We start from the raw sequence: 59989 nt of genomic DNA on the forward strand, positions 1-59989 counted from the left end.
CAACCATCCAATGTACCAAAAGAGGTAGCATTCATGTATCCATCCATACCATAAAACCAAAAAGAAGACATTCTAGCTAGCTTGATGGCTGCTGCATCCTAGCTAATTACAATGAAAGATAGCAAAAGCTGATACAATATCATTATTCCAACAAATACACATGCTGACACTATTGCATTCAAGTGCCTTCTTCCCACTCGCTAGCACTAATGCAGCTGCACCATCACTGTCTCTCCCTGCAACCCATAGCTGCTACCGCTGTCTCTCCCTGCAACCTCCCTGCAGGCAACTAAAACATTTAGAAATCATAAACTTATATCAAACTAAATATCAGAATACTTATATCTAATACTCAAGGTAATTGTTAAGACTCTAAAAGTAATTAAAAATGAACAAAGATAATCTACAATCCCAGCCTGATGCTAAATTGATGCTTATAGAAAAAGAATGTCTAAAAATACTTACAAGCATCCTATTCTTCCAAATATATCATACTTCGACAGGCAAGAAATAAAGAGAGAGCACTGACAACAAACAAAGAATCATTCCACTTAACCCCTCTACACTCTTGCAACTTGGCATCGTATTTAACAAAATTGAAAATAAAAACACTCAATTCAGATCTAGTTTAATTAGTAAAACCCAACGAATGCATCTACTGATTGTCATCTCAAGAAAGAATAGTTTCATAGCCTGAAGTATACATAGAGAAGTTACCTCAACAGCAACTGGAACAAGCTCAGCTCGTTCTACCAGTAGCTTAAGCCAAATTCCCTTCTTTCCCTGCAATCAAATGGAATTGTTAAGTACTTGTTTACGGTTCAGGCTAAGATATAATCATCACTAAGGTATAAAGCGAAATGCCTTGCATATCAAGATAATAATATGTAGACATGGATGACTAAGACTACAGTAAGTCAGAATAGTAACACCATGACATACAGTAAGTTGCACATTCTGATATACATATCATCGATATTAATATCTGAACAAGGAATGTTCTGAAGAAACCTAGATATACCTTATCCAGTGCAAGAAGTTTTGTCCAAATGAATACAAGAATCTGTCATAGTTCAGGTGTCATCGTTTGCAACAGCTTCAGTACATATGGAAATATTCCAACAGACATTGCCTATAAAACACAAACGTGATTCCAAATAAAAATCTCTTATTAGTTATTACTCAAAAACATCGGATAGAATACAGGATGGAAATGCAAACAAAATTTTAAAAAAATACTAGATCTACAGCCCAGGGTCCAATATCAAGGAATCTTCCGAGGAGAACCAGAGCTCGAAACCGATAACATTGACTAAGATCTAAAACATAGATGATACATGAGAATTAACATACATCTCAACCAATACTTCCTATGACTACCGTGTCATTCTGCCCACTTAAATTTACGGCTGGCTATAATGAATGTGTTATGCATACATATAATATACACTATTGCCAACTACACAATTATTACACCAAATTTCTATCAAATGCCTCACATAGGATACTAGCTTGATAATACCAACTAGGCTGTAGGCATAGTAACATTTTATGACTCTAATCAACCCACTATAACAATTGAACCTCAAAACTAATAACATGACTAATTACAGTGTTTTTAAATGTTAATCCCACAAGCTTTTAGTCAACCCAAACTAGTTTGAATGAAAAAGTAGAGCATCGGACCTGAAGAACAATAGGCAACTGCTCTGGTGGTTTCTTGTTTTCAGACCCGTGGTCAGGCCATACCTCAAAAGCAGTCAACTGCTCAGTGAAAAATGGACTTGGCTGGCATAGAGCGAAAAATAATAATAGAAGTCAAGTCAATAGGATAAACACCACTGATCAAGAAATCCACAGGCAAATTGATAGGCATATCATGCAAATACAAATTATGGCACTATTGAAATGGATCAGTCTGCATATAGCCATTCTCATACATGATCAAAGAATATGAAACTTGCACATGACATGAAGCACACCTGAAAGTCAACATTAGCATCCTCAACCAACAATGGAAGCTAAGAAAGGCATATCTCAGCAGCCATGTCCCATGCATCCCTGCAGAGTGCATAAGCAAAAGTGACTATTGATTCAATAATACAAAGCGTAAACTTGAGAATTATATCCTTTAGTACCAGGAAAGTTTTTGGCCCAGACACTCTTCAAAGTTCAAACTATATGACAAATTAAAACTTTCAATACTACATTAGGCAACAACTCTTTCATAACTGATTTTTGTTGCTAGACTAGATCTATATAAGTGACTAGCACTCTCAGAATCCAACTATAATTTTCTTCTTTCTAAGACATTTCCACTCTAAAAGTGCAATTTTGTATATTTAGATAGCTTATGATGGACCAAAACTGAATATCTAACTTCTATTTTGAAACCATCCTGTAAGCAAACCAAATAGATTAGATAGGACAAGAACAATAAACAATTAGAACAGAGTTTGACACTCACAGCGCCATTGCGGAATTCTGCCAAGATGTCTAGCTGCACCCATAGTGCTTTAAAGGGTAAAAAGCCAACAAAGATGACCAGCAGATACAAAGGATTTTTGCCATTAAAGTACAAAAATAGATAAGTATAGATAAACACCAACAACTTCATGAAAGTATTGGCTTGAAACTGTACCTAAGCGTTGTTCCTCAATATCAATATCCAGGTATACTCTATGGGTTATTTCAGGTACTTCTTCTACTTTCTCTTCCTCCTACATAATGAAATGATTTATATTAGAGACTGCAAACTTATCTCTTCATAAATACTAATATTAAAGCAAAAACACAGGAAACTAAACCAATATATTCAATAAGATGAGGAATGTATGCTGCATCCCACTGAACCAAAAAGGATTAGTTACCAAATAAAATTATCCGGCCATGTATGAAAGCAAAAGTGTTCAGTACCCAGCTAAAAAAATGTCTTGTGCAGAAATCCAATGATCCCAATCATACCAACCACTATAAAACTTAATAAGGCTTGCAAGACCTTTTGTCTCAAGTGTATCTTGCCTGTTATCATCCTTGTATTACAGAGGCTAATTAATAAATCAAAGTATATCAATTATAATGATAACTAACAACATTATCATCAAACTGAAGAGTACACAAATGATTGAGGACAAAGCACTGAAAGCAGCTTCAAGACTGAAGTATAAACAAATAACTTGAATGATAAATATAATCTCAACAGGATGACAAGGTAACCCACATAAACCTAGTTAATACCTGAAATGTACTCTCCAAGTCATAAAGCTCCCAAAAAAGTTCCTATATATCTTTGGCCCTTTGCTGTCAACTCAAAATTTAGAAACCACAAAATTATTATCAAAATATCAGAATAAATGGCAATTGTGCTGTCACCAATATTTGAAGTTGAACATACTTATACTTAATATTTAGTCAGTAAACCTAGACACTGTAAATATCAGAGAAAAGAAAATATAGATCATCACTAAAGAATCATCTGTATGAGGTAGTTGCTAAACTCTAAATGCTATTTGCTTGCTAAAAGAGAACAAGGAAGTTAACCTGAAATCCTATAAATATTCATTGGAGTCACAAGACCAGTAGCATACATTCTTCATGATTAAACAATCAAGGGACTGATTGTTTGCAGTATATATATAATACATGTGATGAAACTCTAAAACCAAACAACTCTTTACCTTGGAATGCCAGTCCACGTATAATTAAATCAAGAAAATTAAAATTACAGCCAAAATAAAAGACTGATTAAGAGAACCAATGGTACAGCAAATTCCCTACCCAGAAACTGATTAGATATTTTCATCAGTAAATTCAAGGAGCTAGGTAGAACTCACTTAAGGAACTATACAACTAAAGAAGAACTCTATTGTATTATGGAGACAATAATGAACTAAAAATAAAACTGAATTCATAATCAACAAGAGTTTCTATCATGTCAAACTGAGCTTATTCAATTATGTCGACATTTATAATAATCATGCAACTCAAATCCCTCGTGCAGATTACGAATTTAAATAGACAACATGTTTATCAATCCATACAAACAATCATACCATTGACAAATGCCAAATATGAACTTAAGAAACATCACAGGTTCATCAAATTCAATAACAACTATTACTATGAATCTGAGATCATGAAATTCAACATACTCTAACCACCGCTTTGATACCATTTGTAATATTTATTTATTTATTTAAATACCTTGGGTAGGCATCCTGCGCAAAAGCCCTAGTGGAGGACAAAACGGCAACGTCCTCAGGTGAGGAGTCGCCCCGGTTCGAAGCGGATGATGAGGGAGATAAAGGAGGCCATTTGGGCGAATCAATCTAGAATTTGAATCGCCGGAACCCTAACGGTGACGGAAGGGATGGGCATTGGATTTGGGAGTTTTGAAACCCTAAATCTTGAAGAGAAGGACACTTGTTTGAGTTTGCTTTGCTGAAAATGTTTATGCTTTGCAGAGAGAGAAGAGAGAGAGCTTGTCAGTGAAGGCGATGGCGATGCAGCCCAGCACAGCGCCGCCTCTTCGACGCAGCACAATACGTTCACCTTCACTGTCTCGCGCACCTTCGTCTTCTGCATCTCTTCAATTAACTCTAGTTTGAAGACGAGAAGGAGAGAGAAAGTAGATCTGGGGCACTTTATCTCCTCCGTCGCCGAAGTGGATTTGGATTTCAGGGGAGAAAGAACAGAAGCAACAAAGGACAGTGATGAAGACAACTTGGATTTCGGGGGAGAAACAAAGGAGTTGGGAGTCTGGGACTGAGAATAGCTTTTGTCGAGGGAGGCTTGGGCTTAGAGTTTTTACCGAGAGAGAGAGGGGAAAGAATAGGTTTATGTCTCTCTTCTTTTTTTTTCTCTCGGATGTATGGTTTGGTCACTTAGTGGCATGTCTCCCACAACAGATAATTAAAAAACTGTTGTAGGAGAGTATATATCAAAAGATATGTGCCAGAGGAGGGAGGGAAGTTTACCGCCTGCTTAGGTTTGATGGGAGGAATTCAAATCGATTTGAGCCAAAATGAAAACATTGTTGCCGCCTATGTTCCTCATTCAGACAACAGAATGATAATACCTGTTGTACAAGATTTTGCATCTTGCACTAGGTACACCTAATAGAAATTGTCAAATTGTCATACAATGGAAGTAACTAGACTGTTGTAGCTTGCAACATTCTCACAACAGAACATACATAATTCTGTTGTGTGATAAAATTGGTGAACTTGCCTTCGGAGGGAATTTTGAGTTCAATGATGGCGGGATATCTGCCACAAAGTTTTGTGTCATTTATACAACAAAACTATCTTAATTGTGTTGTGTGATAGAACTCTGAAGAAAAAGTTCTAAATTTCGTAGCATTCCCACAACAGAACTTAATTAATAGCGTTGTACAATGAAGTTCACGTTATCAGACGACGGTAAACTTTTATTCTCTTATCTGATGGGTGTTGTGTGATGCACTTTTTGTAGTAGTGATACTTGGTTGACAACGTGGGATATGTCTGGGTGAGTCCATGTTAAGTATTGTAGTGCCCCAACCTTAGATTTGTAAGTGGATGGATCAGTGAGGGGAACACCACTGCTATGATCAAGTTTTAGTACTGTTCTCAGGTGTGGGAGTGGGCTTGGCATCCAACATGTGATGTTTATTGAGAAGGTCATGTATGTACTTGGCTTGGGAAAGATGAAGGGAGTCAGAGGTATGTGTCACTTCAAGACCAAGGAAGAAATGAAGAGGACCCAAGTCTTTCATTGAAAATTTATGGCCAAGTTGTGTGATGAGATACTTACAATATATAGGAGAGTTTCCCGTCAAGATAATATCATCAACATAAACTAGAAGGTAGGTGAGGCATCCATCAAATTTGACAAAGAGTGATGGGTCAGCAGAAGAAGTGGTGAAGCCAAGAGATAGCCAGCAGTGATGCAATTCTTCATACCATGCCTGCGGGGCTTGTTTAAGCCCATAGAGTGACTTGTTTAGTTTACACACATAGTGAGGGCGATCTTTGTCTTGAAATTCTTGGGGTTGTGTCATCAACACATCTTCTTGAAGGTGACCATCAAGGAATGCGTTGGAGACATCCAATTAAGAGATTGGCCTGTCATGTTGCACGACAAGGAAGAGGACAACTCTAATGGTGGTGGAGGTTGCAACAGGGATGAAGGTTTCCTGACAATCAATACCGGCCTGTTGGTGAAAGCCTTTGGCTACCAAGCGAGCCTTATGGCGTTCTATTGTACCATCTGCTCGTTGCTTAATTCTGAAAATCCATTTACAACCCACCAAATTTTGAGATGGGTGTGGAGGGACAAGCTGCCAAGTGCCGGTTCGATATAAGGCATCAATTTCTTCCTTCATAGAGGTGACCCATTTGGGGTCCTTGGCAGCTTGGTGATAGGTTTGAGGTGTAGGTAAGTGAGTGGTGGAAGTAAGGAAGGCACTGGTGAATGGGTACTTGGTGGTGAGGACTTTAGGCTTGAATATGTTGTTTTTAGAGCAAGTTTGCATAGGATGAAATGGTGGACCAGGTGGTTGTCTTATCCTTTGGCGTGGTGGTGGGGGAGGGGGAGGTGGTGTTGGGGAAGGTGGTGGAGGAGTTGATAGAGAAAAGTAGTTGTGTATTATATTGAATTGCCTCAATTTACATTGAACAGTGATACATATATTTATACAAGCCTATAGAGGATTCTAGACTAGTGTAGACCCTATGAGACATTTTGAATTATTGTACTAACATGTACAGGGTTGGTAGTTGTCTTTGTATGTGAAGGATCTGCAGACTGTGCAGTACATGACTTATCTTTGTTGCATGCCATTCTTGGCTGTAAGCTTGGGATTGCTTTCCCTATGTGCATCTTCATCACTAGTCATGTGGTCTTGCTGATGTGGCTTGATCATCGTTTCATTAGTTCTTTCTAGATTGACAGGTGCCTAGAGGGGATGAAACAAGGTAAGACATTGAATTTTCATTATTCTTCACTCTGGTTTCTAAAGTCTGGGTGATGGAGGTGTGGTGGATTGTCAACGTAGGTGGCTGCTCACATAGATCAGGTGAAGAAGGATGTTGTGGGGGCGCATGGGACAGTGGTGGTGTTTTGGCTGTTGGCGTCGACGGTTGGGTCTGCTTTCCGTTGTTCAATGTTGCTGGCTGACAGGTACGAAGGTGGCAGTGGTAGTGACAAGACTATGAGCCGGTGGTGGAACTGGCGGTGGGGCTGGGCTTGGAGCCAGATGCGTCGAATTCAATACTACTGGTGCAGAAGGATCCGGATACGGGTTCCGGGTGGGTTTTGCAAAATGGACTGAATCTGGGATCTAGGTGATGGTTGGGCTTGGACTGTGGCCCACTATCTTTGTTGGGCTGTTTGTCATATGCTTCATTGGATTAGGGCCTCTGCTGTGCGCTACTAGTATTGGATTCGGGACCCAAGTTTATGGTATTTGTTTGTGAAAGATCGTCTGCCAACACGGCCATGTTCTGACAACCTTGGCCGGCTTCGATATTTCGATGGGAGAGTATCCTCATTTCAGCGCGAATTGATTTTTGTCAATTTGTGCATTGGATTTGCACAAACCACTGACTACTCAATTCACTACATGCTATAATTTGTAGTGTAAAATCAGCTGCTCATTTCGGCGTTACTGCTCTTACTTTATTAATTCCTTGTATTTCATATGTAACTTTTGCATCTTTTTTTTTTGGTATTGTTTATTTTCTTTGTTTATGTATTTTTGCATCATATCGTTGTAATATTTCAATTTTAATAAAAGACTCATTTTACTCAAAAAAAAAAAAAATTTCAAAATTGTGCCGCACATAAAAAAAAGAAGAAGAAACAATGCACTAAAACGTCAAGAAACCCTTCATGGTAGTCCAAACGTCGTTGCATCAATCCACTCATGACCAGACGTACCTAGCAGTAAGTGGACCAATCCACTCGGGAGAACTGAATATTAATTTCCTAGTTGATAGTTGAAAGACAACGGCTTGAGACCTCAGTCACATAAAAGCATGAATAGCTAATAATATCTGCTTTTAGTTTATAATGGAGGACGGCGGCGCCAACGAACTCAAGAGAGCTCTGACAGATCACGGCGGCGGCGGAGGAGCCCTTACGGATAACGACGATGATATCGTTTCTGAGATACTGGCCATGCTACCAGTCAAATCCTTAATGCGTTTCAACGTGTATGCAAGTCTTGGCGTGCTCTAATTGCTTCTTCCTATTTCGTGAAGAAGCACTTCAGATTCTTCAAGGTGTTACCAAATCCTCCTACTGATTTCAGTCGTTTGACTTTTTATGGATTTAATTATGAATTTCCCCGTTGATAATTACAAGATATTTAAGGGTTTAGGGTTTATAACAAAACCGTTATTGAGATCGATATTTACCCTAATAACAAGTTGATAAAAGATATCTGAGGATCTCAGTTGTAGTGGTGAGTTTTGTGATGGTCAAGGCCTCAAGGGCCGGTGCTTGTTAAACGGAGCTATGCATTGGCTTTTGTCAGTCACATTCAACTAAAAATTGGCGGACGAGGAATTTCAAGAGATAGTTCCATTACCCCATCATTATGATCATTATGATCTATTTCTTTTTATTGTATGTTGATATTTAGAAATTCTCTGTGTCTATATGAGGTCTCAAGATAGAAGCCTGATGGCACTCCTGGTTCTATATCAATATGGTTGATGAAGGAATATGGGGTTAAGGAATCTTAGAGAATTGTGCAGTTTTGAACTTTTGATGCATGAGGTTATCAATGGTATGGTTATTGGTGCAATGCGTGACACAAGAAGCTTAATGTAGAAAGCTTATTGGAATTAAGACATCAAAGACTGTTTTTGAAGACATGGAGTTTGGATATGTCATTTACAGAGAGACTTTAGTTTCAGCAACGATTGGCAGTATTGCAGCCAGTATCAACATTGTGAGTCTTTCCTATACCTCCTTCTGTTTAATGTGATTGAGTTGGATGCCATTTTGTGTTTGGAGTATCAGCAGCATAATGGTGGATTACATGTCTGTTGTTCGTCTTTTTCTAATGAAATGTAACTCTTGACATAAAAAGATTTAATCGATCACATTTTCTGGAGAATGACTCAGTTTCTGTGTGATTTCTCTAGCACAGATCCAAGTTGAGTATTCAATCCTCTGCCCACTATTTGGTTCAGACTTCAGAACTTCAGATGCATAAGTGTTGGGAATTTGACATGCTAGACACTGTGACTGACTACAAATGATGCAATCGGTTACATCTCCAGTTGCATATAACTTAAATAGTTTAGAGGTTACACAGGAGTTATATATCCATGTTTCAGCTATCGTTTATTTCAATGCTATGGGAAGTTGGAATTTAGGTGCTTTTAATCATGTTTGAAGTTTCTCATGGTTAATGGAAACTCATTTCTATATACCAATCTGTTTCTCAGTTCTCACTTCTGAAACATATGGAATTGTGCATCATATCTACTACAGCCTTTCAAAATCTGAGAGCATAGTTTGATGTATTGTGTCACAAAATTGCTTTTTGGTGTTTGTGCTCTATTTTTCTTTGGAATTCATTTATATTTTAAGTTTATGTTTAATTAGAATACACACTATACAGACTCCATGATGGCTTCACTATAGTTTGCGTTATTTCTTTCATAACTTTTTATTAGTATAATTCTCAAGGAACTATCATATCACCCCCTATTTAGTTGTTTAGGTTTGCTGAGGAGGAGTGAAATCTTGCCTTGAACAATGTTCTTGAATATCATAGTTCGTGTGCTTCCTTTCCTTCCAATAAGGTAGATAGAGCCAGGCTGATTGAAAGCCGGCACCATCAGTTTGTGACGACCAATAAGCAGAGTTAGCAGAACTTGATGGGAACTGTGTTGTGTAAAGCAAGAGATTTCCACCAACTTGTTGTGTAAACGTGAACCTTCCGGAGGAGTAATTTGTTGCTGTAGTGGAGCAAAGAGTACGCTACCTTGATTTAGAGGCTGCGAGGGTAGATTGTGTTTGGGGGGTGGTCAAAACTCTGCCACAAATTGGTTGAGTTAATGTTGCCCAGCTCAAAGTTTCCGGTGTCAAGCATTCTGCATAAGCTACTCGATTGCCTGCAGAATCTGCAAATGGTACGTATTTGTTTGCTTGTTGCAGCATCGTTCAGCACAATCTTATCATCAGTAGTGAGTTGAACATTGGATCTTTTTCGGACTAGATGGTTGCCATTGGCTGAACAGCCAATAGGCTTTTGAGCTATTTTGTTAAAACCAAATGGCTAGGAGGAAGCCATGACTCCCAAGTTCTCTGAAACCGAAATTAACTTCCTCAGACGGCAAGGCCCAGAACGAGTTACTGCCTAGTGCGGTGAGGGATGACCCCAAAGGTATTGAATTGAGCAATGGTGCACAATGGCTGTAGCTGTAGAATAGAAAGCAGAAAGTATAAGGTATAAGGTAATTTAAAAGAAACGGTACTAAAAATTACAGGATTTAATAGTGAAACATAAAATTATTGCATTATATTTTTATCGCATTGTTACTAGGTGAAGGAATATATTGGCAATCTATTATTCATTTTCTCTACTTAGTCAGCAGTACTTTGTATATTTGAAGAAGCCCTATTAGCTTTAAAATAGTGTGCAGGAACCAGCAGGGGCTGCTTGGCTTGTAGAATCTCAAACCTTTAGAGCATTGACTAGTTTATTTCACAATGATAAAGGAGATATGTAATTACATTTGAAAATGGATGAATTATTACTTCAACTGTCTTAGATACACATTTTATTCTTGAAGATGGTTTGCATCTCTCAGTTTAGGAATTTTCTTTTGAGGCGAGTCTGGCGGTGAGGCCTTGGCTTTATTGACTGATTCAACTGGAACAGGCCATCTTCTATTATTATTATTGAATGTCCAAACATATGTTAGGACTTTGGCCATCTTCTATTACAAAATTAGCTGTCATTTGGCAAGATTAGCTTCGACTGTACATCAGCTTGATTGAAAGTAATTCTGGCTGCTAAGCGTTGTTCTATCTTTTGCAATCTAACTTCTATTTGACTTGAAATAGGTATCAATGCCTTGACTTGGACATTGTTTTGTTGCTATCCAATAATGGATCGATGAAATTACAACTTGGCTGATAGATGCAAGATTACATGCAGTTGGACTTGACTTGACGCAGGTATTCATGCCTCATCTGAATTGATCCATCTTTTTGTTCAATCAATCCAAGCTTTTATAGTAGTGGTTCAATTGGAAATACAGAATATTACTGCAATATCAGATTATCATCTAAGCTAAAAATTGATACCATCGAAATTTGAGTGCATATATATCAAACTAGGAAGTATTATTTCTTCTTTGTGTTGGAAATACAGAATACAATGTGATTAAAGGAAAAAAAAAATGTTACCATTGAAATTACTACATATAAGTACACACACAGTACTTTTCGACACCACGTTCATGCTTGGACTCCTTGATGATCCAACAGAAATGCAATCATTTACAATATTGAACTTGTAAATGAGGATGGATCTGGTGGAATTGAGACTTCGACAGTTCCTTCCAGCATCAATGTGAGTTTCTTCGTTGTGGGTCTCAGTGACGGATCCTCCTGGATGCACCAGAATGCGATCATCAAGTACTTCTCCAAATTCTTGATATCATGCACTGCCTCATCATCATTGTCAAATAGCAGATGCAGTTTCTTTTCCACATAGCAGTCATATGCCCAGTCAGCTAGTATCATTTGATCTTCATCCTCTGCCTCTGCCTCAAAATACTTCCTCAAGCAAATGATCTCAAGTAACAAAATCCCGTAGCTGTAAACATCGACCTTAGTTGTGATGGGCATATTTTTGAACCATTCAGGAGCCACATACCCTTTAGTTCCCCTGATTCCAGTAGTAGTTCGAGTCTGGTCCGTCTTCAACAGCTTGGCTAATCCAAAGTCAGAAATCCTTGCAATGAAAGAGTCATCTAGGAGAACATTTTGAGGCTTAATGTCACAATGTATGATTTGGCTGCTGCACTCCTCATGCAAATACAAGAGCCCTCTTGCTGTACCCAAGGCAATTTGCCTTCTTTGGTGCCAGCTCGGCCTTGACTCTCCAAAGAGGAAGCTTGCTAGAGAGCCGTTGCTCATGAACTCATAGACAAGAATTCGGTGCTCCCCCTCGTTGCAGAATCCTATTAGCTGTACCAAGTTTCTGTGATTTGTTCTGCCAATTGCACTCAATTCAGCTTTGAACTCCAACTCACTTTCTTTTACCGTAGTGTTCAATCTTTTGACAGCAACAGATCTCCCATTATCAGACTCTAAATCTCCTCTAAAAACTGTTGCAAAAGCACCACGACCAAGTTCTTCCTTAAATCCATTCGTAGCCTTATTTAGCTCCTCGTAAGTGAAACAGATTAGGTTCATCCCTGGTATGACTGAGTATGGTTGAACCACCTTTCCTTTCTTAAAATAGAAACCAGAAACAACCATATAAGTTATCAGTACTAGGAGAAAGTTTAGAAACCCTGAGCTACTCAGGAGCACTGATCCGACAAGGATCAGAGTTGAACGATTTTTCCTTCTTGAATGTGCATGTTCAGGTTTCAAAGTAGAATTACCTCTCCTTATTTTGATTAGAGCTTTTGCACCATTACTGGGGTCAATCCTTCCGTTGCGAAGAGGTATTGACTTGATCCAGCAGTCCCCGTTTCTGAAATTAGCTACTGCACAGAAACAATCAGCTAGGCAAGTCTGCCTGCACCAATCCTCAGTTACCGGCGTAAACTTCTCATAATCAGATTGAGGCCATGCTGTGTTTTGCATCTCTTCGAAATAGAAAAGATCAGTCTCTGGTGAGGTCCCATCACAGCTTTGTTGCACGAAGTTCTGCTTGCATCCTCTGAGCTCATCATTAGGATCAATGAAGCTATAACCAACTGGGCACTGGCAACTTGGCCCTTGGTCATGTTGACATAAGCCGTTGAAACCACATGCACCACCGCCTTTATCTTGTGAAATGCTCACACAGATGTTTGAAGGTATGATGGACAAAGTGGACCAAGCCTTAAGCCACACTCCACTTGAATTAGTGCTTTTAGGGTAGACATAGTACCTCAACACTCCATCATAGTCGAGAGTTGCTCTGTGGTAGAACCCTGTCGTTGAAGCTGTATTGTTTAGTACCGTAGTAAGTATGCTTCCGTTCTTGCTAGCAAGGTAAATAGCTCCAGTCTGGTTGAAGATGACTTGATATCCGATCCCCTCAGTTTGTGATGACCAATAAGCAAAATTAGCAGAATCCCATGGGTAATGTGTTGTGTAAAGCAAGAGGTTTCCATCAGCTTGTAGTGTAAACATGAATCTTCCTTTGGAGTAATTTGTTGCTGTTGTGGGAGCAAAGAGAATGGTGCCTTGATTTAAAGTCTGTGTGGGTAGAAGTGTATTTGTTGGCCGAGTAAAACTCTCCCACAAATACCTGGAATTTCGATTAGCCAACACAAAATTTCCTGTGTCGAGCATGGCTGCATAGGCTACTTCCATCCCAGCTGAATCAGCAAGCAGTAATTGTTTGCTTGTCGCAGCATCATTGAGTAAAAGCTGGCCATCTGCATTGAGTACCACTTTTGATCCCTTCTGCAGTAGATTGTTGGCATTGGCTGACCATACAATAGTCCTTTCAGCTATTTTGTTAAACCAAATGGCTAGTAAGAAGCCATTACTGCCAACTTCTTGGAAACCAAAGGCGAATTCCCCAGATGGCGAAGCCCAGAAAGAGTTATTGTCAAGTGCAGTGAGGGAAGAGCCCAAGGATATGTTTTTGTAAGTTTGAGCAACTGCAGAAAATGGGAGTAGCTGAAGAAGAAGAAGAAGAAGAAGAAGAAGAAGAAGAAGGTATAAAGGATATGGTAGTACAAAAGCCATGGTATGGAACAGTTAATTGTGATATACAGATTGCGATCATCTTTTGCATTATATAGGCCATTTTTAGTATGAGGAATATAGTGACATTCCAACATTGTTATTTTATTCACTTCTTCTGCTTCTCAATTATTTCTGCCATGGGCTAATGAATTATAGATCAACTACAGCAGCCAGCTGCAGGGCTGCTTGGCTTCTAGAGAATTTGTTCAGAAAATTATTTGGGATTCTAATTCTCAAACCTTGACTTTCTCATTTATTATATAACAATCTGCTATAACGTACATTATATATATGGAAACTTATGATGTCAAGCAATTGCATGTGAATACGGATGGTTTTCGAATTGAACTGTACGTCACAGAATAAATGGTAGATTTAAGTCAATACTATTATTTGGATGATTCCTCGAGTCTTTTCCAGGTGTATAACTATGTGTGTCTATATATATATATATAGGACCCTTCTAATGAGAGATCTCGTTAATTATGAACACGAATGGTTCAGGTTGAATAGATTCAGTTCTCGTTAACTGTGTGTGTGTCAACATGAACCGTACTAGCTTTAAGGGAGTTATCAATGTCTTAACGATCATCATTTTAGCTGAAAATTTGCAGAAATGATCTATACACTAGTACCTAAAAACTGAACGGTCGAGATGTGGATGTGCGACCGAAAAGTGACCAAAAACTCGAACTTCACACGTTAATTTCAAAGCGGAGATCTGCTCTAGATAGGATCTGTGTGTGTGTGTATATATATATATGTATATATATATATATATATATATATATATTTATAGATCTTATCCAGAGCGGTGCCTCGCTCTGAAAATTTCAGAGCGAGGTTAGGGTTTAGAGTCACTTTTCGATCGCATATCCACATCTCAACCGTTTAATTTTCAGGTACTAATTAATGTATAGAACATCTTTGCAAAATTTCAGTCAAATTGATGGTCGTTAAGGCATTGATAACTGCCTTAAAGCTAGTACGGTTCAGGTTGGACATATTTAGTTCGTCCATTGGTTTGAACGAGTTAGATACCTTATAAATCATCAATTTAGCTAAAATTTTGCATAGATGATCTATACATTAGTATCTAAAAACTGAATGGTCAAGATGTGGATATGAGACCGAAAAGTGATCCTAAACTCTAACCTCGCTCTGGATAGGATCTGTATATATATATATATATATATATATATATATGTATATATATATATATATATATATGTATATATAGATCTTATCCAGAGCGGTGCCTCGCTCTGAAAATTTCAGAGCGAGGTTAGGGTTTAGAGTCACTTTTCGATCGCATATCCACATCTCAACCGTTAGTTTTCAGGTACTAATGTATAGAACATCTCTGCAAAATTTCAGTCAAATTGATGGTCGTTAAGGCATTGATAACTGCCTTAAAGCTAGTACGGTTTAGGTTGGACATATTTAGTTCGTCCATTGGTTTGAAAGAGTTAGATACCTTATAGATCATCAATTTAGCTGAAATTTTGCAGAGATGATCTATACATTAGTATCTAAAAACTGAACGGTAGAGATGTGGATATGAGACCGAAAAGTGATCCTAAACTCTAACCTCGCTCTGGATAGGATCTGTGTATATATATATATATAAGCATGTAGCAAATTGTATTATGGAGAGGGCCTAATAGATTAACAAGACATGTTCTTTGTGATTTTTAATGCCTTTTGTTTTGGGTAGTGATTGGTTGATGGAAGCAAAAAATTTAAGCTATACTGTGTCATAAGATAGTGACAGATGAAATGAGGAAAAAAAAAAATCAAAATACAGGTAGTGTAACCAGCTCATGGTGCTTTATATTTTAGATTTTATATTCTTGTTGTAACCAGCTTAGAAGTACTTGATCCTTGGTTGAATGCTTGTGCCATAGTTTGCTTGATGTTTGTGATGGGTTTTGGAAATGAAAATGTAAGTGGAAATCTTGAAAGTTTTTGTCTTTGGTGGTTTGGAGTTTGCAAGTAGAGATGTAAACGTAAATGGCAAAGTGTTTGTTAATATTATTTCAGTCAGTTGTAACAGGCATTTCATCATTGAAGTTGACCTGCATTGTCCTTATCGCACTTTGTGTTTGTCAATACTATTTTAGTCAATTGCAAATTTGCAATACGTATCTGTTTAGCTTCTGAATAGAAAAATACGAGGTTGGCTAGACGTCTTGGCTCTTGATTGACTAATTGATATGCAATAGGTAGTTGTAGTTATGATGCATCTTGAGAGGAATTAACACTCGTCCCAAGACATGTTTATTTTTTTTAGTTTATCATGACATATCCTGCAGTGTCCCTCAAATTCAAACCAGCAAATATACATGTAGATTTGACTCTTTTCAGTTGCATTTATCTGTCACTGCACTTATTAGACTTCTTCAAACAATGAACTCTGTCAATGTTTTGATACTCTTAGACAGATTCTTACACTCTTTATGTAATTTCTTTTACTCCAGTTCACCATAGTTTCGTGCCTTCTTTGTTGAAAAGAGATCAATAATGATACGTACAATAAATAATCTCTAACAACATATATAGTTCCGTAGCTGTAAACATCCACCCTTTGTGAGATGAATTGGTTGAGATTATGATGTCTGTAGGATTCATTTGTGCTAAATTTACCCTCTTCCGGAGATAAGGATCATTCAAACCTAGTATTTTTTTTTGGTGGATTGAACCCCAAGAAGTAACCATTATTTAAAGGCATAATCTCCTAAATTTGGTTACTGATTACTTCTCGAATTTGGCATTAAATTCTCAATTTTTCCACTTAGTTTTTTTTTTTGGTAAGGTTTTTCCACTCACTTTGGGTTTTTCCACAGTTTTTCCAACTTATTGTTAACTACGGAAAAATCAAAATTCAAGATATGATCGGAAAGTAAGTTCCACAAGCGATCATTGAAAATAACCAAAAAAATGAATTCCTTAGTGGAAGAACCCTCATGAGACATGTGTATAAACACACACACACACACACACTATTTAGAGTTAGAATTTGGAATGAAAGTTTCTGATTTAGGTCGAATGTGGTACATGACATGACGCACCATCTCAGACTTTTCTGAAGACATGCATAAGAAATTACAAAGAAGAACATCAAAAAAAGACCCCTTGAAATCATAATACCATATACTCCAAAAATTCCAAATTCCAAATCCTTGGTTATTGTTTTAGCTCTAGAAACTAGCCAAGTTTGTTGCTTTTACAGCTCTGAGTCTGCTTTAGTTAGAAAGGCTTTTACTCGGTGAAGGAATATATTGGAAATCCATTATATATTTTCTCTACTTAGTCAGCAGTACTTTGTATATATGAAGAAGGCCTATTAGCTTTAAAATGGTATGCAGGAACCAGCAGGGGATGCTTGGCTTGTAGAATCTCAAACCTTTAGAGCATTGACTAGTTTATTTAACAATGATAGTGGAGATATGTAATTACACTTGAAAATGGATGAATTATAACTTCAACTGTCTAAGAAAATATACATTTTATTCCTGAAGATGGTCTGCATCTCTCAGTTTAGGAATTTTTTTTTGAGGCGAGTCTGGCGATGAGGCCTTGGCTTAATTGACTGATTCAACTGGAATAGGTCGTCTTCAACTATTATTCCTGAAAGTCCAAAAATAGGTTTGGACTTTGCCAACTTCTATTACAAATTAGCTGACATTTGGCAAGATTAGCTTCAACTTGACATCAGCTTGATTGAAAGTACTTCTGGCTGCTAAGTTGTTCTAACTTTTTCAATCGCACTCCTATTTGACTTGAAACAGGTCTCAATGCCTTGACTTGGATGTTATTTTGTTGCTGTCCAATAATAGATCGATGAAATTACAGCTTGGCTGATAGATGCAAGATGACATGCAGTTGGATTTCGACAGTTCGACTTGGACTTGGCTTGAGGCAGGTATTCATGCCTCCTCTGAATTGAACCATTTTTTTGTTCAATCCATGCAAACTTTTATAGTGTTGGTTCAATTAGAAATACAGAATATTACTGCCTTATCATTTCAGGTAAAAATTGATAACATCGAAATTTGAATGCTTATCAAACTAGAAAGTATTATTTCTTCTTTGTCTTGGAAATACAAACACAATGTGATTAAAGGAAAAAGAATGCAACCATTAAATTACTACATATAAGTACACACATATTACTTTTTGACACCACGTTCATGGTTGGACTCCTTGATGATCCAACAGAAATGCAATCATTTACAATATTGAACTTGCAAATGAGGATGGATCAGGTGGAATTGAGACGTCAACAGTTCCTTCAAGCATCAATGTGAGTTTCTTCGTTGTGGGTCTCAGTGACGGATCCTCCTGGATGCACCAGAATGCGATCATCAAGTACTTCTCCAAATTCTTGATATCATGCACTGCCTCATCGTCATTGTCAAATAGCAGATGCAGTTTCTTTTCCACATAGCAGTCATATGCCCAGTCAGCTAGTATCATTTGATCTTCATCCTCTGCCTCTGCCTCAAAATACTTCCTCAAGCAAATGATCTCAAGTAACAAAATCCCGTAGCTGTAAACATCAACCTTAGTTGTGATAGGCATATTTTTGAACCATTCAGGAGCCACATACCCTTTAGTTCCCCTGATTCCAGTAGTAGTTCGAGTCTGGTCCGTCTTCAAAAGCTTGGCTAATCCAAAGTCAGAAATCCTTGCTGTGAAAGAGTCATCTAGGAGAACATTTTGAGGCTTAATGTCACAATGTATGATTTGGCTGCTGCACTCCTCATGCAAATACAAGAGCCCTCTTGCTGTACCCAAGGCAATTTGCCTTCTTTGGTGCCAGCTCGGCCTTGACTCTCCAAAGAGGAAGCTTGCTAGAGAGCCGTTGCTCATGAACTCATAGACAAGAATTCGGTGCTCCCCCTCGTTGCAGAATCCTATTAGCTGTACCAAGTTTCTGTGATTTGTTCTGCCAATTGCACTCAATTCAGCTTTGAACTCCAACTCACTTTCTTTTACCGTAGTGTTCAATCTTTTGACAGCAACAGATCTCCCATTATCAGACTCTAAATCTCCTCTAAAAACTGTTGCAAAAGCACCACGACCAAGTTCTTCCTTAAATTCATTCGTAGCCTTATTTAGCTCCTCGTAAGTGAAACATATTAGGTTCATCCCTGGTATGACTGAGTATGGTTGAACCACCTTTCCTTTCTTAAAATAGAAACCAGAAACAACCATATAAGTTATCAGTACTAGGAGAAAGTTTAGAAACCCGGAGCTACTCAGGAGCACTGATCCGACAAGGATCAGAGTTGAACGATTTTTCCTTCTTGAATGTGCATGTTCAGGTTTCAAAGTAGAATTACCTCTCCTTATTTTGATTAGAGCTTTTGCACCATTACTGGGGTCAATCCTTCCGTTGCGAAGAGGTATTGACTTGATCCAGCAGTCCCCGTTTCTGAAATTAGCTACTGCACAGAAACAATCAGCTAGGCAAGTCTGCCTGCACCAATCCTCAGTTACCGGCGTAAACTTCTCATAATCAGATTGAGGCCATGCTGTGTTTTGCATCTCTTCGAAATAGAAAAGATCAGTCTCTGGTGAGGTCCCATCACAGCTTTGTTGCACGAAGTTCTGCTTGCATCCTCTGAGCTCATCATTAGGATCAATGAAGCTATAACCAACTGGGCACTGGCAACTTGGCCCTTGGTCATGTTGACATAAGCCGTTGAAACCACATGCACCACCGCCTTTATCTTGTGAAATGCTCACACAGATGTTTGGAGGTATGATGGACAAAGTGGACCAGGCCGTGATCCAGTGTCCACTTGTGCCAGTGCTTTTAGGGTAGACATAGTACCTCAACACTCCATCATAGTCAAGAGTTACTCTGTGGTAGAACTCCATGGTTGAAGCTGTATTGTTTAGAACAGCAGTAAGTATGCTTCCGTTCTTGCTAGTAAGGTAAATAGCTCCAGTCTGGTTGAAGATGACTTGATATCCGATCTCCATACTTTGTGTTGACCAATAAGGAAAATTAGCAGTATCCGATGGGTAATGTGTTGTGTAAAGCAGGAGATTTCCATCATCTTGTAGTGTAAACATGAATCTTCCTTTGGAGTAATTTGTTGCTGTTGTGGGAGCAAAGAGGATGGTGCCTTGATTTAGAGTCTGCGTGGGTAGAAGTGTATTTGTTGGCCTAGTAAAACTCTCCCACAAATACATTGAATTTTGATTAGCCAACACGAAATTTCCTGTGTCGAGCATGGCTGCATAGGCTACTTCCCTCCCTACTGAATCAGCAAGCAGTAATTGTTTGCTTGTCGCAGCATCATTGAGTAAAAGCTGGCCATCTGCATTTAGTACCACTTTTGATCCCTTCTGCAGTAGATTGTTGGCATTGGCTGACCATACAATAGTCCTTTCAGCTATTTTGTTAAACCAAATGGCTAGTAAGAAGCCATTACTACTAACTTCTTGGAAACCGAAAGCGAATTCCCCCGATGGCGAGGCCCAGAAAGAGTTATTGTCAAGTGCAGTGAGTGATGAGCCCAAGGATATGTTCTTATAAGTTTGAGCAACTGCGGAAATTGGGAGTAGCTGTAGAAGAAGAAGAAGAAGAAGAAGAAGAAGAAGGTAAAAAGGATATGGTAGCAGTATAGAAGCCATGGTATGAAAGTATGGAAGTGTCAATGGTGATATACAGAATGCAATCATCATTTGCATTATATAGACCATTTTTAGTAGGACAAGGATTATATCGACACTCCATCGATCATAGTTATTTTATTCACTTCTTCTGCTTTCTAATTATTTTTGCAATTAATAGATAAACTATATATAGCCGCGAGCTGCAGGCTGCTTCGCATCTAGAGAATTTGTATGAGCAATTATTTTGGATTCTAAATCTCAAACCTTGACTTTCTCGTTTTATTATATAATGGCCGGCTATGACTTGATGTATATATATGGAAACTTATGACTTATGAGGTCAAGCAATTGCATTGGAAGACGGATGGTTTTCGAGTTGAACCGTCACAAATGGTTGATGTAAGCCGGTATTCATCAAGTTCTGGATGATTCCTCGAGTCTTTTCCAGGCATATAAGCATGTTGAGTTGTATCATTGAGCGGCCTATAGATTAACAAGACGTACGTGTTCTTTGTGATTCTTAGTTTTAATGCTTTTCGTTTTGAGCAGTGATGAAATATTTGAGCTATACTGATGAAATATTTGGGGAAGAAAAAAAAGGTGCATATGGAGCTTGTGCTTTTGCTTTTGCCATATTGTTTGCTATTTGTGATGGGTTTTGGAATGGAAATGTAAGTGGAAATCTTGAAGGTTAGTCTTTGGTGGTTTTGTGTGGAAGTGGAATTTTTTTTTTTTTTTTGATTGAAGATAGAAGAGCAACAATGCTCTCCATCTCCCATTTATTTCAAAAGAAATTAAGAAAAAGATACACATAAGAGGGGGGTTCTAAGTAGGTGTTTTGTGTGGAAGTGGAAATTCACATGTAAATGGCAAAGTGTTTGTTAATATTATTTCAGTCAGTTTTATGTTCCATTTTTTGCTTTAGCCCTCGTGTAAATGCTGGAGGTTCTGTTTTTTTATCAACTGATTGGTCGTGGGTTCAATTTTCCAAATAAGCATTTCATCATTGAAGGTGATCTCCATTTGTTCCCCATTGCACTCTGTGTTCGTCAATATTACTTCATTCAATTCCAATACGTACGTGCTAGCTTAGAACAGAAAAATATGAGGTTGGCTTGTTATGTCTTGACTTAGATGATTAATTGATATTCAATAGGTTGTTGTAGTTTTCAACTTTTGATCCATCTTGATAGGAATTATTTAGTACTTGTCCCAATAATGTTTGTTTAGTACTAGATCGATCAGGTAGCAAATATACATATATATACACACACACACACACACGGACGAGTTCGAAAGAGGACGTCCGCACTTTCGTTAAAGTGCGGACGGCGCTGCTGCAGCTCGACTCGGGGTGCGACGGAGCGGCGGAGCTTGCCGACTGACGCCACGGGTCAGACGGACGGGTCTGCAGTCGGTGGAGTCACTGCCGATGTGGTTGCAGCCTTGCCCAGAAACCTGTAGTTGCAGGTGAGCTCGCTGCCCAGAAACCTGCAACTCCGACCTCCTCCGACCTTGAACGCTGCCCAGAACCGTCCGCCAAGCCTCCGGCCTCCGTCCTCCAAGCCCCGAGCTGTCGTCGCAGCCTGGAACGCCGCTGCTGCGTCGCCGTCCGCACGTCCGCTTCAGAACCCGCCCCTATATATATATATATATATATATATATATATTTGGCTCTTTTCAATTGCATTTATCTGTCACTGCACTATTAGACTTCATGACAGGAATTATTTAGTACTGGTCCCAACAGATGTTTGTTGTTTAGTACTGGCTAGATCAATCAGGTAGCAAATATATATACGTGTAGATTTGGCTCTTTTCAATTGCATTTATCTGTCACTGCACTATTAGACTTCTCGACAGGAATTATTTAGTACTGGTCCCAACTCCCAACAGATGTTTGTTTAGTACTAAATCGATCAGGTAGCGAATTTACATGTAGATTTGGCTATTTTCAATTGCATTTATTTGTCACTGCACTATTAGACTTCTTCAAACAATAGACTCCGTCAACGTTTTCATAATCCCTAGATAGCTTCTTACACTCTGTAATATTTTTTGTTTCTTGTTGAGTGCACAGTTTCGCATTGCCTTCTTTGTAGAAAAGGAAAATGATTTTGTACTTTTATCGATATTACTTAATTAGGCATTCTTCATCAATAATCATACGTTTCTGTCTTTATGTACTTGTACGTGTATGTTATTCACTCATTCTCCACTAGCAGATGGAGTTTCTTTAGCTTGCAGCAATCGTATGCCTAATCAGATAGTATCATTTGATCTTCATCTTCTGGACATGATTGTATGCACTGACAGTGCAAGTGCACTGCCAGATATTTTAATCTCTAAAAAAATAACAGTCCCTCATATAATCCACTCTTTTATATATTTTAATATAAAAAAAATTACATTAATTCATATTACAAGTACACATGCACTGACGGTGCATGGAATACACTCACAATGTACAATTTGGCTGCTACACTCATGCAAATACAAGATCCCTCTTGCAACACCTATGGCAATTTGGCTCCTATGCTATATATATTTAATTTATTTGAGTTGTAATTTAACTGTAACTGCAATTAAATTTATTTGCTTTATTTTTTGTTAAATATTTCCTATAGATTTAATAATAGAATAAGCTATAATGTATTGTCTTGTTGGTCACTTGGTCTTATGATTTTCGTAGGGTTATTTACTTTTCATAAATTTCTAATCGGCATAACAGTAATTAAACTTGAAACCTTAAGCATTAGTTCAACCATCCCCAACCATTACGCACAATTAATAGCTATAGAAGGAGAAGCAAAAGCAAGAAAGCACATGGTAGTTCAAAATCTATGGTATGAAAGAGGTATAAACCCCACTTGCATTCTGCCATTAAATCTAGACATAAGTTTGTCAACTTTTGCAGGGGCACACTTCAACCTCTTTGTTGTAGTAAAATGGAATTGCAGAGAGAATTGTGTGTTTATTATATGATAATAGGAGCCCTTTATATAGGGAATTACAGAGTACATAAAATGTAATAGAATCCGAACATAATTAGGAAACTTAGAACCTTCTCCTATTACAACTCTAGGACTAAACCCTAGTTTGAAGAGGCACACATATGTCGACTTCTTTCAACACTCCCCCTTGTGCCACTCAAACTTGGTGATGACGCTTTGATCGTTGCCTCACTAAAAACTTTGCCAGGTAACAAAAACCCTATGGGACAAAAATAACCTTGGTCAAAGGACAAAAAGAGCACAACACATCCTTCACTCTTCGAGATCGAACATGTAGACATCATACCTCCCCCTGATGTCAATATCTCCCCCTGATTGCTACAATCATGGGAGTTCAGATAACTTTCTCAATTTGATGCTCTTCACATGTTTCTGGAAGGTGGATTTAGGTAACGACTTGGTAAATAAGTCTGCTACATTATCCTCAGATCGGATTTGATTCACTTCAATATTTAGAAGTGCTTGTTGTTACTGATTGTAAAAGAACTTAGGCGATATATGTTTGGTGTTGTCGCCCTTGATGAAACCTAACTTCATTTGCTCAATACAAGCTGCATTATCTTCATAAATGCATGTAGGTTCATCTGTGGTAAACTTCAAACCACAAGTTCCTCGAATGTGTCTAATTACAGACCTTAGCTATATGCATTCTCGCACGGCTTCATGTAGAGCAATAATCTCTGCATGATTTGAGGAAGTAGCAACAAAGGTCTGCTTTGTAGACCTCCAAGATATCGTAGTGCTTCCCATGGTAAAGACATAACCCGTTTGGGAGTTACCTTTGTGAGGGTCAGAGAGATACCCTGCATCAGCAAAACCCATCAAGACATCGTTGTCATTTTGATGAAGGAGAGGAGGAGGACGTCGGCCACCATGGGTGGTGGCTATAGCGTCAACATCATGGAAGGTGGCATTTTTCCTTGTGGGGTCCGATCCCATACTTCTGTCATTTCTTTTCTCTTTGTAGGGATAAAACAAGTCCATATCAATCGTACCTCTCAAGTATCGAAAGATTGTCTTTATACCAATCTAATGGCGGTAGGTTGGCGCAGAACTATGTCAAGCTAATAAGTTCACTGCGAACGAGATGTCCGGTCTTGTGCATTGAGCTAAGTACAATAATGCGCCTATTGCACTTAGATAGGGCACTTCAGCCTCTAATAAGTCTTCGTCCTCATCCCTTGGACGAAATGGATATTTTCCGGCCTCAAGACTACTGCTGATCATGGAAGTACTCACAGGCTTTGCTTTATCTTCATTAAAGCGCCTCAATAATTTTTGAGTATATGTTGACTGATGGATCATAATCCCATCACTACAGTGCTCGAGTTATAGTCCGAGACAAAACCGTGTTTTCCCAAGATCTTTCATCTCAAATTCGGATTCCAAGTATTTAGCAGTTTCCTTTAACTCATCTAGAGTTCCAATTAGGTTCATGTCTTTGACACAAACTGCTACAATTGCAAATCCGGCACTTGTCCTTTTAATAAACACGCATGATCATATTTCATTGTTCACATATCCCTTCCCAATCAAGTAGTCACTTAGACGGTTATACCACATCCGTCCGGATTGTTTCAATCCATATAGTGAGTGTCTTAATCTTATTGACAACGCTCTCTGTGGTTTATAGCCACTTGATTTGGGTAATTGAAGTCCATCTGGAACCTTCATATATATCTCTGAATCTAGATCCCCATAGAGAAATGTTGTAACCACATCCATAAGCTGCATGTTAAGTTTTTCAGAAACTACCAAACTGACAAGGTAGCGGAATGTTATAACGTCCATTACGGGATAATATGTCTCCTCGTAGTCAATTCTAGGGCGTTGTGAGAAACCTTGCGCCACAAGGCGGGTCTTGTATCTAACAACCTCATTTTTCTCATTACACTTTCTAACAAAGACCATTTATGGCCAACAGGCTTTATACTTGGGGGTGTCAGCGTTATAGGCCTAAATAGCTATCTCTTAGTTAGTGAATCCAATTCAACCTTGATCACATCTTTTCATTTAGGCCAATCTGCTCTTCGTTGACATTCTTCAACGGAGCGAGGTTCGATATCATCGTGTTCTATAATTCCTTGAGCAATAGAATATGCAAACACATCATCAAGGATAATAGAATTTCTATTCAATGTCTCGTGAACACTAGTGTAATTCATGGAGATCTCCCTATTATCTGAAATTGGTTCTATCATTGGAGCGTCCCCCAATGATGTCTCTTGGACATAACCATAATCTGGAATATCTTCATGAGATGGGTTATTTATATCGATGATTAATGGATCTTTTTGTGTCAAACTCGCTTTCTTTCTCAGGAGAGAATCCATCGAACCTTTGGGCCTTCCACATTTCCTTGATGGGAGCCCAACCTGAGCCATATTGCCATCACCATTAGTGGTGCTAACGCCATGTCCATGATTTTTAGGGACATCGATCCTTGCAGGCACGTTTGCAGCAGGTATGTGTGATCTTGTCACTTTAGCGATACCAGAAAACGCATCAGGCATCGAGTCTGCTACGTTCTAAAGATCGAGAATTCTCCTCACTTCAATTTCGGATTGTGCAGTTCGGGGATCAAGGTGAGACAAAGTGCGGACAGACCACGACAATTCCTATCGTTCATGTTGAGCATTATTGTTCTTATCTCCCCCTAACAACGGGAAGACTGTCTCATCAAAGTGACAATCCGCAAATGTAGTAGTAAATAGATCGCCTGTCAAGGGTTCTAAGTAGCGGATGATGGTTGGAGAGTCATATCCAACGTAAATGCCTAATCATCTTTGAGGACCCATTTTGGTGCGCTGTGGCGGTGCAATTGACACATAAACTGCACACCCAAATATGCGTAAGTGTAAGACGTCAGGCTCATATCCAGTACCCATCTGGGACGCAGAAAATGGTTGGGTGGTAGTAGGCCTCAGACGAATGAGCACAGCTGCATTCAATATTGCATAGCCCCAAGCAGAAACAGGGAGATTGGTGTGCATAACCAATGCTTTAGTGACCATTTGAAGTCTTTTAACGGCAGCTTCTGCGAGACCATTTTGGGTGTGAACATGAGGATCAGGGTGTTCAACCTCAATCCCAATGGACATGAAATAGTCATAAAAAGTTTTTGATGTAAACTCTCCAGCATTGTTAAGACGAATTGACTTATTAGGATGATCAGGGTGGTGAGCTCTTAACTTAATGAATTGTGCTAGGAGTTTAGCAAATGCAGCATTTCTTGTGGACAAGAGCATGACATGTGACCAGCGTGTCGATGCATCAACCAACACCATAAAGTATCTAAATGGTCCGCAAGTTGGTTGGATAGGTCCACAAATATCACCTTGGATTCTTTGTAAGAATGATATATTTTGTTTAGTGTCCTTTGCATAGGATTGTCTCGATCCTAATTTTGCTAAAGAACAGGCTTTAGAAGCAACCAAGAAAGAATTTGGTTGTGCCACGAAGTCACAATTGACTTTAGAAGTAGAAAAAGGAACTAAGGAGGCATTGGTGGCGTCAATACCACTTTTGGGCCGTAGGGGGTAGACGGCGCTGACCCTACCTTGGACTGAATTTCGGTTCTGACTTCTTTTCGTTTTGAAAAATGGATGTCCGTGTGAAGTATTTAGTGTATGGATCATCATATCACGACCAGGATGTCCCAAACGGTAGTGTCAAAGCCTATATGTGTCAGAATCCCATAAGTCATCTCTCATGACATGGTTGGATTCAATGACTCGAATAGTGGTTGCATACAACCCACTAGAGCGACACATAAGTTTCTCTAATACTCGTTATATCCGTAGTCATTAGAGGTGATGTAAAGGAACTCTTGTCCATTCTCACAATGTGTTTCTACATGAAAACCATTGGCTCTTATATCTTTAAAACTCAATAGGGTTCTTCCAGCCCTAGGAGCATATAGAGCTTCGGTGACATTAATACTTATGCCATTTGGCAATATAAATTGAGCTAGTCCTCGATCATGAATCAATTGTGATGGTCTAGCCATCGTAGTCACGGAAGATAGACTAGGCGTCATTCATAGAAATAGTTGCCTATGTCGCAATATAGTATGTGTGGTGCCACTATCAACAAGGCATTCTAACTCTCCAGTAGAGGTGGCAAACGGGCCGGTCCGGCCCGGCCAGGCCCATTTTAAGCGGGCCTAGTCGTGCTTCGTGCCGGGCTTGGGCCGGCCCATTTATTATCGTGCCGGGCTCGTGCCGGCCCATTTACTTAAACATTAAGCCCGGCTCGGGCCCATATCGTAGCGGGCCGTGCTCGTGTGGGGTCAATAACGGGCCGTGCTCGTGCCTACCCACTATAAAGCACGATTTTTAAATCTTAATTTGAACAAATAAAAATTAATTTTATTTAACTATTTAGAAAATTAAAATAAATTAAGTTCTACAACGTTTTTCTTAAGATTAGATTTCTAATAATTTTTTATATTCCACTATAAGAAAAAAAGAAGAAGAAAACTCAAAATATATTGTTTTTAGTATATTATTGTGAGATTAATCTTTATTAATATAATGAAGATTTAGTATCTATTATTATTTCCTTCATTCTATAGTTGTATTATTATGAGATTAGTCTTTATTAATATACATATATTTAATATTTAGAAAAAATACTTATGTCAAAACAAGGATATAATGTTTTGTTTCATTATTTTGACAATATAAAAGAAAGCATTGGTGGAATTGTCATGAGATTTTAAATAAAAATGTCTCATATTCAAATCTCATCATTGTAGTTTTTTAATATTTTTTTTAAAAAAAATGAAATTTTGTGTTTGTAACGGGCCGGCCCACAATATGTCGTGCTCGGGCCGTGACGGGCCCATTACGGGCTCGGGCCAGGCCAATGGGCCAATATTTTTAGGCCCAGCCCGACCCATTATTCTAACGTGCTCGGGTCGTGCCGGGCCACTAACGGGCTTGGGCCGTGCCGGGCCGCTTTTAAGCGTGCCGGGCCCGTGCCGTGCTTGTGCTTAGTGGCCCGTTTGCCACCTCTACTCTCTAGGAAACATACTAAAAAATAATAAAGTTCAGAATTAAAACATGTCCACGACATTGAATAATAATACGATACTTTATTAACAAAAATAGCCAATGATTACATCAAAATTTCCAAAGTCTAATCCAAAAAAAAATCAAACTAAAATAAATTGTAGTCACTCTATCCATTTGGTAACTCCAATCAAATATGACCAGGAAAGTAGAGAGAGATGTTGGTGGAGCGAGGCTCTCTTAAGTACCACTAATCTCAATTGCTTTCCTAAACATCATACTTCATTGGATGACCCACATGAGAAAGAGTTAATATATACAATTGTTATTTATTGACTAAGGCATGTTGCCATTATATAATTCTTGGAAAATAAAAATGACTATTCTAATCAAAGTCTGCGGCATCCTTGTGCACTTCATCTTTAGCTTTGAAGTCCTCTATGGTGAGATTGACATCTTCACCATCTTCTTCTTCTGCAAGGTAAACTTCTTGCTCCCTCAGGTCCCTGTATGCCTGTATCTGGCAGCTAGTTGCTCCCTTGCTTTGCATTGCTTGAACCAATGCTCACTTGATCCACATCGATGACACACATCATTGTGGTTGCCTCCCTTCAATTAAGGTGCACGTTGTGGACGCTCCCTAGGAGGGTTGGCGCCACCACTATGGCCAGGGACACCACGGCCACCTCTCCCACGTGTGGCATTGCCACCACGTGTATCCGCACTAAACTTGCGGTTTCCTTCCTTGTCAAGGCAGTTATATAGACCCATACGTCCTTCATGTCCCTTATTCTTAGGGTTCCGCTCCTTGCACCCAAACGCCCTCCTTTGGGTGCATTATAATTCGCCTCATTAACGCTCTTAGTTCCAATGGGCCTTGAATTATAATTCCTCACGAGTATGTTATCATGTTTCTCAGCTACAGATATAATATTGATAAGCTGATGAAACCTCATGATCCGTCTAGCATTGACCTCAGTACGATATTGCTTTGAGACCACAATTGCTGAAACAAGGAAGGTGGAGATAGTTTTCTCAATTAGCTCTTGCTTTGTGATGGGTTGTCCACAAAATCTCAACATGGATTGTAGATGAAGAGCTTCTGAATTATATTCAGCAACAGGCTAGAAGTCAGTGAAGCGTAGATTGTTCCATTGAACCTTCAAGTCAGGGAGGATGGAATCTTGGACATTGCTAAAGCGCTCTTCTAGCTCTACCCATAGCTCTCTTGCATCTTTGATTGACATATACTCCAATATGAGTGCTTTGTCCATATGACGTCGCATCAAGATAACTGCTTGAGCATGCTTTGTAGGTGTTCGTGTGAACACAAGATCCGGGTTGGTTGCCTGGATTATGGGTAATATTCATTTTGAAGTGAGGTGACTCTCAACATCGATTAACCAACTATGGTAATCCGAGCTTGTTGAGTCAAGCATGGGAAAGTCGAGTCTTGGTTCATTCGACATCCTGAAAATAAGAAGAGAAGATATATTAGTTTTGGAGCTAAACTTCCACGAAAACTAAAATAATAAGATTTCCGAGCTATGCTACCAAAAAATCAATTTCCAAGAATATTTGGATTAGACCAAACAATGATGTTTTAATATGGTCACAATTTGATGCTTGCGGACAGTCTTAGTCCGAATATTATGAACACTCTTAGTTCATTTTACGAACGCTCTTAGTTCGTTTAGCGTGAATCCTCACAATTTCGCTTATTAAATAATTGAACCCATGTCCGTATTATACAAATCCTGCAGCAAATAAAGGAATTTAAAAGACGAGAAAGCAGGAACCTTAATCACAAAAACTTACTTGATGATTTGGGGCTTGAGAACACGCGCGTGTTGGGATAGTAACGAATAGTAGCTGCAGCAGTGGCACAAGCGAGCAGCAGCTGCAACAGTAATGTGCGGCAGCAGCAGCAGGCAACAGGGTGCGGCGGGCAGCAGGCAGCAGCAACAGCTCAAGGGGTGCGGTAGGCAGGCAGCAGCAGCGCGCAGGAGGCAGACGAGCACACGGGTGAGCAGGAAAGCTGCAGGGGCAGCGCGGGGAGCAGGTGCGCAGGAGGCTAGCACATGCTAGGGCTTGCGGCAATTTTTAGGGTTTCGTTTTTCTTTTCTTTTAAGCTAGGGTTAGGGCTCCTGCTGATAACGTGTTGTACTAAATGGAATTGCAGAGAGAATTGTATGTTTATTATTGATAATAGGAGCCCTTTATATAAGGAATTACAGAGTATATACAAGGTAATATAATCCGATCCGAACATAATTAGGACACCTAGAACCTTATCCTATTACAACTCTAGGACTAAACCCTAATTTAAAGAGGTACATATGATGTCGACTTCCTTCAACACTCTTTTATTTATATTACTGCGATAATTGACCAAGAAGTCATAAGTCATATATATATATATATATATATATATATATATATATATATCGGTGCTTTCCTGAATTGTATGTCTCTTAGTTGAAGACGTATGAATTCTACTTGAAGAGAATTTAAAGCTCTTATTTTGCCGTCCTAACAGTAAAGCTTCAGATAACAAGGACATGTACTAATATCATACATAACAAGGAAATAACCATCTTTTCTATGACCATCTTGAACATTATTTGACGAGACTCCATAACATTATCTAAATCACAGTAGATATGACTACTTTATTCATGTCTAGCAGTTACACAACATGGTATACTTTATCATGGCATTTAGATAATTGTGAATGACTAATTCCAACAGTTCAGGAGGATCTTTGTATCGGGGTGGTGATAGTGGCGGAGCTAGAAAATTAGGTCTGCAGGGGTCAATTTAAATCATAATAGCTAACGAAAACTGAAATTCTTGTCCACCCATTTCCAAAAAACAATTTATGCATAAAACAAATGAAAATAAGGAGAAATTTTTATGATATTAGATTAAACATGCTTGAAATCATCAAAATCATGACACTTGTGGAGGCAAAAACTACATAATACACTTTCAAATACACAAAATTGTCTAGAGCTTCTATAGATATCAATGTGTATATGACGATGCAGTGTGGGTGGTAGCCCCCACTAGCCCTATGCTAGGTTCGTCAATGGGTGGTGTCGAAGTAGAATTGTCTTTCCTTGATCATATTCACAAAGAAGTTAATACCGTATAATTTATTTTATTAATGTGCACGTTATTTTTAATAGAAACGTTAATAAACCACTGTATTGTAATTGGAATGTTCAACTTCTTAGTAAACAGCACTAATACCAACAAACCAAATGTCCAATTGGTACTAGAAGTTGACGTGCACATATTTGAAGCCATGAAGGTTGACAAAGTAGACCAACTTCATTAATGCACTCAAGAGTTGCTCAAACCTTGCATTGGCGATGAATTGGATTATCAAATTAACCGCGGAAATGTTGGTTTAGTTTAACCTCCAAATGAAAGTATCCAATTCAAAGCACACGATAGCTGCGAGGTTTAAAGTTTTTCTCGAGAAGAAAAGAGATAACTTATATGCGTATTGAATACTAATTTTATGATTAATTAGACATCACCTAGTTTTAATCGATTAAAAAGTGCATTAATAGGGAATTTATTTAAAAACTTCTCTTACGGGTAAATTTGGAAAATTGCTGAAAAGTTAAGGTTATGTGTCTTGACAAAACAAGAAAAATTGGAAAAATATCTCAAAAAAAAAAAAAAAATAGCAATTTTATAAAGAAGCAGTCACGCTCCAAAGCGCGCGTTGATTGAACGAAGGCGGGAAAATCAAACCGCAACAACAAAAATGCAATCTTTAATCCCTAAACCCTAAATCCCCAAACGTTTTGCTCTGATACAAAATCGTCCCCAATTCTCATTCTCATGGACAAATTCTTAGTCCCTCTCAAACCCATACCTCAACTTTCCACCAAACCCATTCGAAGGTAAGTACAAATCACGCGCCTTCCTTCAATTTTCACTTTGAAATTCCAAAAATGAAGTCTTTATTTCGTTTCAGGCGAAGATGGCATCGGAGCCTCATCGAACTGAACGGAAAGCTCGAACCCAAGTACAGGCATTCCGTCTCTGGTTTACTCATGCAATCCTATTCCGAGGTTCGTCACTTTTTCGGTTTTCCATTGATAGATTTTGTGAATTGGGAGCTGAATTCTGCAAGTGTGCCACTGATTTACTTGGTTTGATGTTTGATGCAGCTTAGGGCGTTTCGGCATTTGTACCACATCGACAGAAACCCGTGTCAAACCCATGTATGCATTGTTCCAAACCCAAGTTTTTTGATCAAATATTGTAACCACATTGTGTGTTTATCACATATTGTAGACCCAGTTTTGTTATTACTAATAGTATTTCTGAAGTTTTATTCTTTTGTGGTGTTGGTTTGGTAGGTGAATCGGGTGGTGATTAATGGCACGTACATACCCCCAAGTATAAAGTCAGTTATCTATTCTCATTGATGTTCATTTTGTTTCATATGTTGTCGAAAATATAGCTCATAGTGATTCTTTTTCAGGGAAGGAGTTTCTGCCCTGGATTTTGACAACAAGGTAATTCCATGTTTTTTGTTTGATATTTGCATATGTGTGTGATTCCATCTATCAGAACTCGTTTAGATTGAACTTTTCATTTGAAGAGATTACAGATTGCAGTGTTAGTTATTCGTAATTTCCAGCATATCTTTATCTCCAAGTTTCGAGCGTTCTATTAAAAATTGCCACTGATTTTCATGGACTTCTTTAACATTGACATACTGTCAAGAAATTCAAGTTACCCTGTTGTTGTTTGGGGTGTTCTGAGAAAGTTGGTTAATTCACCCTGGCCTTAACTGAGGAGCTGTTTATATCCTTTCTAAAACCTTAATTTCCTGTGATTCAAATGAAACTTAGAGAGAATAGTCCCTATAACACTCATTCTACTGTTACTGTTCTATGTGTTTTGTTACTTTGTACTTTTCATTTTATCTTGTATTCTGACTTCCAACATTTTGTCATTTTTTCTCCTTTATAAACTTTATACTAGGGGATATACCTGGCATCTGTGACAAGATCGGGGTGCTTAACGGTGCATGATTTTGAAACTCTTTATTGCCAGAGCAATGAACCATTGCTACGTGAGTTCCTTCACTACAAATTATCTTTTTTTGGCATACCTTTGTAAAGACGGTCAGATATAACACCATTTAGGCTCCGCAACATGTTCAGAGTTTATTAAAAGGATGATGTGGATTTAGTCTGCTAAACATTGTACAACATCCATGCACAAAAGCTAAGGGTTGCAATTTAAATGCATAACACATGGATTAGTATCCTGCGGGTTGTTCAGTAACTTCCTCTAATTACTGACTCAAACCAAACTTGAAGCTTGTATTTGTTGTTCAATGAAGGAAAACAGTACCATTTTGATTTGTAAAATAGAATTTTGCTTGGTTTTCCTCTAGTAGCGTATTCGGTTACTATTTCATTTCTGGTAGATTCAAATTCATCTTGTGCTTATTAAAACATCTTTTATATGTTCCTTTTGCCCTACACTTTCTGCTAGGCTTGGAAGAAGATGAAGCAAAACATGTGCTGCACCTTTCTTTACATCAACAACTAGACTTTGTCCGGTGGAATTGTGCCAACCAAGATGAGGTTTAAGTTCAATACAAGTTTTTTCCATTTGTTTCAGATATAGTTAATCTAATAAGTGCTGCTTAAATGTGCCTAATTATTGGCAATTGTGAAATGTATAGATATAAAACCCAGCTGAATGTTCTTCTTTGCCACTCCTATGTCTGTAATTTCTGTTCTCATGCTTAAGCATGCATGACTTTCATGCTATTAATTAATTTAAACTAATGATCAATGGGTTTACTACCACTGAATATGTGTTTATATTCTTGACTGAAATAGTTGTTCTTTTTTTTTTTTGAGCAAAAAGAAGTACTTTTGTAATTTCGGTTTCTGCTAGTTTAGATTGTAGAAACCCTTAGATCATGTTGGTTAATGCAGTGATGTAAGATTAGTTTGTTTTATTTGATTTAGCTTTCTTTTTATCTTTTGTCTAACACCAATATTTGTCTAATTTGTTTCAATTAGGTTGTTTGCACATCTATGAAAAGGAATGAAGTACTTATATTTGACATTAGTTATATATCTTCTACACCATCCGAAGTAAGTTTCTCTTCTTCTGTTATCATGCATGTTCTTTCAATGTTGCACACTATTATATTTTATGCACTGATTACCTCCACTGGGCATTCATTAGGCCATTGAGTCAATTTTCAATTGTGTTGTTAGATGCTTTCTTAGGTATTCATTGTACTTGCAGGAACTTCAGAGTTATACAAACCCACACATGCACTCATAGACACATGGGCCAACACACAAAAATCATACATGATTTGAATGAGGGAACCCAATTCCTGGATTTGTAGTTCTAGTCAAGTTAGAACCTTTCAACTTTATCTTACCATTTTTCTCTTTGACTAGTAAGTTGGCTGCACATTGGGACAATATTCTATGTCATATGGTAGTTATATATTTGTGTGAATTCTCATTGTATATGTTGATAATTTTTCCTCACTTTTTGATTCAGGTTTTAAGAACAAAACTGCGTCCTGCTATCTTTGGGTCTAATATTCAGAAAGGTCTTTCTGATATTGCCTTTACCTCCTGTGAAGACTCAAGGTTAGTGAATATAAGATAAACAATTTCATTCTATTATGTAATGGAATTATGAGAGATGTAGAAAATTCATCTGATTCATAGAGAAATGTACTTGGCCAGTAGGCCATATACTAGACTTGTTAACCAACCGGAAATAAGTATTGTTTGGTTGAGATGACCTCCAGTTGTATAACATACATCTTTTCTTTAAATCGTCTCAAATAAATATCAACTGGCTTTTAGAAGCAGAGCAGGAACTGGTTGAAATGATGTATAACTCAACTTATATCTTTATCTGAATCAATCATTAATCTAAAATCCAATTGAATGACATTTGAAAAGACTGTTCTTGGTGAGAAACATATTGAATAAATTCGTGTGCATACATGTTTTACTCTAATTCATTCATTCAATCATTACTATTAAATTATTCATTACTATTATCATCTTGTATTTTGACCTTCTAATTACCATGACATCAACATATACCTTTGTTTTCCATGTCAATATTACCTCAGAAAAATTGTTAGTTCTTTGCAAATAAAATGGATGCGGAGTATCTCAAAACAAAATTGTTTATTTTCCATGTCAATAACTCAATATTACCTCAAAATTTATTTGCAAACCAAAGGAGGAAGTGCATGAAATTCATGGCTGATGAGAATTATTGATCTTCAACTTACACGCATGTTTTTGACCAGAAAAATAAACTTACACAAGTGTTGGTAACTGTGATATTTCTGATATTCCACTATCACTGTCTGTCCTTTTTAGGGTACTTGCTTCTGATACAGATGGTGTTATTCATATATGGGACAGAAGAACTAGTACTTTTCCTTGTCTTGAACTTACGGCAAATCCCCATGGCAGCCTTAATAGTATCCAATTAAATGTGGAAAATCAGGTAATAATGCACATTCTTTCTATTTCACATGTATCTTTACAATATTTGGGAACTTGAGATATTTAACATGTGGTCCTGCTTGTTTTCTTTGCTGTTATGAACGTAGAATTTGATAGCAATTTTAGTTGGTTGATTATATTTTCTCTCATGTTGATATTGTTTGTATGTAAATGGATCAGTAAATAGAACTGATCATGCTTAAAGAACTATAAATGATGATTGACTCTTTCAATTTTGTATTCTGGTTACTTAAGTTAGCTCTGGGTTTAAGATCATGTAGTAAGAATTTATTAGAGAGTTGAGATGTTTGCTTCCAATCACCATTGTTCACCCGGTATGGTAGTTCTTTGTATATTTATCTATGATGTCAAATTTCAGGCCTAGGTCAGCAAGTCAGCAGTCTTGGGTTAAAACTAGTGTTTGTGAAGAAAATTAGAATGTTAGATCATCAACAAGCAGTAGCATGACAGTGGAAACTTGAAGGTTCTGAATGATAGAACTGGTGTTTATGAGCTCTTTAGTGCCCTGTATGAGATCATTTGCACATAGTTGCACTGATATAACACAAAAAAGACTCATGGATTATTTAAACTAACTAAGTGAGCAACAAAGAAAATAATTTCCAAGTCCCAACTACAGCTCTTAAAATTGGAACTCAGGCTGAAATAGATGGAAGTATATGCTAAATAATAGGTAACAGTCTACAGTGTCTAGTTTAACATCTGTACACATTAATTCATCAACCAAGTGATGTGTCTTCTCTCACATCCTAATTTCTAACAACATAAAAGATATACTCAGAATTTTCAGTTAGTATAAACATTTTGTGTATTTGCCTGCTCTTATTTCCATAATCTGATTTCTCTTTTTCTGGTTATTACTCATGACTAAATTATACATATACTTTTTTTCTTAAGATCATTTTTGGAGCTGGAAAGCATGGGGTGATCCATGCTTGGGATCTTCGTGGTGGGAGAACGTCTTCTTTCTTCAAGGGTTCTAAAGAGGTAAAACTGGGATCATATTATGGTTACCTTATTTATTTGCTACTTCACACAATATTACAAAAAATGAGAATTAACACTGATCGAACAAATCCTAGTAGTAACTCATGATAGTTATCACTTCTGTTCTGTTGTTGTTTACATAGGTATCTCGTCCACCTCTAACCTCACTGAAGTTATCATCAACATTGGAAAAAATTGGGCCTCTAAAGGTAATCACAGAAGTAAATAACTTGCATTAGTTGTTTCTGGAAAAGAAACAAGAGTGTTAGTCCTATTAAATTTTGTCTTTATGCGTATTGCCATGAAAGTACTTCATTTTTTGCTTATTCTCATGTTGAAGATAAAACCCATTAACAAGGAATGTGAACAGTCAGGTCTATTGTACAGTTGTACAAGGCCTATTGTACATCCAAATCATGCGTTGCATACTATTTAACTTTTACAAAAACTAACTATTATTTTTCTGTGTTTTTTTTTTTAATTATTATTTAGGAACAATCAGCCATTGTTTCTAAGGAAATACACTCCATTAATCTTGATCCGTGTTGCCCACACCAATTGGCATTCCATCTTGATGACGGTTGGTAGGTCAGGGAATGAAGTTCTTTCATATGTTATTATTTTTCCTGAAAAAGTGGTCAGGAGTTACGTAGTAATTTAATATGTATGTTAAGTCTGTTAAGTCACACTTCCAACTGTTTCCTGGTTAGGAGTACATACACATATGTAGATATGAGCCAATCTTATTGCCCAACTCCATTTGTCTTACACTTGCTTAGTGGGGCAAAAGAAAAAGAAAACATCCATTCTGGAAACAGATTTTCATCTGAATCAAATGGAGATGTACATTAGAGACAAATCCTTTACATTCTTGATGTGTACCGACTCTTCTGATGGCAAAGCACTCAGGATTCAGGAATACTAAGAAAAATACTTATGGTTTACGGTAAAAGCATGTGGAACATTAAAGAATAAGCTCGTGAAGAGGAATAACTGATCCAGAAGATGAATATTGGACTTTGGCAAAGCAATCATGCCCATATGTTTGATTATCCCATGAGAATATATATTGTCAGGACCTTTATTCTAACTTAAACTACACCTCTTCCTTGTGCCCCATCTCATGCAGGTCAGGCGTGCTGGATATTCATAATCTTGAAGTTACACATATTCATTGTCCTCCACCAGCTTGGTTGTAAGTAAAGTTGAATCCCTTCAATTGGAAGTATTAGCAGCTTGGGTCTAATAGCTACTTATATTTTGTTCCTTTTGTGGGAGTAGAAATGAATCTGTTGGGTCAGATCTATCATATTTGAGAAAACCTTCATGGCTACCTACAAACTCTGTAAGGACTTTCACTTATATTCTCTTCGTTTGGTCCTCTTTTCATTATTCATTGTTCCATAACTAAATTGCATTTCGATTTTGTGCTTAATCATATGTTCAGACGAATGTTGGAACTTTTAATGGTGCATAAAATCTGTTTATCTATCCAAACTTAGTAGTTGGCTACTTCAATGTTTTCAACGCAGATATATGTGGTTGGATCATCAACTGACAACGGCATTCATATTTTGGATTTTTATCCAGATTCAAGCTCTCCTTGCCATGTGGACTACAAGTAAGACACATGTTAAACAACTTTGACTTTACTTTTAATTTATTACTGAATCTCCTGCAACTCTAAATTATTTATTTGGTTTTTGTCCAGGATGAATTTAACATCCCTTCTGATCCTCTGACATTTACTTTCACATATGTCTGCTCGTACACATGCAGCTGTTACTGTTCTCTGCATTTCTTTTAAAATAAATTTGCATTGATGTTGTAGTGAGGATGCACATCGTCTTTCTGGGGTAAAGGATCAAGATAAGCAAAACAGGTTTATTTCATTGTCTGAAGGAGTTACTGCATGTGCAGTTCATCCCCTCAACAGTACAATCATAACTGGAACAAAGGTTTGTACTCTTGGAAACCTTCTTTATTGTTTATATTTTAGATTCTGAATATATGTTAAAATTCTATGACATTACTTTACTGCAATGATACACATGGACATGCATATTTGTGTTACTATATTTGGCCGGTTGGCTTGATTAGATGCATAAGAGAAAGCAAAATCCCAAGTAATGTCTAGTTGAATAAACATCTAACTATAACTGTCCATTTGGTTCGGTTAAAGATTTTTCGGACTCAATCATCCGAGTCAGTTTTTATTGTTGCAAGTAGCAAGTCCCATTGATCAATGCCTTCACAGTCGGGAGAACAAAGCAACACTGATAATACACCGCAGAAAGTGTCACCCTAGAACTAAGTTTATACAGAGAGAACTGAAATGGAAATAGAAATGTGAAATATCTCGGTTTAGACATCAAAAGGAGTAAATGTGAACTAAAGATTTCACAAACAAAATTTCAGATAAATATCACACACTCATGAAATGGCACTGATGAGCTTTATCACTAATGAATAAGGCCTAATTTTTTATCCATGATTGTTTCAGCATTCATCTTTGCTCATGGTTTCCCAAACGCACAAGTCATGTTAAGGGGACCAGCTGAAGCCTGCGGTCACTTCTGCACAGAAGCTATATGCAATATGAAGAACTTGGTACTCTATGTTCAACTGGGTTGATCAAATGAGCACATATGCATCAGATGCAATTCATCTCATCCACTCTTGAGCATTGAAGGTCCATTATCAAATAAGTAATTTGTATAGGGTGTGTTTTTTAGTGGTAGTTAGGGTCATGTCCACAGGAAGATTAGAGGTCCTTTATTTGTTAGACCATTAATCTGTGGTCCAACTGAACAATATTGTATAGGATTTTACGAGTGTTGTCTTAGGTCTATGCTTCAGTTAGGGTATCTTGAGATTGGAGGAACATTGCAGATGATTAATTGTGGCATAAAAACGTGTTCACTCCATAATACCACTATTTTTGAGAAATAAATTCGCAACCGGACTGTAGGATAGTCTCATCTGAAGTCGTGCTCCATCTTTCTCCCTCAGATGATCTAAAGCCCTGAAAAACCAGAAGCAAGCAAAGCATTTGATTAACAAACATTGACCAACTATAATCTCTCATAGTCCTAAAAATCACACACAGTGCAGGGCATCAATACATAGTAGAAATCATTTTTTTGCACATTTCTAGGTCTTTATCCCACGATGATCATACTACGAGAGATTCTTAAATTTCTCAAATTACACTGGGAAACCAATATGATGACTAACACAGAAAACTATGTCACTTAATTAAAAGCATGTGATGGGGCCTCTGAAATTGCAAAAAAGCAATGGGGCCATCTTTCTGCCAAATTCCTAATTTTCATACTACCATTGCAGATGAGTACTCAATCACCAATTTAATTAATATACATGCACAAACAGAGGGATTCAACAGTTCTCAACTGAAGCTTATAAAGAATCAGAGATTAACCACACTTTCAGTTATGTTGGCACAGAATCTATCTCCACAAACTAAATCATCCTTGACCCTTTTTCTTTTCTGGGTCAGAACAAACTAGATGATCCTAAATATCCATAACTTCAGAACACCCAAATTTCTTTTCAAAAAGTCTGCAATTGAGCTAGGTATAAAGTTCTTGAATCCGGTCTTAATTCTTATAAGGTAAGTAGGGATGGCAGACCTTAAATAAGTAGGTCCAACCTCCAGCAAAGGGAACCAAAATACCTATACAGAAATGGAAAGTCAATCCCTAATTTGGGGCCTGCGGCTAGGCTGCTAGAGAATAAAACCACATTATTGTTCAATGATGGTGAAGCAGTCAACTGAGAAAGTCTTTTCCTCTCTTGACTAGAGGTTCTAGATCAGACTGACTACTTCTCATAAAGTTTGATCATACAATTGCCTAACATAATCAGCATGCTTAGCTCAACAGTTCCATTCTTTTCAACAAAAGGCATAAACCAGAGCAGAGTAGCAGACCGCCTTGGAACATAAGTATTCTTGCTCTTGTTCGCAAATCTGCATTCCAGCCTACAAACATGGTTGTGCAAACCACACTCCAGAAGCTCCATAATAGATTGAACATAAGCAAAGGCATTGATCGAGTAATATGCAGTGGATGATAATAAAACAACCTGAAGCAATCATCAAGGAACCTAAACATCGCAAAAGGTAAGGGTTAGCCATAACTTTCCTAGCTGATATTAGCAATAAATCTGGGGATATCCCAAAATGCTCAAGTAATTATTGAATAAAGAGTTTTTGGATGTTCGTTTTGCAAACTGATGTAAAAGTCATAGGTACTGGGACATGCATACTTTACAATCAAACAAAAATGTGGAAGTCAATTGCCCTTTAGGACATAGATATTAAACACAGATGAACTAGAAAAGGGAAATAATTGCAATATCAGTTTTCGTTGTTGAATGAGAAATACTTCTTCAGATATACTTATTGCCAGCAACTAAATAGTCAGTCTATCACATGTGTACACACACACCCATATAATGAAATAGAAAACAAATGTGCTCAAAATTGGAGTGCAACAAGGAATTGATATTGTGTTTCAATGGTGGACTTACAAACAGGATTCACAGAACATCCAAGGTTGCTAAAGGAGCAGCACTGCAGCAGTTTAAAATTTTGTAGTGATATTGAAAGATATTCATTTCAAATATTCAAATAACTTCAGACTGAATCTTTAAGCCATGCTAATAATACAGGATCTACGGTATCCCTGGACAATAAATCCACAATCAAGTCCATAGTTGATGCATCTGCAGAGAAACCCGTCTCACGCATTTCATGAATAAGTTCCATAGCCCTTGATGTCTCACTGTTATTCATAAAAGCTCGGATAATTGTGTTATAGGTACAGCCATCTGGAGAACAGCCTTTCTCCTTCATTTCTGTAAACAATTTTTCAGCTTCACTTAATAGGCCTCCTTTACAAAATCCAAGAATCATTATATTATACGTCCACACATCAGGTTGAAGATGCTTTGATGACAAACCAGAGAAGACATCTATTGCAGAATCCATTTTCCCAGCTTTGCACAAACCTTCAATAATAGTATTGTAAACTACAATATCTAGCTCCATCTTCTTGCCTTCCATCTCTCTAAGCAACTCTAGTGCTCTAGAAAGTTGTTGGTTGTTACACAGGCCATTAACTAAAATATTATAAGTTTGAACATCTGGAAGTTGGCCACAACCTTGCATCTCAGAGAATAACTTTTCTGCATCTTGTATTCTCCCTGCTTTGTAAAAACCATCAATGAGAGTGTTAAAAGTAATGGTGTTTGGAACAAGATCCCAGCAGGTCATTTCCTGAAAAACCTTATTGGCCTCATCAATCTTTTTCTGCTTACAGTATCCGTTTATCAATATGCTACAACTCTGAACATTAACCATGGAGCCCTTGCTAAGCATTAGATCAAAAACCTTTTTCGCCTCGTCCATTTCTCCTCGCAAACAGTAACCATCCATAAGGGAACTGTATGTAATCGTATTAGGTTCAATTCCTCTTTGAATCATCATGTCAACCACAGCTTTGGCTTCCACAACCATCCCTTCCTTACAAAGTGTATCAACCAAGACACTGAAGGTGACTACATCTGGAAAGATACCTTTACGCACCATTTCATTCAACAACCTTGTAGCTTGTTTCCAGTGACCTATATTGCAAACTCCTTGAATCAAAGCGGTGTAAGTAACAACGTCTGGAGCAATACCTCCACTAATCATTTCTGCGAAGAGGTTCAATGCTTCATTAATTAGTGTATCCTTGCACAGACTGTGGATGATGGTGTTATAGGAAACTATGTCAGGCTCGCATCCTTTTTCGTCCATCTTCCTAAGTAATTGAATCGCAGCTCTGTTGTTTCCTATCATGCAAAAGCCCTTAATTAGTGTGGTGAAAGTAAACACATCCGGCTCACAATGACCTGCCTGCACCATTTTGGTGAAAATTCGTGCAGCCTCAGGGACTTGATTGTTGAGAACAAAGCCGTTGATTAGAGTGGTGAAGGTGAAGACGTCTGGTTGAAGACCCAATTTGAAGAATTGACCCAAGACAGATAAGCCAAAGCCCATATGATTCAAACGGCAATAGCAGTTGATGATAATGTTAAGAGTGTAGTCATCAGGAACAATTCGACAGAGAAGCATTTGCCTATTCAAAGTGATGACTGTTGAGTAATGTTTGAGTTTGGAAAGTTGAGTCAAGATTTGATTGAAAGGGATAACAGAAGAACAAGGCAGAGGACGCGAGTGAAGCATTTCATCGAACACCTTCAAGGCATCCTCAACATTACTCACATTGAGTCTATTTCCGAGATGGGTTTCTCTGGGTTTGGTTGGGTTTGAGGATCGAGAATGAAAGAAAGCCAAGTAGTTGTTGGCAACGAAGAGAAAGAGAGGAGTAGAGAGAAGAAATGACATACATCTTGTGGTGCTGCTGCAATCAGAACAAGAAGAAGCAGTTGTTCGAATCATCTTCAGCATGTCTGTGGTTTTCTTAATTTCACAGAGAGAGAGAGAGAGAGAGAGAGAGAGAGAGAGTCAGTTGTTGTAAAGATTTTTGGGATGAGATTCTCGCTGATGGGTGTTTCACCTAGAAGTAGGAGAACAAGAGAAGTTAGAGAACTCAAAAACCAATCTAAATTACGCCGATTGATTAAGAAAATAATGCTTCATTAGTTTTATAAATTTAATGGTGAAAATAATTATTTTAAAATTTACAACTGAATGTGATAGAGCATAGTTTATTTGGTCAGGTACTGATCACATGAAGCTATAGTTGGTGTTTTAGAGAGAGAATTTGGGAGAACACTCAGAACAGTGAGAATAAAGTGTGCATAACATGGTACAAACCGGTCAAAACCGACCAATAAATATGGTTTGATTAAAGTTTTTTAAATTTAAAAATTGAAAATTGGTTCAATACCAAACCAAATCATTTATAAACTGAGTTGGTTTGGTTTCTCTTGTACTTAAACTGTGGAACCCGAACCGATCTGTATGTTTGAAATATAAGAGAAAAAGTTTTTTCGTATATACACATAATAAATATATTTTCATTTGTCCGATTTGTTCTAAGTAAGTTCTAAATCTTCAATTATAACTTTATTCTCAAAGATATACTACCATATTGAAGTCAAGGCTCAAAGGCCTATAACCTTAGTATATAATCACTACAATTTTTTTTTATCCTCTCACATCACATCTCTGATATCTCAATCTCTCATTCTTTGACCTATAATACCCTCATATTAAGCTAGTACCGATGGCTAAGTCGTTAAATAAGTGAATCACTTTGAATATAATTTAAATTTTAGTTTTTGACTATATGTTTTATATTTTAATTATTGAATTTTAAATTTATAATTTAACATAATTTCAATTATTGAGATTGAATTTTTACTATGAATTTTTTCATAAATAGCATGTTGAAATTATATAGGTGAAAACCGCCTAACCGAACGAATTAACCAAACCATCTTTAATTGGAAAGGATTGGGCGGATTAAGTTTATTTATTTATTATTTATTTTATTTTTTATGACCGGTTCTCCAAAATGCCTAAACTGCTCACTTTGGCATAGAGACGGTTTAGAGTCAAAACCGATCCAACCCAATCCATGTGCAGCCCTATCTATATCTATAGAGAACTGAGAATAGAGGTATCTATTTATAGAAAATTACAAGTACAATATCTTTGGGTACAAGCAGGAATATGCTAACGGTATAATGAAAATACCTAGCGCTCTGCTAGGGTTGGGAGAGCGCCGCTCTTGGCCTCTCTGCACCTTCCTCCATCATCGATGGAGCACCTTTTCGGCACTAATCTCGGCGTCAATACATTGCACACGGTTCACATTGTTTCTCCTAATCGTCTGTGGTTTGCATTATTGTCGGCGACGACTTAGTATTCTCAGGTTCTCTTTGTTTTTGGCAATTCTTTTTAGTGGGGGAAGAGGCTGCACTACTTGGTTGAATTGGTACGACGACGAGAGTAACCCAACTCCGTCTAAGCAGGGCACGACTAAATTGGATTTGGACGATTCTGGTTTAGAGTGTTGTGGCTGGGGTTGTTGGCAAGACAGTGTGAATGGGGAGAGTTGTTGTTGCTTGGTACCGTTTTACATAACTCCGATTCTGTTTGGTGCTTCATTGGGTGTCTAACTGCATCTCTTAGTATCCTTACTTGGTTTTATTTCCGATGCCTTGTTGCATCTAGTATTGTAATTTTTCTTATTATCTTTAATAAAGTGGCTGACTATTACTCTAAAAAAAAAAAAAAGGATTATGCTAACCGTATTACAATTAGGCCAAGTAATCCTAAACCTATTTTGACTAAGCACACTATATCTTAATTTCTTGCAATGCTCCCCCTTGTACCGTCTAAATATGACGTTGTAGACGTCGATAGTGCTCCTTATGTTGTCTCATATAAAACCTTGTTGAGTAGTAAAAACCCAGTGGAACAAAAATAAGCTCGGTCGAAGGGACAAAAGAGTATTACTCACTTCACATTTTGAGAACGTAATGTTAGTATTAAAACTCCCCCTGATACTAATGTGTCCCTCTGATTGCTACAATTATATAAGTTCAGATATTTTGTTCGGGAGTAGAGATGATTCTGTTGGGTCAGATCTATCATACTTGAGAAAACCTTCATGGCTACCTACAAACTTCGTAAGGACTCTCATTTTTTAATTCCTTTTGTCCGCTTTTCATTATTCAATTATTCCATAACGAAATTGCATTTTGATTTTGTGCTTGATCATATGTACTTCCAAATTTACAATGTTAAGTATTTGTGTAAATATTACTACATTAGTAAAGTTATCTACATTGAACCTGACTGACCCTAAAATTCTTTGATGCTGACCCTCCTTTCGTAAATTGATATGGTAGTCTTTCCATCCGATAAGTCTGCCAATCTACCACATTGCCACAGCCAAATCAGATGTCAAACCAAATTAATACATTTAAGAAGGAGATGGACTGTAAAAATAACAGATGAAGAACTAAAAATTGAAAAAATGGACTTCAAGATTATGAAACATTCCAAAGAAAAAGACCTTCGCAGAAAATTAAAGCTCATTTGTTAACATTTTCGTAAACAAACAATGAGAGGGGAGGAAGATGAAAATTATAATAGTGTTGATATCACTTATATTACATACCGCCAAGCATAAGCAAAGAACTCATAGGTGGGCCTCACGACATGGCTAGCCCCGCCTATGGCATGCATCCGGTAGACCGACACCCGAGCTACGTTGTCATGATGGAGGTTGGCCGGTATCTTGCCAGGAGGCCACCCTCCCGTGCTCTTCAAGAGGCTTCAAGAGAAGTTAATATGTGTATTATGTCCCACATCGGAAATATATAATAGAATGAGACATCCTTTAGCTATAAGAGGAAGTCCTCCCCTTCTTGGAAAGGGATGGATCCATGATTCCTATACTTGTATCACTACAAAGTCTACTTGGCCTCACTACTAGTGGAATCTCTAAGTGGACGTAGCCTTGCCTCAAGGGTAAGGTGAACCACTATACATGCTTGTGTCACTCTCTCTCTCTCGGTCATGCTTCATACTTAGGTCCCGTATTCTCACATAGAAACATTGGCGCTAGAAGGAGGGTCCCTAAGTTTGGGTATGAAACTCTGACCTTGAGCAAGGGTCATGTATGGGAACCACCAATCATATATGCGCAAGACACCCCGCACCTCGAGGAAGGGTCATGAGTGGGTACCATGAGTCACCGGGTACATGGGTACATGCAGGACACCCCTCACCCAAGCTTCAGAGCCAGCGGGTACACTGAGCCAGCGGGTACATGTACATCACCGTACTCTCAACCCCACCCCCAAGCCCCTTCTCCGGGTACCCTGAGCCATCAGGTACTATCTCACCACTCAAGACCGCATCAACCTCCGGTGACTTCTCAAGTCAACCTCGGCCAAGTATCCTCCGATACCTGTACCTATCGAAGCCAAGCTTTGGTCTTGTTCTGAGAAAAAAAAAATGGCTCAAGGCCAGGGAAGTTGATTTGGACACCCCGCATCCTCTCTCTGCACCCAGACCCTTCTCTTTCGCATCTGCCTTTTCACGCACACCGGCCATGAGTTAATTTGATCTCGTTGGCCACATTCATCAACTCGTCCTGGAGTCACCAATTTGTATTAGGACCCGCTGATACACCTCACCTCCCGTGCACACCGGCCAGCAGCTTGCTCTATCTCACCGGCAGTTTCCTTTGGACATGCAAATCTTCTTTGGGCACCCCGGATCTTCACCTCCGTACCCGGCAGCTCTCATCTAACTCTCCAATCATGCTTCACCACTTGTGCTCTCCCACTTCTCACATTAGTCTCAAACCAACAGTAACAGCAAACTCATGGATCTCATGAGCTCTTGGATGTGGAGAGATCAGAAGCTTCGGTACCTAGAAACGTCAGTCTTGGTCGGCTCTCAAGGTCCCAATCATTGAGCATCACTTCTCAGATTTCCAACCTAGATCTCTTGCATCCCGGTAACCAACTCCCTACCCCGGTACCCGATCAGTAAACATTTTTGCCTCAAGAGCATAGAATTCACAAACATCTCCGGCATCAGAAACTTCACTCTCGTGCACAATGGTCAGCTCTCAACAACTTGCTCACCGGCAGTCCTAACTTACTCATCGGTCCCGAATCATCTCAACCCATACCGGCACCTGGCATCACCGAGACCAAATCCGGCGACCTCGCCCAGTATCCACTGCACATCCCGGAGAATCCATCTCTGTACCTTGACCCATCTCGGTCTCAGAATCTCAATGGATCAAGCTTTGAGCTTGGCATCCCTCTCAGTGACTCATCCCAGCACCTCCCAACAGTATCTTTATCTCACGTCAACAACTTCTCCTCATGGTACCGGCAGCTTCGATCAATTCCCAAGTGGTCTCACTCCGGGTCTTCTCAAGCAGAACACTCTGCTAACCTCAAAGCAGGTATCTCGGTGATATGCACAAAAAAAAAAAAAAAAAAAAAAACCTAGAATCCTGATCTTGGCCACACATAGACAATTGCTTTGCACACCCGATAATATGGTTTCGACACCCAACCGGACAGCACAATCCTCCAGGGATCCATCGATCTGCTCAACTCAGGATTTTCTTTATCTGGGTACTCTACCTTGAACGTTGCCGGTACTGTACCTTTCTCCCGGCAGTGCACTTCTATGAGCAAGCAAAGCTAAGTTTTCGTACTCTTGCCATTCTTCAAAGTTACCGGTAATCATACGTCAATATATGCCTGCTACGCCGCGTGTAATTGCTGCTTATAATCAAAGTCCATATGCATCTATTCCATCTGTCTTCATAGAACGATTGTAGAATCACTTTTTATGTCATCACTTTATACTTGCATAGCTCATGCTACTTCTCTTCTGAAGCTAAATGCACGATTACTATATTAGCTAAAATATGTTCCATGTGTACGTGTTACATTTTAACCCAAAAAGCACGACCCTATCTCACCACGTACGAGCTGCAATACTCACCATGTACCAGTGTTCAAATATGGCTGCTGTATATCTTCTGATGGGGTCAAATATCCACCTCTCATTAATTATTAAACTAAACCACAACGTGGTGCACAGGCACAAGCTTAAGTGCTATAAGCCTATAACATGGGTGCCACATCCCGTTTATCGTATGTTGTGATTGTTGTCAAATATGCATGTGATTCTTTTTGCCCGGAGATATTAAGTTCCAAACACTGCATGCTTACATCAAACTATGATTCATGGCTTTATACTTGATGCATGACTATCATCTAGAGATACACATGTCAAGCATAGCCCTCCTATAGCTATATGCACAACTACTACATGCAAGTAGGCCTCATCATATGACCCTTGGGCCCTAAGCCCGCCCGGCCGGTAGGGCCGAAGTCCGACCCGACCCTTTCATTAAGGCGAGTTAGCCTGACCTTTTTTAAAATAGGGTAGGGTATGGGTCATATAAATGAAACCCGACCCTACCCTATAGCCAGGCCTGAATGAGCCCGTAAGGGCTAGGCCCGGCCCGACCCTTTTTAAAATAGGGTAGGGTATGGGTCATACAAATGAAACCCGGCCCTACCCTACAGCCAGGCCTGAATGAGCCCGTAAGGGCTAGGCCCGGCCTGGCCCTAAAAATTAATATTATATTTTTGAATTTGATTTTACAATATTACATGTGTATAAAAACTAGGGGCTGTGACCACTTACCTATTTTTAGCTTAAAAATTGCCCACTTACTCTACTAAGAGTTTTTTAACCTCATTTACCCAATCTAAAATTCATTGACAATTTTGCCCCATTAAACAAATTAAAACTCACCATCTCTCTCCTCTCAGAATCACTCTCCTCCCAGACTCTCTCTCTCTCTCTCTCTCTCTCTCTCTCTCTCTCTCTCTCTCTCTCTCTCTCTCTCTCTCTCTCTCTCTCTCTCTCTCTCGGCTCTCGGCTTTGACGGCACCGGAAAAGCTACGTTAGATTCCTCCAGCCTCAGGTCGCGGCCCTCCATGCCATGCCCATCGACGCCTCCTACTCCGCCGACTCCCTGCCCGTCCAGAAAAGCAGCTTCTGCAGCACCGGTGATGTGGAGGTGCTGTCCAGGCTGAGCCGGAGCCAGTTACTACAGGTGGTGGTGAATCACCGGTGGTGCAGATGAGGATGTCGGATCTCGGTGGAGTAGATGAGGATGTCGGATCTCGGTGAATCGCCGGTTTCCTCCGATCTGGAGACATCGAGAGATGGTGGCTGTGACGGTGGAGAGCGCCGGCGTGGGGCACCTGCAGGCATGGATGAGGCTGCGTCGGGGCTGGGACCGGTCGGAGATGGGCTGCAGGTGAGCGACCGGAGAAGAGGGCCTGGAGAAGACGAAGGCGGTAGGAATCGTGCTAGAGCAGCATGGGTGTCCATAGGGGAAGCGTAGGTCGTCAGAGAAAAATTCTGATGGTTTTTTTTTTCGGATTTCGATGATTTTTTCTTCTTGATTTCGATGGTTTTTTTTGTTTCTGATTTCGATGGGAAGACCTCCGAGAATGGGGAAGGAAAAAAAAAAAAAAAAAAAAGTGAACGTTTACAATTGAACATATAAATTCCATTGATCAATTGTGTCTGTAGTGTATTCATTTTGGTTTTGAGAGTTTACGAAATTCACTTGAGGGTAATAATATGATTATTGGAGGGTAATAATATGATTACTGGGGGGCAATAATATGATTACTGGAGGGCAATAATATGATTACTAGGGGGCAATAATATGCATATAAATTGATCAATTGTGCCTGTAGGGTATTCATTTTGGTTTTGGGAGTTTATACAATTCACTGGACGGCAATAATATGATTATTGGGGGGCAATTATATGATTACTGGGGGGAAATAATATGATTAATGGGGGGCAATAATATGGTTACTGGGTATTATTAGGGGGTAATAAATTCAGACGCTGGAATCCAGTCAACATTCCGGTAGTCGGATTCCGGATTCTGGTCATCGGTTGCCTGATTCCGGTCGCCGGAGTCTGCGGCTGGTCACTGGTCACCGGAGCACAACAAGGTGGAGGATGACTTTTCTCTCTAAGTGAGAAAGAAGGAGAGGGCAAAAAAGTCCTAAAAATAAATAAAAAGAATAAAAAAAGAATTAATTGGATAAAGGGGAAATAATCCCTTAGAGTGTTTTTAGTAAATAGGGTTAAAAAACTGTTAGTGGAGCAAGTGGGTAAATGAGCATTTCCCCTAAAAACTATAGAAGTTTTGATGAGTATTTGAATCTGCCATATTATAAATGGGTCTCTGTCTCTTAAATCATTCTGGCTGTAAGGCTGTTTAAGGCTCAACCCAAATGTGAAGTCCAACTTGCCAAACCTATCCGGCTATCCCATTATCTGTCATCGACCTAATTGAGACATTGAGTCTCTCTCAAAGACTCCGCTTCTCTCTCTCACAGTCTCAAACTCTCTCAGTCTCAGACCTGTACTTCTCCGCCGCTAGCCACCACATCCGGCCGTTCTTCTCCGCCTCTCTCTCTCTCTCACAGTAAACCCATCTTCTCCGCCGTATAGAGACTTGTTCCGGTAAGCTTGTGACGAGTCGGACTGAGATCAAGACTTGCCGACGAGTGGACCTCAGATCAAGATTTGCCGACGAGTCAGATAGCAAATCGAGGAGTAGACGGAGTCGGCGAAGCGAGCTGAGGTTGTGATGTTGAAAATGTCATGTTCAGACCCGATCTGAGGCAGTGGAGTAGGCGACGTCGACGCACAAGGTGTGGATTTCGTTCCCAGTCTTCGTCATGCATCCACCACCGACGGAGAAGGTGAGTTCTCGATTTTGGTTTGTTATGGCCTTCTGGGTTTGAATCTCTGTTTGATTCTCTCTCTCTCTCTCTCTCTCTCTCTCTCTCTCTCTCAATCTCACAGTTCTTCCTTGATCAAGCACTGTCAAAGAGAAAACAGAGACCGGTGATCTCCTTAGAGCCTCAGAGCTAAAAACATGGTGACGTCGGGCTTATCCACTCGGTGAGGTAATCTCTCATTCCCATTCAGTCACACACTTGGTGTTTTGGTGATGTCTGTGATGTTGGTGTCTCGGTGATGTCCAGTTTCTAAATTATTTATATGTTTTTGTGCAGGTTCTTTGTTTGGTGAAGACTTGATTGTGCAAACAGCAAAGCTTTGCAACTTTTTGGGAATTGGTACAATTTTTGTATCAAACATTACAATGTTTTTGAGAATTGATGAGGACTTGATCAGTTCTTGTATCGAATCAGCTTTTGTAGCCTTAGTGGCTTAATTCCTCAGTGCAATTAATAGTGAGACTGAGGAATTGAGAATGTGAGTTTGAGACTTGAGTTTATATGAGATTTGTAATTATTTGTCAACTCAGGTTCTGAAATATCAAAGTATCTACTATCTAGTGATGTTTTTGTTTGTTTTTTTTATTTTTTATAGTTAGCAAAATTTGATTTTATATGAATTAGACAAAAGCCCGGCTTGACCCTATTTGGAAAGGCTGGCCGGGCCCGGCCCTTTTGGCCCTTGCAAAATGGGCCTGAAGGGCGGGTAAGGGTTTGCATTTTGAGGCCCCGGCCCTTAGTTTCGTTGACTTAGTCAAAGCTCGACCCGGCCCTACCCTAAGCCCTAAATTTTAGGGTAGGGCATGCAAGTCAAAAAAAAAAACTACTACATGCAATATATCTTTATCTTTACCTGCCATGGAAGACTTTACAAGACCCGAAGAGTCCCTTCTTGCTCACGGAGTTGGGGGACTAGTATGGGTATGGCGTTCAACAAGGTCATCACTCATACTTGGCGGCATCATATTTAAACTCCCCAACCAAGAAGCACCTCTTACTCAGGGACTTGGGGGACTTGTTATATCACTTATATTACATACCGCCAAGCATAAGCAACGACCTCATATGTGGGCCCCACGACATGGCTAGCTCCGCCTATGGCATGCATCCGGTAGACCGACACCCGAGCTATGTTGCCATGGTGGAGGTTGGCCGGTATCTTGCCAGGAGGCCACCCTCCCGTGCTCTCCAAGAGGCTTCAAGAGAAGTAAATATGTGTATTATGTCCCACATCGAAAATATAAGATAGAATGAGACTTCCTTTAGCAATAAGAGGAAGTCTTCCCCTTCTTGGAAAGGGATAGATCCATGATCCCTATACTTGTATCACTACAAAGGCTACTTGGCCTCACTACTAGTGAAATCTCTAAGTGGACGTAGCCTTGTCTCAAGGGCAAGGTGAACCACTACGTAGCCTTGTCTCAAGGGCAAGGTGAACCACTATACATGCTTGTGTCACTCTCTCTCTCGATCATGCTTCATACTTAGGTCCTGTATTCTCACACAGAAACATAGAGATAAAATTGATTTAATATAAAACCTCAATTTAGACTTGGATATTAAACACAGTCAACACTAGTTAACAACTCTCTTATCTCTTCAACTCTATCCTCTCTGTCATTGATTAGAGAAACAACAGAACACAAAACAAAACAAAACAAAACAAAAAGTGTTCAGATAATCTATAAAATTCAATTAGATTAGAGACCATACCACATAAATAAGAATTCTAAGAGCATTTTTAGCAGACTCTCTATTTTTGATCCTTAGCTATTTTGGAGAATATGTTTAGCTTTTTATATATTTTAGCTGTTACACCAGACTTCTAAGTGGCTCTCTATTATAACTTTTAGCTATCTCGCTTCTAAATATAGAGAGCGAGATGAGGCTTTCTGTAATTTAAAACATTCATTTTCGGTTATTTTATTAAATTTATAAATACATTTAAATTATTTAATCTTCATTTGAAAAATAATATACTCAAAATTAACTAAAATAGAGAGTATTAATACATACATATTTCTAACGTGGCTGTCATTATTCTAGCTATTTTAACTAAAATTTGACTAAAAAATAGCTAGTATTGCTAATGATGCTCTAAAATTACTTTTTAACTACTTTAACTAAAATTTAACTAAAAAATAACTAAAGATGCTCTAACCAAGCCAAAGGCCCCAGCAAACTAGTAATCCGTCCACTGAACAAGGAAGATAAATAATTTTGCAACTGGACTTTAAGATAGTCTGATCTGAACTCTGAAGTCGTGCTCCATCTTTCTCCCTCGGATAATCTAAAGCCCTGAAAAACTAGAAGCAAGCAAAGCATTTGATTTACAACATTGACCAACTCTCATCTCCCGAAGTACCATAGATCACACACAGTGAATAAAACCCATTACATGGTAAGTCTTTATCCCATGATGAATACTACCAGAGATTCTTAAATTTCTCAAATTACACCGGGGAACCAATATGGTTAAATTTCTCAAATTACACAGAAACTTATGTCACTAGATTAAAAGCATGTGATGGGGCCTCTGCAAACTGCAAAAAAGCAATGGGGCCATTTTCAGCCAAATTCCTAATTTTCATACCACCATTGCATATGAGTTCAATCGCCATTTTATTTGTTATACATGCACAAACAGAGGGACTCAACAGTTCTCAACTGAAGAGAATCATAGATTAACCACACTCTCAGTTATTTTGTTTTCCCAACAGAATCTATCTCCACAAACTAAATCATCCTTGACCCTATTTCTTTTCTGGGTCATAACAAACTAGATGATCCTAAATACCCATAACTTCAGAACATCAAAACTCCCAAATTTCTTTTCAAAAAGTCGGCAATTGGGATAAGTATAAGGTTCTTAAATCAGATCTTAATTCTTATAGCAAAGGATGGCAGACCATAAAAAGGTAGTCGCTAACCTCAGGCAAAAGGAACCAAAATACCTAACCAGAAATGGAAAGTCAATACCCAATTCCAATCCCTAATTTGGGGCCTGCTAGGCTGCTAGAGAATAAAACCACATTATTGTTCAATGATGGTGAAGCAGTCAACTGAGAAAGTCTTTTCCTTTCTTGACTAGAGGTTCTGGATCAGTCTGGCTACTTCTCATACTATAAGTTTGATTATACAATCGCCTAACATAATCAGCATGCTTAGCTCAATAGTTCCATTCTTTTCAACAAAAGGCATGAACCAGAGCAGAGTAGCAGACTACCTTGGAACAGAAGTATTCTTTCTCTTGTTCACAATCTGCATTCCAGCCTACAAACATGGTTGTGCAAACCATACTCTGGAAGCTTCATAATCGATTGAACACAAGCAGAGGCATTGATGGAGTAATATGTAGACATGCACTGGAAGATACCTAAACATCGCAAAAGGTAAGAGTTATCCATATCTCTCCTAGCTAAAATTAGCAATAAATCGGGGATATCCCAAAATGCTCAAGTTAAAATATAGGCCGTTATTGAAACAGAGTTCTGGATGTCCGTTTTGCAAACTGATGTAAAAGTCATAGGTACTGGGACATACTTTACAATCAAACAAAAATGTGAAAGTCATTTGCCCTTTAGGACATAGATATTAAACACAGATGAACTAAAAAAGAGGAATAATTGAAAAGTCAATTTTCGTTGCTGAATGAGAAATACTTCTTCAGATATACTTATTGCCAGCAACTATATATTCAGTCTATCACATAGTGAAATAGAAAACCAATGTGCTCAAAATTGGAGTGCAACAAGGAACTGATATTGTGTTTCAATGGTGGACTTACAAACCGGATTCACAGAACTTCCAAGGTTGCAAAAGGAGCAACACTGCAGCAGTTTCGAATTTCGTAGTGATATTGAAAAATATTCATTACATATATTCATATATTTCAGACTGAATCTTTAAGCCATGCCACTAATACAGGATCTACCGTATCCTTTGACAATAAATCAACAATCAAGTCCATAGTTGATGCATCCGCAGAGAAACCCCTCTCAAGCATTTCTTGAATAAGTCCTGTAGCCCTTGATGTCTCATTGTTATTGATAAAACCTCGGATAATTGTGTTATAGGTACATTCATTTGGAGAACAGCCTTTCTCCTCCATTTCTGTAAACAATTTTTCAGCTTCACCTAATAGGCCTCCTTTACAAAATCCAAGAATCATTATATTATACGTCCTCCCATTAGGTTGAAGATGCTTTGATGACAAACCAGAGAAGACATCTATTGCAGAATCCATTTTCCCAGCTTTGCACAAACCTTCAATGATTGTATTGTAAACTACAATATCTAGCTCCATCTTGTTGCCTTCCATCTCTCTAAGCAACTCTAGTGCTCTAGAAAGTTGTTGGTTGTTACACAGGCCATTAACTAAAATATTATAAGTTTGAACATCTGGAAGTTGGCCACAACCTTGGCCACAACCTTGCATCTCAGAGAACAACTTTTCTGCCTCTTGTATTCTCCCTGCTTTGTAAAAACCATCAATAAGAGTGTTATAAGTAACGGTATCAGGAACAAGCTCCCAACCAGTCATTTCCTGAAAAACCTTACTGGCCTCACCGATCTTTTTCTGCTTACAGTATCCGTTTATCAATATGTTACAACTACGAACATTAACCAAGGAGCCCTTGCTAACCATTAGATCAAAAACTTGTTTCGCCTCGTCCATTTCTCCTCGCAAACAGTAACCGTCCATAAGTGAGCTGTATGTAATCGTACCAGGCTGAATACCTCTTTGAATCATCATGTCAACCACACTTTTGGCTTCAACAACCATCCCTTCCTTACAAAGTGTATCAACCAAGACACTGAAGGTGACTACATCTGGAAAGATACCGTTACTCACCATTTCATTCAACAACCTTGTAGCTTGTTTCCAGTGACCTATATTGCAAACTCCTTGAATCAAAGAGGTGTAAGTAACAACGTCTGGAGCAATACCTCTAGTAATCATTTCTGAGAAGAGGTTCAATGCGTCATCAATTAGTGTATCCTTGCAGAGACTGTCAATGATGGTGTTATAGGAAACTATGTTAGGCTCGCATCCTCTTTCTTCCATCTTCCCAAGTAATTGAACAGCCGCAGTGTTGTTTCCCATCATGCAAAAGCCCTTTATTAGTGTGGAGAAAGTAACCACATTGGGCTTACAACGACCTGCCTGCACCATTTTGCTGAAAATTCGCGCTGCCTCAGCCACTTGATTGTGGAGAACAAAGCCGTTGATTAGAGTATTGAAGGTGAAGACGTCTGGTTGAAGACCCAATTTGAAGAATTGACCCAAGACAGATAAGCCAAAGCCCATACGATTCAAACGGCAATAGCAGTTGATGATAATGTTAAGAGTATAGTGATTAGGAACAATTCGACACATAAGCATTTGTTTAAAGAGAGGGATGGGTGCAGAATAGTGTTTCAATTTGACAAGTTGAGTCAAGATTTGATTGAAAGGGATAACAGAAGGCAGAGGACGCAAGTGAAGCATTTCATCGAACACCTTCAAGGCGTCCTCAACATTACTCACATTGAGTCGATTTCGTAGCTGGGTTTCTCTGGATTTGGTTGGGTTTGAGGATTGAGAATGAAACAAAGCCAAGTAGTTGTTGACAACGAAGAAAGCAGGAGGACTAGAGTGAAGAAATGGCATACCTCTTGTGGTGCCGGTGCTGGTGCTGCTGCAATGAGAATAAGAAGAACCAGTTGTTCGAATCATCTTCAGCATCTCTGAGTTTTTCTTAATTTGAGAGAGAGAGAGAGAGAGAGAGAGAGAGAGAGAGAGAGAATCTCAGTTGTTGTAAAGATTTTTGGGATAAGAATCTCAAATTTTGGAAGAGAGAGAGCTGCTGATGGGTGTTTTACCTAGACATTTTTTCGTAAAGAAAGCCATAGTTGGTCATTTTTTCGTTAAATTTAAAACCCAGACATTTCTATTTTTTGGTAAGATGAACTAGTCATTTCTTCCTCAAAAATAAAAAAATTAACTAGTCATTTCATTGGACCCTCTAAAAGTAAAAAAATAGATTGGAATTGGTCTACTCATTTCATTCATAACGCCTTTATATAGGGATTGGATTACAACGGAAATATCAACTACATTGATGATACTAAATGCTGATTGAGCTGTGATTTGTAATTGCTTGATTCCTTCTTCGTCTGTTTCTTTGACGAAGGTACATAATATGCTTTTCCTTTAACACTCCCCCTTGTACCAAGTCAAAGACGAAATGGTGCATGAGTTGTTGCCTCACTAAAAACCTTGCCAAGTAACAATAAAAACCCTGTAGGACAAAAATACACCTTGGTCGAAGGAAAAGAGCACAACGCACCTTCTACATTTGAGAATGACGTGTGTGTTAGACTCCCCCTGACGTCTACACCTCCCCCTGATCTTTACATTAATCAAGTGACCTTGGAAAGTCTTCGCATTCCTATGCTTTTCATATGTTTCTCAACTGTGGCCTTAGATAGTGATTTGGTGAACAAATCTGCCACATTCTCCTCAGACCTTACTTGATTCACTTGAATCTTGAGGAGGGCCTGTTGTTGCTGATTGTAGAACAACTTTGGCGATATGTGTTTTGTGTTATCACCCTTAATATAACCTAGCTTCATCTGTTCGATGCAAGCTGCATTGTGTTCATAAATGTAAGTAGGCTCTTCAGTGGTAGAACTCAAACCACTAATCCCTCGAATATGTGCAATGATAGTTCTTAACCATACACACTCACGAACCGCCTCATGTACAACAATGATATCTGAGTGGTTCGAGGAGGTAACCACAAGGGTTTGCTTAGTTGATCTCCAAGATATCGCCGTGTTCCTATTGGTAAATACATAACCAGTTTGGGAACGATCTTTATGTGGGTCAGGGACGTACCCAGTATCAGCAAAACTGACCAAAACGTCATTTGGCGTTTTTGTGTAGGGAGTGGCGCTTTCGCCATCAACATTTCCTTTAGGGATTGTAGTTCCATCTGCGGTCCCTCTTGTCTCTCTGTAGGGAAAGAACGGTCTCAAGTCAATGGTTCCTTTTAGGTATTGAAGATGTTCTTGATACCATTCCAGTGACGCTGCGTTGGCGTTGAGCTAAAGCTAGCTGACAAGTTCATTGAGATTGCAATGTCTGGTCGAGTAAATTGGGCTAAGTACAATAATGCGCCTATTGCACTTAGATAGGGAATTTCAGTTCCCAATACCTTTTCATTATCTTCCTTTGGACGAAATGGATCTTTCCTTGCATCCAAACTTCGACCGATCATGGGAGTGCTAACAGGATGTGCTTTGTCCATGTTATATCGCCTGACTTTTGGATATATGCAGACTGGTGGATTAGTATTCCACAAACTCGGTGTTCTAGTTCAAGGCCTAGATAGAATCGAGTTTTCCCAAGATCCTTCATCTCAAATTCGGATTTCAAGTAGCTCGCAGTTTCTCTTATTTCAGCAAGAGTACCTGTTATGTTCATATCATCGACATATACTGCTACAATTGCAAATCCGGAACTTGTTGTCTTTATGAATACGCAGGGGCATAATTCATCGTTCTTATATCCCTTCCCAATCAAGTAGTCACTTAGACGGGTATACCACATCCGCCTGGATTGTTTTAATCCGTAAAGTGAGCGTTTCAACCTAGTTGCAAACGCACTCCGTGGTTTAGAGTCACTTGACTTGGGTAATGTAAGGCCATCAGGCACTTTCTTATATATCTCTGAATCTAGATCCCCATGGAGATATGCAGTAACCACATCTATGAGCTGCATTTCCAGTCCTTTGGAAACTACTAAGCTAACTAAGTAGCGGAACGTTATAACGTCCATTTTTGGGAGAGAATGTCTCCTCGTAGTCAATTCCAGGGCGTTGTGAGAAACCTTGCGCCACAAGGCGAGCCTTGTACCTTAGGACTTCATTCTTCTCATTACGCTTTCTGACAAAGGTCCATTTATGTCCTACAGGCTTTACACTTGGTGGGGTTAGCACTACCGGACCAAATACCTGTCTTTTTGTCAGAGAATCTAATTCTACCTGGATTGATTCATTCCATTTTAGGCCAATCTGCTCTTTGTTGACATTTTTCAACAGAGCGTGGTTCAATATCATCGTGCTCTATGATTCCTTGAGCAACAGTATATATCATCAATGTGTATGGAAGATCTTTCTATCAACTCATACGCACTCTCGTAATCCTTTGAGATTTCTTTGTTCTCTGGAATCATTTCAAACATCGGAGCGTCCTCCAGTATCGATTCATGGACATAACTATAATCAGAGATAATCTCATGAGAGGGATTCTATACATTGATGATTGGTTTGTGCCTTACTCACCCTCTTCTTCCTTGGGTGAGTGTCAATTGAACCAAGTGACCTCCCCTTCTTCCTTGGGGAGCCACGGCCTCAACCACACCTCCACTAAGTGCGGTTGCCCTGCCTCTATCTGCGGCACCGTGCCCCTTGTTGGGGACTTCTAACCTTGTAGG

The 59989-nt window shown here is 38.8% G+C and overlaps 4 protein-coding genes across 6 annotated transcripts; 1 reads left to right on the plus strand and 3 right to left on the minus strand.

The window, feature by feature from the left end:
• Positions 1-11505: 11505 nt before the first annotated feature.
• On the minus strand, positions 11506-13923 carry LOC112164291 (G-type lectin S-receptor-like serine/threonine-protein kinase LECRK3). The gene has a single exon (XM_024300509.1). The coding sequence runs from the start codon at positions 13921-13923 to the stop codon at positions 11506-11508; it is 2418 nt and encodes an 805-aa protein (XP_024156277.1).
• A 4233-nt stretch (positions 13924-18156) lies between these two features.
• Positions 18157-20574, minus strand: LOC112166565 (G-type lectin S-receptor-like serine/threonine-protein kinase LECRK3). The gene has a single exon (XM_024303440.2). The coding sequence runs from the start codon at positions 20572-20574 to the stop codon at positions 18157-18159; it is 2418 nt and encodes an 805-aa protein (XP_024159208.2).
• An 11773-nt stretch (positions 20575-32347) lies between these two features.
• On the plus strand, positions 32348-39779 carry LOC112167276. Its single transcript, XM_024304285.2, has 18 exons — positions 32348-32505; positions 32580-32676; positions 32776-32829; positions 32968-33014; positions 33093-33126; positions 33599-33689; positions 34118-34209; positions 34657-34731; positions 35156-35247; positions 36001-36130; positions 37048-37137; positions 37281-37346; positions 37630-37721; positions 38267-38332; positions 38419-38482; positions 38670-38758; positions 38969-39095; positions 39641-39779. Exons 1-18 carry the CDS (start codon positions 32444-32446, stop codon positions 39683-39685), a joined length of 1413 nt encoding a protein of 470 aa, XP_024160053.1. The 5' UTR covers positions 32348-32443; the 3' UTR covers positions 39686-39779.
• Positions 39780-40427: 648 nt separating this feature from the next.
• LOC112167275 (pentatricopeptide repeat-containing protein At3g22470, mitochondrial) lies at positions 40428-57411 on the minus strand. Of its 3 annotated transcripts, XR_005799976.1 has the most exons (3): positions 55927-57411; positions 41692-42324; positions 40530-41265 (listed from the first exon to the last, which is right to left on the minus strand). XR_005799976.1 is itself a non-coding variant. In XM_024304284.2 (2 exons), exons 1-2 carry the CDS (start codon positions 57233-57235, stop codon positions 41798-41800), a joined length of 1824 nt encoding a protein of 607 aa, XP_024160052.1. In that variant the 5' UTR covers positions 57236-57411; the 3' UTR covers positions 40428-41797. The 3 variants fall into 3 exon arrangements, 2 of the variants coding, with proteins under 2 accessions (XP_024160052.1, XP_024160051.1); XM_024304284.2 differs by having other exon boundaries at positions 40428-42324; positions 55939-57411; XM_024304283.2 differs by having other exon boundaries at positions 40431-42324.
• Between the last annotated feature and the right edge of the window lie 2578 nt (positions 57412-59989).

Source organism: Rosa chinensis, chromosome 5, assembly GCF_002994745.2.
Source record: "Rosa chinensis cultivar Old Blush chromosome 5, RchiOBHm-V2, whole genome shotgun sequence".
In the NCBI taxonomy this organism is placed as follows: Eukaryota; Viridiplantae; Streptophyta; class Magnoliopsida; order Rosales; family Rosaceae; genus Rosa; species Rosa chinensis.

What these genes read in the sequence shown, in the direction of transcription:
- LOC112164291 (XM_024300509.1), bottom strand. Translation starts at nt 13,923, where the DNA reads ATGGCTTTTGTACTACCATATCCTTTATACCTTCTTCTTCTTCTTCTT.
- LOC112166565 (XM_024303440.2), bottom strand. Translation starts at nt 20,574, where the DNA reads ATGGCTTCTATACTGCTACCATATCCTTTTTACCTTCTTCTTCTTCTT.
- LOC112167276 (XM_024304285.2), top strand. Translation starts at nt 32,444, where the DNA reads ATGGACAAATTCTTAGTCCCTCTCAAACCCATACCTCAACTTTCCACC. An exon ending in TCATGCAATCCTATTCCGAG is followed by an intron (nt 32,677 to 32,775) that starts GTTCGTCACTTT and finishes TGTTTGATGCAG; the next exon opens with CTTAGGGCGTTTCGGCATTT. An exon ending in TCTTCAAGGGTTCTAAAGAG is followed by an intron (nt 37,138 to 37,280) that starts GTAAAACTGGGA and finishes TTGTTTACATAG; the next exon opens with GTATCTCGTCCACCTCTAAC.
- LOC112167275 (XM_024304283.2), bottom strand. Translation starts at nt 57,235, where the DNA reads ATGCTGAAGATGATTCGAACAACTGGTTCTTCTTATTCTCATTGCAGC. An exon ending in GATGCAAGGTTGTGGCCAAG is followed by an intron (nt 42,325 to 55,926) that starts GTTGTGGCCAAC and finishes CTGAGATGCAAG; the next exon opens with GTTGTGGCCAACTTCCAGAT.